The sequence below is a fragment of the Anarhichas minor genome, unplaced genomic scaffold (genome assembly GCF_050575085.1).
Source record: "Anarhichas minor isolate MPS153535 unplaced genomic scaffold, ASM5057508v1 ptg000011l, whole genome shotgun sequence".
NCBI lineage: Eukaryota > Metazoa > Chordata > Actinopteri > Perciformes > Anarhichadidae > Anarhichas > Anarhichas minor.
In genome coordinates this window covers 11,931,787-12,003,875 of record NW_027466457.1, presented here as the reverse complement: position 1 = coordinate 12,003,875, position 72,089 = coordinate 11,931,787, and the positions used below count along the sequence as shown (strand labels likewise).

Sequence of the window (72,089 nt, the reverse complement as noted above, 5' to 3'; positions counted from 1 at the left end):
CAGCTCGGTGCCAGGAGCCATAGTGTTCTTCTCTAAACCTCCAACTATTGATTTACAATTTCAACTACGTACATCACAGCCACTTTAACAGCCACTTAAACCTGTATCTGGTCTCATTGAGCATAAACAAATTTCTAAATCACATAATCAAGCATAATAACATAGAAAAGTTATTTTGTTTATGGATGTAAATCACACATTGTTGGTCAGTGTGTGTGAGCTCTGTTTTGCATCCCGATAACTCGCTGTGTATTTGAGCGGTTTTCTTATTGTCGTCTACACTACCTATTGTGTCTACAGTATATGGTGCTTGTTGTGTCTGCGGGAGACGTGTGCAATTTGCAGGCTTTTTATTAGATATTTAATATATCTTATTGCATGTGATTGCATATACAGCAATCTCCAGTAATAATGAGGAATGCCAGGCTCAGAGCTTGGAGCTTTGCATGAGATGAAGCAATATCAGTTGCACTGCCAGACTCGAGTTAGTGATACCCCTCTGGAGGTTTCACCACACAACTCAAACATGATCAATCCCAATAAAGCTGTCACATAGCGCATGAAGATTTCTTCCTCACAGCCTGCTCATCTCTCCAACACATTTTGTCAAAAATCGGTGACATCTCTTGTGATGTATACAACTTTACAGCACGTTCTGGTTGTGAGGTTATTCCTTCGCTAATGAGAATATCTGGTTGCCCCGAACAAATTAGCGGCGATGATTACGTCGTCTTTTTTTTGTGCAAACTTTATCTGCTAATCTCGTGTTCACTCGGTTTCATTTACCCTCTCTGTCTCCTCGGTGGGAATGCATCATTGTCTCAGCAGCTAGTGTGTTTCAGTCTCTCTTTGAGTGATAAGTAGAACCCCTGAGATGTGCCAAGTGCTGTTTCCCAGAAGTTTACCAAAGGACGTTGCAGCACCTCTCTCGCTCTCGCTTTCATCGTGCTTATTTGCATTCATGATTAGTCTTGCTCTACTGGAATTGTGGCCTCATCCCCACGGCATGAGTCCAGGGCTTTTGTTGAGCTTCTTATAATAAATGCAAATCCTGGCTTTCTTGATTGGCTCTATTATTGTCTTGTTAGGTGCTCTGTGATTTTCTCAGTTTAGACTTGGAAACAGAGATCCAGAGGCTGCAACTCTTCCTCTCCAGGCTGAGATAGACAGATGGGGAAGAAGATATTTGGGGATAGCTGAGGGGATACAGTTGCACATATTTTAGTTACAAAATATGAGCTTCCAGTGAACCAAGACAAGAGTTGGGTATTCTTGGACATTTTCCAAACACCAGCTCTGATAAATCATATTTGATACTGTTCTCCAACATACGTTTTCATGATTCAGATATTTTATATATATGGGTGAGGCAGTTGCCTGGCAGAGGTAGAGGGGGGTGGGGGGGGGGGGGGGGGGGGGGTTAGTCATTCTCACGAGAGCGCTGCTGGTTTACATTTGGATGCCGGGGCAAAGTGCCAGGGGCTCTTTTCACCGGGGATGAGCCACTAATCTGAGTTTGTGTCCCACTGATGGGGCTTCCTGACCAGTTAAGGATGTTGTCATCATTGGTTAATGTTGAACTTGCTCATGGGGTGGGTTGGGGGGGGGGGGGGGGTCAGGCTGCAGGCGGTACGAGGGAGGATGGGAGACTGGTAATGTGCTAGTGATGCAATGGACAGAGGTGTGTGGTCTCGACACTGCCCTTTATTATAAACCATTCTACATTTTGGGGAAATATACTCATTCACTCTCTTGCCAAGAGTTAGATGAGAAGATCAACACTCTCATGTCGGTACAGTAAGAAAGTAGCTAGACCGTTTAAACTATTTTGTAAAATCTATTTTATGCAATTATATGCAATATTTTGGCTCTCAGATATAATGTAGAATGTACCTTCGTGGGGGCAGGTGGTTTGTCTCTACTCAAGGACGATTCACGCGGGTGGACCTTTGCAGCACAAATCTCAGGCGATAAGTCTCCAACACCCTGCACTAGTAATAATACATTTGTGAATGTGCAGAGGCGTCCCTCTTCCATTACAGCTCTCAGTGCCAACCTGAGAACACGTTGTGGAAATCTGCTCTCCAGAGCAGACCTGATATTAGACTTGTGTTTATTTGAACAGTCATAGAGAACCAGGTGGCTGGGGTTTGCCACATCAGGTCAGTTCAGATCTGTTAAGTTGTAGTTGAAAAGTGTAATAAACTTTCTTCCAAGCACTTTCCTGTGCTTGTCCAAACAGCCTTGGATTCACTTATTGTCCTACAAATCTGGCACCTCAGCACGCAAAAACAAACAGTAGAACAGTATTTTCAACACTGTTTGACCCAAGTCTGCTCCAGAGGAAGAGCGGCTACAGTAGGAGGGCTATATTTACTCTCCTGGTTGAGAGCTTTTTGAAAGGAACCAACCCCTACACCACAGGAAAGGTGTCATGGTTAAGCAAGGTGTGGGCACAGCACATTCCTGGCATCGCATGCGAACCCGCGGGTGGAAGCCACCCTGCTACCGGCCCTCATGCGGCTGGTGGATGCAGGGATGGGTTCATTTTGAGGTAAACAGAAAGTGTGACTCATTGCTAGTCCAGACAAATGTCACCCGAGACCACAGACAGATAAGTCTGCCGCACTGTCTGTCAGCCACAGATGATGTAACAGGAATCAGACCCCCCCCTCCCGACCACCACTGTCCTCTCCTTCACTCTGCTGTGTTTGTCATCTGCTTCTTTGCTGACAGCTTGGTACAAGCCAGATTAGACCAGGCCAGTCGCCACAGAGCTCTCCAGTCCCTCTTCTCCGCGCCTCTTAGTCACCTCCCATGACTGAACCAGCTGATTCCTGCTTGCCACTCTGATGCTAAAATAGTTGCATTATGTGATTGCCATCTGCCCAGCCAGACATGAGCTGTGTTCAATAAATTGCGTTCTTCTTGTCTGCGTCCCAGACACCCTGCTTTAAGATGCAGATGTGAATTCAGCCTGTCACGCACTGTTTTCCCCCCCCATGTATTTAGGAAACAGCTAAGTGAGATGCACAGTAGCTCTGAGGTGTGGTTCAGTGGCACTCAAATTTCCTACATGCTCAACATTCATCAGTCAGGTACAGGGAGGAATGTGTTCACGGCAGTCTTGGCTCATTGCACCTGAGATATCACACCACCACCATGCCTACCAGAATAAACACCCAGCAGGAAAAGAAACATGCTGCTGCAATTCCCATGGGAGAAAATGAAGGAGGGGAAACCTCTTTCTGTGGTTGTGGTGGTCGTGCTGACCTCATGGAGGACTTTATGGGATGATCATTGAAGGAAGGAGGAGGTCAGCTTGGTTGTTTTATGGCACCTCATTATTGTGGGTGTATATTCATATAAATGAACGAATGGACGGATGTTCATTGCCTGCTTACCACCGGTTATATAGTGTAACTCATCCATTTTCATTTTTCACGAGGTGTTTAACTGCAAAACCTTTAGAATGGTCAGGCATGAGAGGGAAAATTACAGTAGAAGAGACACTGGCTTATATTACATGGGACAATAATTTCCCTTCTAAATGTTATCAGTTTGATTGACAAGTTTCCCAGAAGTGTTTGCATGAATGCTATATAAACTAGATAAGCTATATCACAGTAGGCAAACAATGCTCCTCTGCATCTGAGACCGATGTTCATTTAGCGTGTGGATGCGACACACCCACCTGCAGCATTACAGGCAGAGCAACTGGCGTAGTATAAAGCGCAAGTTAGTACCCACAAGGCAGGCAGTAGGGGAGATGGATAGGTCAAACAAACACAGGACTTTAGTCCACTGTGGTGCAAAAACTAAAAGTAAAGTTAACATTTTGTCACGTCGCTAGTGAAACGCTCTTTTCACTCACTAGTCCCATAAAATGTCAGTCAAGTTTACGTCAACCACGCTCTTCTCCTAAATCTAACTTCCTATGAAGACTGAGGTTTATTTTGAAAAGACACTATGCATGTAACGAGTGTGTATTGGCACACCGTTACCGAGAAATGCAAAAGTGATGCTAACACTATAACCAAGCTGCAATATGTAACGCATTGGTGTGAGAATGTGTAAGTAGTAATCGTCTCTTACCCAAAGGCCTTTCAGGTGGATAAGCTGATGCTGAGAGATCATGGATATTCTCAAAATGCAATGGGGTCAAAAGAGCATTTACAAGATAGGGGCAATTAGGAAAGTAAATAATTGTGTCTTCGTATCCTCAAAATGTACAGCACCTTGTAAGTCTGAAGTAGTTTTCATCTCCTCAAAAATCTTAGATAAAAATCATCATGGTTTTGCTTAAAATGTTGACTAAATTGAAACAAAACAAAAAGGCAACAAAACTACTACTTTAGGCAACAAAAGCATTTGGTTCACACGGTACATCAAAATGAAGTCTCCTGGGTGAAAACCCTGTGTTTTTTTCATTTCTTTGTGAGATATCTTTATAAGCCCTCTTAAATTTTTTTAAATCTCACTGGCATAATTATTTTTACTCCCTTAATACATTATGTTTTTAAAAGAGTAGTAAGAGGAGCTTGAGTTGGGACTGTCTTAGAGAAAGAGATACTAAATAAGCCCTTTGTGGGCTCTTATTCTCTTCCTGCACATTCCATTACAATTTTTAATTCTTTACTTTGATTTAAACTTGAAATCAATTAAAAAAACTGCATCTACATGAATGTCAGGCCTGTGTGCTTCCTCACCAGTGTTTACGGGCGCTCATCAGTACTGCATCTTTTCAGCACAAGCACGCACACACTAAACCAAATGCACACATTATTCTTCAAGTTTTTCTATGCGGGATTATGCCAACACTTCAGCGCTGCAGCGAAAGTGTATGATAGGGGGGCTCAAAGCAGTGACAGCTGGCTTTATGTGGGTTACCATTACCAGCAGGGCCAGTAGGACGCAGCTCTCAACACCAGCCAGCAGAGCTGCTGAGAGGGGTCTCGGAATTTACACGCATAGTTATCACTCCCTGCACTACGGCTTTAAGAGGTTCACTGTACGCATGTGTGTGCATATTTGTGTGTGTGCCATATGATGGCATGTGTATTTGCCTTTGTGAGGTTTTGGAAACAATGTCACGTTCAATTGTACCAGCATCACTCACCTCTTCCCTAATTCATATTTTGGTTCAAGCCCGCCTTTTGTTTGTTTTGACATTTAAGCGTGGGAAAAACAAACCTCTCTGTTTGTGTTTTTCATACCTACATAAATCTTCTTCTATTCCGAGATATCACCGACAAGCACTGTCTTGTGTTGCTGTAATACACCATTAATAAACTTGCGTGCTGTAACACTAGGTGTCAGTGTCGAGTCTAGCTCTCTTTGTGCCGGTAACAGTCTTTCCATCCAACTTTATTACTGACTTTAAAATCCTCTCACTGGGACGACTCCGTAGATGACAGAGACAGGATAATAGTTATAGATGCTCCGTTTCAAATTTCACTTTTGCAGATCTTGTTAACGGAAAAATAGGCAGTGACATGGCAGCGTTATGACTATTCATTCCACAATATTGAAAGTCCCTCATACAACAAAGACCATGCAATAAAGGGATATATGTGTGCCTGGTAATAAAGCGTTTGAAGTTTGGTCCGTTCTGATTAATTTATCAATTAAGCCTGTACTCTTCTCTGTCTCAAGTTTTATGAAACACCCTATAAAAAAGCCAAACACGTCTTTAAAACAGAATTCCTCTATTAAAACTTGTTTAATACAACTGCTTCGCATTCCTTTCAGAGTCCATAAAATAGAACCACAGATCATGGCCTATTTGGTATTGTACTGTTAAAAGAAGTAAATCATTAAGCAGGCAAGTGCATGACCTGTTGAATGTGCTATTTTTAAATAGCCAGCACACTGTTTTGTTGAATGGGCAAAGTTAGCACCTCGACCTCTTCTAGGGCCTCTTAATAACGACTTCTGTGTGCTGATGAGGATTGAGGAGAACACACTCCATTACGTCTTCATTGCAGGGCAGAAGATGGCTCTGCAGAATGTCAGCAACATAATGGTGATCTGCAGGAGCAACTGCATCGTGCACCACCAAGGGAGAATATGTTTGACCTTCCACATCTGACCCACTTTTACTTCCTTTCTTGTCTGATCTCTTCTTATACTTTCCCTCATTTGATTGCGGCCAGTGGTAGATTTAGGCCCTGTGAGGGGCAGGGGCAGAAATAAAATAAGCAGCGCGCAGAACGTTTTCTAGCATGTAGGGCAGCCTATATGGCACTGCATCACATTTTCTCCATTTAAGGGCACCCATTAGTGCACTGCATCTCATGTTATCCGCTGAAAGGACATCCAAGAAGGCACTTCATCACGTTTTCTCCACTCGAAAGGCATTACAGTAGGCACTTTATTAGGTTTTATATACCGTGGGGGCATGTTATGGGGCACTTCATCATGTTTTCTCCACTGGAAGGCCACCCTAGGGACTTCATCATGTTTTCTCCACTGAAGGGACATCCAAGAAGGCACTTTATCACGTTTTCTCCACTGGAAAGGCATTACAGTGGGCACTTCATTATGTTGTATCTACCGTAGGGGCATGCTATGGGGCACTTCATCATGTTTTTTCCACTGGAAGGCCACCCTAGAGGGCACTTCACCATGTTCTCTCCACTGGGAGGGTATCCATAAAGGCACTTTATCACGTTTTCTCCCCTGAAGGGATATCCAAGAAGGCACTTTATCATGTTTTCTCCGATGAAAGGCATCAGTGGGCACTTTATTATGTTATATCTACTGTAGGGGCATCCATGACGGAACTTGAGCACATTTTCTCCACTGAAAGGGCATCAAGGAAGGCACTTATTCATGTTTTCCCCACTGGAAGGGCATCTTAGAGGGCACTTTTGCACTTTCCCCGGGTCTACCAGTGATTACAGCAATCTCTTTCTTCTTTTCTCTATACTCATTATTTTTTGTAATCTGTAGTTTTGAATCGCTGCAAAGTTGTTTTAGGCTCAGCAGCTGCCAATAGCTAAGATTATGGTTATTTTGCAAATCTGTTCATTTTGGATGCCAAGGTGTTGTTACTGGACCAATGAAGAGGATTGATGCTCCTGGGTTTTTACCGAACCAGCCTCGAGGCATTGCAGCCGCCTCACAGCCACTACATGTAGCACTCTCATTTGTATATGAAAGAGTAGCTGAGCTGGTGTTCTGTTGTTGTTGGAAGTTTGTTGTGTGTTACTCCATAGGCTGAACCACTCATGTTTGCAAAGAACTACACTAGGAACTGCATGTGTGTAATTCAGCCAAACAGGAGCTGCCCCTGTTAAAAGGCACTGTTCACCCCTTTCATCCTCGACCTGCGCTGCCTTGAGCATACCATTGTTGGCATCCAGTAGCAGTCCACTAACAAGGCTTCTCTCTCTGCACCACTGGCCCTTTACTGAAAACACAGATGCTTGGTGGAGATGACAAGGCTATATGTTCTCTCTCCACCAAAGTAATACACCTTCAAGAATGGCACTGTTTCTAACTGTCCCATCAAATGCATTTGCAATTGTCTTGATCACAGGTCATTGTTTGTCCAATGGATTGGTTGCCAAGTGTCAAGAAGGAGGGTCTTGTGGGCTTGTGAGGGAAAAAAAGGGCGAGGAGGAAGGAAACGGGAATGCAAAAAAAGTTTGCATGCTGTAGAATTGCAAAGAACTTCTTTATTGAGATGGACAATAAATAGTCATAAGATATTGTGGTTTAGTTTCTGCCCTCGTTTCTACTGTATGTTAACTTAAATTAACTGACATCAACGCTGAACTGTGAGCCGCCAGTGTACAGCGCAAGAGGATCACTCACCACCCAGCAAGAGTCAAACTTATTGGTACCGTTAACAGAATATTTTCCATCATTGACAGATTTCTTTTTAACAATGACGGACAAATCTGAAAGCTGTCCTACATTTTGACGGACTGGAGGCCTCGGAGCGTCTGTGACCACTACGGGTCAGATAGCATTAGATAGCATTGCCAGTGCGCCATTGGTGCAGAAGGAGCGCATGAAGCAAGATTCCCTCCCGGTGAAGCGAGTGCTTGTAGGATTGCGAAATGTGAGAGTCTGGTGAGTCCAGTCAACAGCAGAATGCGGGTTCAGCCTCGAGAACAACATTAAAACGGTCTATGAAGTTGCCTGTCAGAGGAAAATATGGAAACAAATAGACTAGACCTCAAATCTCGACATGTTTGTTAGAGAGATGAAGAGACCTGTGGTAGGTACATCTCTCACCGTGAGGTCACGTGGTTCAGCCGGCGCTCCATGGTGATGCAACAAGGTGTATGACATCTGCTGAGGAGGAAGGCTAATGCTCGGTAGTCATGGCCACGAGGAAATGAACCCACATAAACAGTGTTTGTTTTTGAAACATACGCACACTTAAGATAATGGCTAATCTCTTATCTGAAGAATCACAAGTATGTGGTCCAAGTTTAAATGAAACGTGGGGATCCATGTGGAGTTGGGTGCCTATACGGAATTACATGCTTTGAGCGTCATAGAGGAAATTGCAAGATTATGCCTTAGGCCTGGCCAGTAGTAATTACTGAAGAAGTGGCCTATAATCTGTGGTTGGTCTGTGATGTGTGTGAGTATTACTGTGATTGTGTGGAGGCCAGGATGGCATTGTTGCACATATTTTTGTACTCTTCTATAAAGGTTTGTGGCCAGTCCCATGCGTATGATATGGACTTCACACCTCACCTTTAATTAAGTTAAAATAATTTTGATCTAAAATATGATCAAGAAAAAAGAGATTTGGTCGAATATTGTGGCTGTAGAATAAAATGATGTACTGATTAACTATAATACAATTTATTTTGAGGTTTTTGAAAGACCTGATTTTTGGTTCATCTTTGCAGAAATAACATTTTTTTCGAAGGCAAATGGGGCGTCAACTACACAGACTAGTAATAACAAAAGTATACAAAATAAAATCAAGCTGTTCATAAGTATCCGGAGGACAATAAAACCCCCTTTTCAAAAGTCCTTTGATCTCCCAAGATCACTGGCACACGTTTGATTACTCATCAGTTTTTCTTGGCTCTTAGTTTCTCTGGCTTTCGTCGCCTTCCCTCCACATCAGGATTAAAGTTTCTCTGAAATGATTAATGAGTATTAAAGTTATATTTACCAGCCAATCATAATCTTTGTGTCAGTAGGGCTTGATAAAAGCCCTCGTTTGGAGGAGAGCACCTGCTCTACCTGCCATCAGCTCCTCATGTGCTGCGTGCAGCTGCTTCCTTGGCTGGCCCATCGCTGGTTCAGCTCCAGGCCCCGAAGCCCCTTTACCATCAACACTCACTCAGAGCTACCACATTAAGGTTGGTGACAAATGACCCCTGAGGTCATGGCTCATCATAACACCTCACAGAAGCTCATGACAGCTCAAGGCAGCTTAGAACATCTTGTACCAGCCAGAGCTTTGATGCTTGCCAGCCTTATTAACCACAAATGGAGGCTGAGTGTTGGATGCATCTGCTGTTGCAATTAGGGATTTCCCAGGCAGAGAGGTAAAGTCGTTAGGTGAAAACAGTGTTGAATTTACAGGAAGAGGATGAATGGATATAGTTTTTGGATCTGACACCTGTCTAATTTTGAGTTGCCCCACCAAGCACCCCTTCCCAAATATACAATGTAAGAAGATGCGTCTGTGTAGGCAACTTTGGAGAAACCAGCAAGAGCATTGGATTGATTGATTGCTGTCAGAATTTCAAGAAATATAACAAAAGATTTTAAAATAAATTGCCTACCCTAACTTTAAGTCAATAAAAACCCCTTCATATCTATACAACACATTGAAGCATCTTAAAGCCTACACAAAATACGTCACCGTATGTGTTGAACCTCCAAGCACCCTTTAAGCCGACCAGATACATCCTGGATAAGCACACGGCAGTCTCGATGGTAAAAGTCCTTCCCACGTATCCTAATCCAAATCTACATTGTAGAATTGATGTTCTGTTTATTTGCTGTGCCCCTGCTGCCTTGACCTGCTGACACTGAAGGTAATGTTACTGAGGCAGTTTGTATGTTGCCTTTTTCTGCAAATGTACCATAGTGTCGAATCCAAAATGATTTCACACATAACTTCTCAGATGGTTTGGTGTCATGATCATTTGTTCAGCACAGTTCGCTTGTTTTTCTTCATTTTGTTTTAGCTAAAAGAGCAATAGTCTTTTGTACCAATAGGCCCATCATTGCTGGATTATAAGGCACAGCCTGATGCGCTTGTACAATTAATTTTGATTTTGAACAGATGATTCCAGGTTAAAATGTTTAAATTACAACAAGGAACTGGTTATGAAACAGTCTCTATTTAAGAATGATGCCTCTACTTGACCGACGTAAGCAAACAAGACCATCAGCGAAAAGATTGGCTGATTCTATATACCACCAGGTCCGATTTCATAGCCTGACCCATAAGATGATTCACAGTGTTTCACAAAACCAGTTGAGAAGCCGTCTAGCGTGATCTCGCCAGAATCCAGCTGCCTTGCAAGGTGACCGATTCTGAAATAGTACCGCTTTTGTCCACTGTCACCACCAAAATCAACACAAAATAAAAAGTTCCTCGTAGTAACTTCAATTTCTCCCAATGTTTGTATTGTTGCCTAAGACAACCCTGAGGCAAAAAGTTTGCTTTTCCTGATACCGTGTTACTTTTACTCATTAATATTACCAGTTTTATGTACTTCATGGCCCCTATTGGATTACTTATGGTTCAACGTGGGATGGCTGCAGTGTTTGCCCGTGATGGAATGGTGAGGAGAGGACAAGAGAAATACAAGAGAGGTGAGGGGAGTGTTTTGTTTGAGAAATGCACTTCCAAAAGACCTTCTCTGTCTGTCTGTAGCCTGTCCTGTGTCTCCCTTCCATTGGTGCTGATTTATGGGCTTGTCTGTAGCTGGGACACGCACAGTGGTTCTTCATCACTCCGAGTGGACGAGATGCGCTGCCAGAACCTGGTCTGGACTCGGAGCCAAACACTAATGCGAGCACAAAATGACCTGCAGCAACTGTAACCTAACCTGCCAGTCTAAGAAAACACAAGCAGCGTAGCCAGTGTGGGTGCATCATGTCAAAGACGGCACGAATTGGATCAGTAACTTGATCAAATAACCAATGGACTTTTGTTGAGTGACCCAAGTTCACATCTACTACTGCTCTCTTGCTACGCTACCTATCCGCTAACACACAGTCTAATTACCGCATAATGACTTAATGAGAGCTGCGGGTTTGACTCAGCAGGATACAACTGTTCTGTTTCACATCCAGTAGCATGCTCCTGCAGCATGACTCACCCCTGCTTGGCCCAGACCTTGGCTCCATGCATGCTGGGAGACAGTGCACAGGCCTGCCTGCCTGCCTGCCTGTCTGACTGCCTGACTGACTGATTGACACAGAGACGGATGAAGGGAGAGTGTGGTTTGAGAGAAAAGGTGGAATTAAGGGTGAGATAAAGTACAGTTGTTACTGCAATTTGAAAGGAATGAGATAGGGAACAGGGAACTGTAGGGTTATTTTCAAATCTTGCGCAGATCATTTTATTCTCAAGTTGTCAATGAATACTATGATAACAGCATGCCAACAATATTTTATATTATCTGTACATACATACAATATTGACTAAAGCATGCACAAATCAAACCAGTGTTTTTGTGCATTCTCGTCTTTCTATGTCTTCACTTTTTCTGTCAATGTTTATGGTACTTTAATGCATGTGACCTATGATGCTCATTCACATGTGATTTACTCACAAATTTCTTCATCAGGATCTCTTGAATTGACACTGTTCACCGTGAAAAGAAAACATCCCATTCGTCCAACTCCTGGTGGTAAAACAGTCCGGGTCAGGCAATGTTTAACCTCTGAGATTCTCTAATCCTTTCTTAATACTGGCTCACTCTTCCACTTAAATGGTCTGCATGTCTGAAGCTAAGCTGACAAGATGGAGGTATTGCCATGAATCCGGCAATAAAGGGCTGCCGGCTCCAGTTTGTAATTCCCTCGAAGGCCAGTTGGCTTATGCAAATAGTAGACCACCCGTTACCACTGAAGGAGGATTAGAAACCCACTGTAATGAGCCTGCAGTGACTTTGAATGACAAGTTTGGCAGAATGAAAGTAGGAATAAAATCGTTTTCATTGTCCAATACAATAAATTGTCTAATACAGTTTACCAATAAATGCTTATGTGACAAAATGCTCTCTGTTTGATATTCTGTTAAATGTTACCAGTTTTGGATGATTTCTACAGACAGCAGCAAACTCACTCACTGCACCTGTTTATGTCATGATTTGCAATGACAGCAAACAAAAAAAAATACTGTATTTTTTATCATAAAACAAACTAAATACTCATCATATGCATCTGCCATTCAAAGAAACATTTTAGTAATGCAGTACTTTCCCATACAGAGTATAATTCACTCGACCTACAGCAGTAGCTCACTCACTCACAGTGTAAGCAATAAGAGGAAGCTGTATTGTAACAATATAGATCCATCAGCAGATTGTGGAAATGACTGATGAGAGCTCCAGTGTGTGTCCCAGGCGGGAGTGTTGTTGGAATGGATGGCAGTCAGGTGCATCCACTCTCACTGGATGAGAAGGAGGCACACCTGCAGTCGTGCCATATTTCTCTCTCATCACTTACACAGAGTGTCACTCACAAGGACAAACACGCTCTTCTTACGCACTCAGATGCTGTGTGTGTGTGTGTGTGTGTGTGTGTGTGTGTGTGTGTGTGTGTGTGTGTGTGTGTGTGTGTGTGTGTGCGCGCGTGTCATCTATGCACATGTAGCCACAGGTTGAGTAAAGAATTGGTTCTCTTTTGGCGTTATCCGACTGTGAGTTTGTTTCATAAACAATCAGTACAGAATGAGGCAGTTTTATTTATCCCTTCTGGGATCTGAAGAAACTCTTTGCCTCAGTCACTCATTTTTGTTTCCTTGTCATATTTAGTATCTTGACCCCTAGCTTCAGAATTAATCTTTTGGTTTTGTAGATCCAATTTTGCTGCTAGCTCCAAATTGTAAATGATAAAGCAAACCTTTATGAGTTGGATCACATTGGGACACCCTATTGTGACTGTATTATGTTTACTGTTACATGTACGGTATATAACCAAAAAAAATAAAAAATATTTTAAACATCTCATTGAAACAGACTTTTATGGGGTGCTATGCACAGTAAACAAGTTGTCTCCTTTACTGATAACAAAAATACATCTGGCGTATCTTCATTAGTCATTTACCTGATAGAGGTTGTTTATAAATTTAAAATTGATAATACTGCACAGTTTTTGTGGGAAAAGAACAGCTTAGTTTAAGGTGTCAGACATTAAAGCGGCGGACCACACGGTCCTCTCTGACCTGTGTCTACCTGCTTTGATTAATAACTTAGCACCGTGACTGGAACACTAGGACACTGTGACAAATAGGCAGATCTAAAAGGTTTTGGACAGTTAAGTGTACACTTAGTAGAATGCTTAATGAGATACGCACTGTAGCTTTGGAGGTAGTTGAGTGTATATGTGTGTGTGTGTGTGTGTGTGTGTGTGTGTGTGTGTGTGTGTGTGTGTGTGTGTGTGTGTGTGTGTGTGTGTGTGTGTGAAATTGGCTCCATGGATCTGTGGTAATCAATTAGGACACATTAGGCTGCAAACTGAACCGATGCCAAGAGAGTATTTAAGTCCAGCTCGTTCAATTATAGATCTAAATGTGTTGAAGTCTCAGTTTGAGCTGGGCCAGACGGATGCGAGAGGTATCCTTGTAATTTTGTGCTTTAATGTTTCGATTGGCAGACTCTGATGAGGATGTTTTTATAGCGGGTTCATTCACAGAGCATTGAGCTGTGCTTCCTTCCAAACATGGGGGGGGAGGGGGAAGACTTACACGCCATTTTACTTGTGTTTGCTTTTGTCTTGGCTTCTTGTGAGGCACATTTTATAATTTTGGGTGAATTCATGTCTTTGTCATGCCTGCGGTCAAGCCTGTGAGCTCAACATGCACTCTGCATTTTGGTCTGAACATGTGATTAGCAAATACGCAAATGTTATGCTCTTGGCACACAAAAAAAGCTACATTTAGCTTTCTGAGAAGGAAGATTTATTTCAGGAAATAAAAAGACAAAAGACAACCAAACCACCTGCTCTTAATTTTTACTGGAATAGGATCAAAACATGGTTAGCTAATCAGGGGCAGATGATCTTAATGTGCAATCTGTATTTTGTTAAAAACTCCAACTCAAAATGGACTTGTGCACTTCTTAAGAGACCAGTAAAGCCTTTCAACTGTAACAACTAAACATGTTGTGAATTAGTGCCCGAATGCCAAATTGAACCACAAGCCAGTCTGGCGTTGACCTTTGAACTTGCCTTTCCCCACCAGCTTGATGTTGTCACTCCCTTTTCCTCTGTGCTGTGCCGTGTGTACGTGTGTGTGTGTGCACTCTGGTGGGTGTTCATTCAGCTTCCTGTGGTTTCTGTGAGGATATTGGAGGCTGTCATGCAGAGATGCATGGGAAAGGCTTGTCGTGGCCTTGTGCATTTGGCAACACAGGGTTAGGCTGTTCTTATTTGGGTTTGCTTAGTCGCAGGAAAGAGTTCAAGGACCTGCAGCCAGCGTTTAATTGGTAAACACAATCATGTTTTTCAAAAAACATGATTGTGAGGCTGTGAGGGGAAAAGAGATATGTATTTATTCACACATTAGCTGTCACGGCATATTTTGCGCTCACTATAAAGGAACTCATAAATGATTAGTTACTCATGCTCTAAATGAGCTTGTACTCATGCTTTAAATGGGCTTTCATTTGGATTTGGATTCTTTTGATTGTTGCTTTAAATCATGATGGTTTTGAAACTGCCAACTGAGTTCCTCACGGACACACACCCCTACACACACACACACCCACACACACCCACACACATTGATATCTGTGTGTTGCCCCTGCTTAAGAACACATAGAATTTTGCTTCACTCCTGCCAGGTGTTTGAGCCCTTTTGTAATGTTTAACTAGATGTTGTGACTCTTTTGGATGTGAGGGTGGTCATGAGGGTCCAGGGGGGGGGGGGGGGGGGGGTGCTGAGAAACACACACGCATTGACATAGTCACATGCATGCTGGATGATACTCGCGCTCATATAACATGCACACACACACACACACACTCTTTACTCTAACAGCCCCGAGGGATTAGTAATGGTTTCTTGGCAATGGGCCTGGTTTCTAGCACCACTCATCGTTGGGATCCCATATCGAGGGGATTTTCACTTCACCTCACACTGTTTTTCTTGCAATAAACTCATATGTTTTCATCTTGACAGCACATGTTAAAAGAAGAGTGATCGTTGCAATCAGGGTAAAACATAAGGGGAGTTCAAGAGGGGACCACACGTTTGTCTAGTTGTGATCATAAATTGTGTGTTCTGTTTTTCTGATGCGTGCGGCCATGCTGCTTTCACAACAACTCCACTAATGGTTTTATAGCCGCCAGTCGCCATGGCAGCGCTGGAAGCCAAAAGAAGTGCACCCTGGAGGGACAATATGAGTGTGTTGAGTGTCTTCAGGATTAAGACCACAGGGCTATTTTTCATTTCACCTTTGGGCCGCCGAACAAGAGAGTAATGGGGAGCATTGCCTCTCCCAGCATCTAATCTCCCTTCAGCACTTGAGGCCATGCAGCAGAGTGGGAGGATAGTTTCTGTGGGTCTGGGCATGTGTGTGTGTGTGTGTGTGTGTATTTGTATGAGAGTAAGTAAGGACCAGATGATGCATGCTAACAAGTGAAGCCACAGAATATTAAGCACAAGCAAGAGTCCTCAGTCTAACCAGTGCTTTGGCTGAGGACAGTATCAGCATTCATGACATGTCTACTCTTGAACAGCAACTCACATCCAGCTTCCATAACTCATTTCTAATGAAATTAGTATGTTTGTATGTTTTCGAGCTGAGAAATACTATCTCCAAAAAAGATTTTCTCATGGATTTATTTTCTTAAAGGGAAATTCCAGTTTTCATCAACCTGAAACATATTCTCATGTTTGTCCATCTATTGTGACTGTTGGTCATACTCTCCACCTTTGTAGAGATTTGGGAAAGGTGGAGTAAAAGGTTGAGTATAAGGAGGTATTCCTCGCGCTCTCGTAGTGAACTACATAGCATAGCGGATATACTTCAAGATAAACTTGCCTGTTGATATATTAATCCTTTCAATTATTGTGGAGCAGCTTACTGCCTTCGTAGATTGTGTGCATGTAGAGAAGTAAGAACGTGAGAAGATGTATGCTGGTTTCCAATCTGCCAACACAATCACACACCATGCAGTTTTCATCGACTGCCACTGTACAAAAGGGAGTTACCAATATTGGGCAATTGGTCTGAACCAGTTACAGGGATTTTTCATGGTTTTGGATGTAGTGTGCTTGTGTTTCGTGACACTGGTCCTGCTAGCATCTGCATTTCCTAAACCTCTGCATCAGTTGTTCTCAACCTCGGGGACGGGACTTCCAAGAGGAGTCAAGAGATTAATTTGAGGTCGCAAGATAATTTACAGGATAAGGAAAAATTTAAAACTGTTTTCTTTTATACTCCAAATTTCCTAATCAATGTTTATTAACTGGATCTCCATTAATTGACACCTTAGCGACTGCTAATCTTCCTAGGGTCCACAGAAAGGACAAGAGATTATACAAACAATACATGACATAAAACATACAGCTATAGAATGGCTAAAATATTAGTCAGAAAAAAGTACAAGATTCTTTTTTCTTGTTAAATACAGAATGGAAGTGATTTTATATGAAATAATTTGACATGGGAAAATCACTTTTTTCAAAACTCCTCACGACTCAAAGACATGATAAACCTGTGAGGTTAAATGTAGACATTGCAAAGTTTTGGGGGGACAAAAGCAAAAAAAGTTGCCAGCTAAATGTATCTTCACTGCAGCTAGAGATATCTTCCATCTCAGGTATTCCTCTCCTCTCCTGTCATTAAGTCTAATTACAGAAATGTACATGCTGTCGGCATCTTCTGTATATATACTTTCTTATCATATTAGGATTTCCTCAACTTTCTCATTATAGCTGTTACATAAAAACCCTAAAGAAAGAAATATGGTGGTCAAGTCTGTTGTCGCACCGTTAAAAGCCGATATGGACGTCAGTGCTGACGTCTTCGGGTAGACAAACTCGCTCCAAGCGAGAAAGACTTACGAGACTCCACTTTCTAGTGCGTTGTACCTCCAGCCAGACGGACTGAGTGGTTACCTGGGAGAGAGAAGAGCAGAGCACACAAACATATACAAATATACCTGCAGACACACACACACACACACACACACACACACACACACTCCACACCACACACATATACAAACATGACCATGCACATTATGTTTAATGGTTTCTGTGGAAAGCTGCCAAACTCACCGGAGATCCCTCCCATTTACTCGACTGCTTCCCTGTCTCTTCTGATCATCTCTCTCCATCCCTCATTTTCTGAAACCCCCCGTCCCCAATCGTTTACCACTACCTTCCTTATGAAAGAAACAACCAAACATAGAGAAAAGAGACAACACAAGAACAATTTCTCATGATGCCAATGCACAACAGGCCTGGAGACACAGTGCCATCTTATGTCATCTTCCCCATTGCCTAAAAGCACCTCCATTTTATTGCTAGGAATTTTTCATTTCTGATTTAAACACAGAGGTCATGACTAAGGTTCTTGCAGCAAGCTTGCACAGGGAGCAGTGTGTGTGTGTGTGTGTGTGTGTGTGTGTGTGGGGGGGGGGGGGGGGCTGGTTAGGAATGTGGGGGAGCGTCTTCAAATTGATAAAAGTTTGTCTGCTTACGTGTCAGATGGAGTTGTACTTGTGGTTTGTGCTATATTTTATTTTCTGCAAAGTGATGTTTTAAGATGCAGAAGATAGCATACAGAGATGGGTGGGTGGGAGGGTGAGGCTGATGTCATCGCAATGCCTTTAATGGACTGTTTCAACACACTGATAATGGCCTCCAATGGTGCAGATTAGTGTGTAAAGCATTAGTTTATGTATGAGGATTAATATCAGTGCCTATAGCTTTACTCCATCAGTGTCCTTGGTCAGTGCTTTAACACAATAAGACAAATAGATGCAGACCAGAAGCAATTGCACAAGATTTAACCTTTATGCAACAAAGCTAGTCAAACGTAACATTATCAGCACAATAGTTGTGGCAAGAGATCATCAGCCTTTCGCAAAAAATCATAGGGGTCAACCTGTTTTCACTCCGAACTAGTCAAATACAGAGGCTTTGTCAGTGCCCGGAGATCAATGCACCGAGGCTGGATTTCAGCTAACTCCAATGCAAACCCATCTGCGTCATTATTAGACGCTTAGAGTAACTGACGTTGTAAAGATGTGAGGGTCAAACAAACCAAGGATATTTAGTGAACATAGGAATTGAAATGTCTGAATTGTCTAACATTGTCCTTATTGTTTGGCAAAACGGTTGAAATGATCCCAGTATCCAGTTGTGTGTCTTCTTTTTTCACTAAACCAATAAAAAAACCGATTTGATTCCCAAACAGAGGAGGTCAAAGCAACATACTTGCTGTGCATGTATTAATGGGGACTGAGTTTGGTGAAGTTACATAAAATTCTCCTTATAAATGTTTGCACATCCCCTGCTCTACACCGTACATGGAAGCTGTCCAGTACTTTGCAGATGTGGACTATTAAGTTAAGGACTGTTATGCTAACAAAAGTTCAGTGCTCTAACATTACAGTAGTGACTGAGAAGAGCAGTGTTTCAGCTTGTTTGTCACTTAAAGATTTTTCCATGTGCACTTGCAAACACCCCATCTCTAACAATCAGTGGTTGTGTTTCTTGAGTTACATTTCAGTCAAGAACATGAAGTCCTTTTACATGCAGCAGGATCAATGAAGTGAATGGCTGTGGATGACACAGGATAAACTGAATCAGATGTGTGTGGTTTTGATCGGGAAGCTGAAGGAGAACAACATCGAATACTTCCTCTCCCCATTGTAATACATCTGTCTCACCTTTCACAATACATAACGCCCAGACACAATGGAATCAGGCCATATAATACATAATTTGATAGTATTATTAAGAAAAAATGTCATTGTTTTTTCACTGCTGCAACACATCTGTCTACTTCCCTTCTCTTCCAGATGTTTCTTGTTTGAGACTGCATGGAGTTTATACATCAGTCAATATTTTTGACCATAAAAATGAGTTTTTGATGTTGAGACTTTGTTCTCACATCATGCAATGATAATTAATTTCATACCCCAACATATCAATTATCCTGACCGAGGCTCGTAAATACATGTCACTTAAATAACTATCATAATTTGTCATTCAGCTGCAGTGTTAATTTTGTCTAGAGTTACAGTATCTCTTTGTTACAGTAGCTTTGATCTATTCAATTATCAACAACATTTTTAAGCAAAAAAAAAGAGCAAATTAGTTGCGCAAATAAAGTCTGCCAGAGGGTAGTTTCATCAGAAGTTGGCGCTATAGGCTACACTTCCAAACAACAAACCTTGTCTCAAAATATCTACTGTATCATACATCACAGTGGCCTTCAGTAAAATGTTTTAGTTCTCCCATCTACAACTTCCCATGGTTCATCTGCACTTCGGAGGAAAACTGCAGGTGGGTAAAAAAAAAAGCTGAGAAATGTGTCCTTGGTCAGGTCATAGGTTTCCTCACCAACCTGCCTGGAGTGGACACTTCTTCACCTCCGCCCCCCTGCTTCACGGAGCCCTAGGGCTCCCCAACAACACATAGGATTAATCTGTGTAATAAAGCGGGTGGCTGAATGGGTTTTGTGGTGAGCAGAAAGGAGGTAATGCTCTGTGTTTTCTAAATGGGGCAGCAGAGGCCCTTTCAGAGGGAAAACATGCTGATTACTGTATTGTAAAATGGCTTTTGATTCCCCCTGCCTGCTTTAATCCCCGGGACACAACAGTGGCCCTGTCTCCCACCAATGGCAATTGAGCCTCTAAGGAGACTTGTATTACCAGCGAGCAGGGTTTAATTGTGAACTCGATCAGTTATTAAAGAAGCCAGGGCCCGCTCAATTACAGACTGGTGGGCCACTGCTTTTGACCGTTGTGCCTCTTTCTTCCGAGACTGTGGTTCGCAGTTTGTTGTTTGCAATGCATAGGCCAGGGATGAATACAGGTTCCCCACTATAGAGTTCTTTCTTTTCCCTCCTCCCTCTAAGTTCTTCCTCCTCTTCTACCACTGGCTTCCAGGGAACGCAATTAAATTGGGGAACTTTATGGGAGGATGGAGCAGCAGTGGGGAGTGGAGGGGGAGCAGGCCAGCGAGGCTATTATCCGTCCCGTATAGGGTTGAATGGCTGGCCCCCCTCAGCGAACACAAAAGGAGTGGTCATAGCCGAACTGGAGAGCGGCCCCATCTGAAGAATGGTGGCTGGTCCCTGCTGGCTTTACGTCTGAGGATGTTCACACCGCAAACCCTCATGGTCTCAATAGTGACATATTTCTTTATCCGCAAATACATATTAAAAGACGTATTAGAAAGGTCAGTTGGGTTTTTATGGACGGAATCACCTGATTTGATTATCACTATTGTGGAATAGTTAGCAAATTTCTATAGATAATCAGTTAATCGTTCAATTCAATTATTAATCTTTTATCTGTTTCAGATCCCTGTAAAATGGTACAAAACAGGTATATTGTTGATTGTAATAGACTAAACCAGTGGTTCTCAACCTGAGGGTCGAGACCCCCCAGTGGGTCCCAAGGTAGATCTAAGGGGCCAAAAATTGATCAAAGGTATAGAAAAGGTATGTTTTGTTTTTTAAGCATTTGTTGCATTTTTCTTATAAAATAAAAGATCACTAACTCTCATGACATTTCAGATCCAGCAACTCCCACCTGTCCTGCAATCACCACATTCCCCTCACCTGAGATTCACTGCCCATCACCCCACCTGCACCTGCACCTCATCATCCACTATATAGTATATTGCCCCAGATCCATTGTCCCTCTGCTATATCGTTTGGTTCGTTTGCCTAGTTTTCCAGCGTTTTACCTGTCACAGTACTCCTGAACATGCTGAGTCTAATTTCTTTGCTCCTGTTCCTTATTAGTGGCTAAACAATACAGCATAACGACGATAGAAAGAGCCAGCGTCAAACAAATGACGTTCCCAGAAGAACTCTTGGCATACACCAGCTAGTAATGCAATTGGTTTCTTTTCTGACACCCCTAATTTAGAATCCAAAGTACACTTACAGCTGGGAGAGGCAGTTTATTTGTGTCTTTATTGGGCAAAAATTTAATATTTACCTTTCAGCATATTGTAATTAAAGTGGTACCCGTAGGCAGTTTTCTGAAAAAGGCTAATAAAACCAGCTGAATTTTGAAAAAACAACCCTCAACCTGCAGCTCTCCCCTCCCTGTCCTATAGCCAAACAAGCAGGGGTATTTAAGAGATGTAGAGAAAATGTTGCTAATAGTCTTCTGCTAACCGTAGCATCGTGCAAGGCTAACTATAAAACCAACTCTGGTTTGGTCAAAGTAAAGCCTTAATTCAGATTTAGATACGATAATATACTTTGTCTGCCTCACACTCTCTCTCTCTCTCTCTCTCTCTCTCTCTCTCTCTCACTGGCCTCAGTGCTATTAATAGCATGCTAAACTAGTCTAGTCTAGTCTACTAGCTGTGCAACGTAAATTGAAGCAAACTTTTAAATTAGGCCTTGTGGATCTACAATGAGTAAAGATTTAGCAACTGGGTTGTCAATTTCTCCCCTGTTTTTGACTCAGACCTCGGTAGAATTCGAAGGTTCCTTGACATTAACAGTCCTTCGGGGGGATTCGATGACTTGGCATCCTTCAAATTTAGCTGCAGAAGGATCCTTCCTTGACATTGAGAAACTCCTATCTCATTGCTTTGCAGATATTGTCAAAGAGTCTGTCTTGCTTTTTTGGATTGCTTTGCAGTGAAGGCAGTTGTTGCCAATGCTCGAATAGCAACTTTCCTTGCAGGATATTCCGCTGTTTAATCAGGCTTTCAAAGAAGGGATGTGCCACGGTATTTGTAGAACGGCCAATAGGAACACCCTTTCTCTGATATGACCTGTGATCAGCCAAAGTCTCCTATCACAGTCTAGATTTTCTAAAGCCTGAATACAGAGGAGAGCGGCAGAAGTCTAGTTTTCTCTTAGTCCACTTGAATTAGGCCTACAATCTGCTGAAAGGTCATAATGGAATTTTTGCTCAATGATGCCAAAAGTATATTTCCTATCCCATCTTTAACAAAACGTCAGCATAGTCAACACACATATGACACAGTTTCGACACCAGAGCAGTAAAAGTAACAAAAAATTCAATCCATATACCACAACAAGTTTATTTGGGGACAAGCAACAACTGATGTCTCTTTTTACGCCTTCTGCAAGATTTCTGACAGATCTAGAACAAAACATCCAGCACTCCATTTTACCTCAGCATTCCTTACCATCTATCCGCCTGGTTCTCCATCACTGGACAATGGTGGATTGAGGACACCCCGGGCAGGCCAGCCTCTGTGGGGCCTGCGAGCTGTGTGCCAATATGTGTAAATAGAGGCTCTTTAATATCCGCCAGGGGGCCGAGAGGTGGGCGTGAGGTCAGGGTATGGAACTCACTGAGCTGGCAGCCATACAGCCCATTGTTGCTGTTTGTTAACAGGTGTGTGTGTTTAAATGGGAGTCTTTCAGGGGAGCTGCTACACGAGCCCATGGGGCCCAAGCACCTCTCACCCCCTCACAGTGTTCTCCTCAATGACAGCTTTTCAGCAGCCTGGGAGGAGGAGGAGGAGGAGAAGGAGGAAAGCAGAATGATGAGGCTGGCTGAGAGATTAGAAGTGAGAGGACAGATTGCACTACGGTACATACGCAGTATGTGAGCAGGTACATTACAATCAGGGGGACTGAATTGTATGTGAGGGATGGAAATATACACGGTGTACATAGTGTGCACACTCAATCTGACTCAATACTGATCCATGTGTGCCCTGTGGTGTTTTTATCATTTGCTATGGTGATAGATAAGGAGATGACATGTGGCTTCTTGCCCTGAAGCAGAATCAGGTACCATGACTTGATTTGTCATTTTCTACATCACCGCAGCATGAAAATGTTTTTTTTTCTGGCATTTTTATGCACACACTAAACATACAGATACAAGCTGACGGTTGGAAATGTATCCATTGACTCACTCTCAGAAAGTAAAAGAAACAAGCTTATTTCCCAAAAGGTAGAACTATTCCTTTAAACTGAGCTGCCTGTTCACATATTTACATCACTCTTCTGTTGACACTGCACCAAACTGTTTTGCAGTCGGCCGGCCATCACATTTTCCTTCCCATGTCACCCCTGCCTGTGACACACCGAAGCCCATGAAAAAAAGGTCAAGTCTTACGCATTTTCACCACGCGCGTATCAGGAAAAATCGTTACCCTGCGGCTGTGGAGGTTTAAAAACAGTGGGCAACAAGTCTCCCCCGCTATATTGGGCTCTGTGTTGAGGATTGCTGTTCTGAGAGAAAGAGAGAGAGACAGACAGAAGGAAAGGGAGAGGGAAAGCTGTGTGAACGATAACCTCGCCACACTGCTCCATGGAACCCTGCCCTGTTAATAGTTTCCACCATGGGCGAGTGAGGAGGAGTTTGAGAGAGAAAGGAGGAGGAGGAGAGGAGGGAGAGGGGGAGTAGTGGAAGATGCTTCCTGTGTGGCTGGATGTATGCTGGCCACACCACAGAGAAGGAAGCAGCCTTGGGCACTGTGGAACAAGTGATGAAAGATGCACTTTCTTCCGCATAAAAATAAAAACTGGTTTATTGTATCGTCAATATGCTGCCACTTTATGGCTTCATTTGAATATGATTATGATAGTTTTTTAAAGAATGCATGCACATGTTAATGAAACAGGGCTTTTTTTGCAGAGGGCAGAAAGTATTTTTTAAAATACCATACAGTCTTTGAAGTTTAGTATTTGCTACCCTGATTTATTTTTTTTGACTTAGGTTAAATCCGGCCTGGTACCCTTGGCCCTGTTTTGCCTGGCCTGGTCTGAGTAGACCTGATTGGTTTCCAGGCTTTGTCTTTCACTATGTGTCATTAAAGGATCTGTCTATCAACATGGCCCTGCAAAGGTCCAATACCGCCTTAAAGTAGACTTCAATTGAGCAAATAAATCCACACATATACAGTGTTAGATGCTCCGATGTCTCAACGGATTAGAAATAGATGACAGATTCTATAGTTTGGATATTGTGCTTTTGTTGCCAGTTTTGAGTCTTTACTGTGTTTGAATGATGATGTGTTTACTTTGTGTGTATTCTGTCAAATGATTTTACAAATGTTATGACTTTAACATCTGCTTGCTTTCTTTGTTTTTCTCAAAATCTGTTTGAGGTATAAGATTGCCAGGTATTGGCTTTGACTATAGAGTAAACTGTAAAAGTGCATTAAATCATATTGGATCGGAATAAATTACAGAAGAGTTGATTTTGAGATTGTGCTCAAAACTCGTCATATCGTCCTGTGACACAATACATGGTGAAACGTCCATGTAATCCAAATTGAAGTGAACCACCCTCTTCCCTCAACTCTCCCACCGCACACCAGTGAATCACTGAGCCAGGCGCTCAGGTGGTGAGATAGGATTTTGGAGCCTTCGAGACAAAAACAAACTTCTGAGGCCTGCACCGCCCAAGCCACCACGGGCCTTGGCACGGTCAGGCCTCAGTGGTAGAACAGTAGTATGTAGTAAAAGGCAGCTGCGCATTACAGATTATACGTGTCGGGATGGCGCTGCTGATACGGAGGGTTGAGAAAGCCGTCCGCTCTCTCCCTCGGGGAGATCCTGACCCCGGGCAAAAATGAAGCGTAGCCGTGTTTTCCTCTATAGGGGAGAGCAGCCGTGACATGTTAAGCGCTTCAACCAAAATAGAGAAGAGTATATTTAGGGTGAGTCAACATCCCCAGAAAACAGTCCTCCATGGTTGAGTTAGCAAGCCACAAGGGTCTTTAACATCTATATTGTAAACTATATAGAAGAGCTGTTATTCCATAGAGATGGAAACAAAAGACTGGGAATCAAATGTACATTACACAGGGCAGTAAACAGTACTAGGCTTTATATAGATAGCTGTAGACATTGAAATACAGTGTTTACCATGTATGATGTACAACATATTGTTTCCTATGCCAATAAACCTTATGCCTTAAATGTTGTTCAAAGAGCGTGTCTGTTTTAGTCTGTCGCTAGCATCTGTTGTAAGGGCGTATTCACTCTTACTGCCCTCATCAGCGCCGTTATGCAGCAGGCATCTTTTTCACTACCGTCCCACCACCAAACGGCAGAATGACAACATCAGCATCTAGGTGGTGAAGATGATTGAGAATTTAACAAATACAGATCCAGATTGTTCCCTCAGGAGTCGGTTGTGACCAAGTAAGTTCCAAATGGCATGTGAATATTGGACTGGATCAGATGGTGAAAAAAACAATATTGCTCAGTGTCTGATGGCTGACTAAATAGTAACTTGTTTGCTAAACACTTTTAACACAACGTTATATGGGGATATATAGCAATGTTTTGTTTTACAGATCAAATATTCTAAACTTGAGTTTAGAATATTTAATGACATAATTGTATTTTATTGCACCTCAAAGTATATTATAGATAAGAGACTGATATCAAATGCAAGCATCTATGTATGAACTTGAAAATTAATTAAAATCAATTTCAGTCACTTTTAATTCCACACAGCATGTTCATTCAACTTCCAACTGTATAAAATTAGGATTTCAGGTTTCCATTTCTCAGGGAAGACAGGTTGCATTATTATAAAATTGGTCACACATCATTTGTCAGTGAGCAGATCATTTGAAAACAATAATCCTATGACAGAGATTGGTTGGAAGAAGTAGCCACATGGAGGGAGGGTCAGGGAGACCTTGCAGTGACCCCCTGTGACTGATCTGCATCTGGATCACGAGCCTTCATCTGGGGAAAACGTGTGCAACTATTGTGATGCCGAAAAACACGTCTTTGAACTTCCTTTCTTTCCGGAACGCATGCTAAAAACAAGAAAAAAAAGAAATGCACTTGAGGAGTAGCGGGAACACAGATTGGCAGTCTTTGGTTTGGTACGTGTTTTTCTAGGAGCATCTGTCTTCCTGCCCCGGCTCAAAGAGACAATCCGGAGGAAGCGTTTTGCTCCTCTCCAAGGCCTTGAATGTGGGGGGGAAATCATCCGCACATTGCGTGAGACCCGGCCGTTGTTTGCTGGTGTCTGTGACAGCACTCATCAGCGCGGCATTAATTAAGGATAAATACAAAGCATAAACAATAAACACGTGACCACAAAAGCCACAACTACCTCCCATACCAATTCAGAGCCTCGCCAAAGAAAGTAAATACAATAATCCTTTCAAGATTTCCCCCCCCCCCCCCCCCCCCCCAACCAGCCAGAGAGCCCCCCTATATGAAGACTTAAGGGAAATGTATTATTCAACAGATAGAGGCGTAAGGATGTCATTCATTGGAATCAAGCAGACCAGGGTTGGGTCATATTTCAAATGGCAGCTTGGCAGGATCTGACTGCAGATGTGCAACTTGGCATATCATGTCATTTCTAAAATAACCTGTTTTTGAATGTTGTGGGTCTGGGTCCACGTCTGAGTTTTGCTGGAGCACCCATTGGAACTGATTTGTTCGTGTTTATGGAGAACTGTGTTTAAATGGGCCTGTGTGTGTGTGTGTGTGTGTGTGTGTGTGTGTGTGTGTGTGTGTGTGTGTGTGTGTGTGTGTGTGTGTGTGTGGTTGAATGGGAGTAAGTGAGTGCGTGCGGAGGGGGGTTGGTTGAGGGGACAGCTGTAACGGAATCACTTCATAAGTGAAATACCACTCCCTGTACAATAGCCAGCCACAAACCAGAGCTGTGGTGCAAATGTTTTTCCAACATGGCATGGATCTATCCCTGCATACTGAGATTAAAAAATGCATTTTTCACTTCCTTCAAACGAGAAACCAAAGAAGGTTATGACTGGTACACACAGGGTTTGGGATCTCAGATGCACTTCATGCAAACAATTCTGAACAGCGTTGACTGTTTTTGTGAACTTTAAAATCTGGAGGTTTATGTTTCCAGTGCAGGATGGTCGTTAGCATTGCTGGAGCCTGAGTTGATGATCACATATGTCTTCCCTGCTGTTTCACTGTTACATTTTGGAGACAAGTTTACCAAGACAGGCTTCGGAATGCCTGTGTCAATGAAGACTGTCTATTGAGGGGCAGATAAAGGGTGTTAAAATGCATTCGTTCTACATAGTTTCACATGCTGAGAGCTATTTTGTATCCCCCTGAAGAGTTAAGATTCAATAGCCGCCAACCCTGAATTTGTAGAATGGACTTATTGAGGAGGCCGAGGGGATGAACTACATTCCAGAGGCCTGCTGGGAGAAAACAAGATGGCCGTGTGTGACATGAGGCTTTGTTGGCGGGCGAGAGATGTCTCTCATGGCCATCAGGGTGTCAGAAATGGTTACCTCTAATCACGCCTGATAGGCGGAGAGGGCACGGGCACAATTACAGGGCCTCGTGATTCAAATCACAACCGCTTACAAAAACGGACCATGACCACACATTGACAGATTAACATTCCGCATGTTTAACTCATATCTCAGGAGCCGTGAACGAGCGGAGGCAAACTCCCTCCCAGATTCCAGATCACATTGTTCGACCTTTTTTCCCTCGCACCCTCTGTGATGTGAACCTGAGGGAACAGCAGCATTGGAATGTCCGAAATGGAATTCCTCTGAATGGCCGTTTGACCTGACTCACCACTTAGTGTCAGCACAGGGAACACACTCAATCATTAACAACTGGACCATGATGACCGCTGATTAGAATGGCTGTTGTGACCCGAGCCTCATGACTGGCATGGCCACTTATGTACACAGGCAGGGAAATCCTAAGGCCCCGATTCCACCATTAGCCATGACGTTCCTATTACAATGATGGAGAGGTAGCTTGGGAGGTATTTGGTTTGAGTTCTCAGCTGCTACTTGAATGAATGAGTTATCACCATGGTAATGATCTGTTGGGTTCTGGTGTGATGCCTGAATAGTGTTTGTTACTGAAGAAACACCTATATAATGAGTAAATCTTGTGTAATAGTAAAACATGTATTTGTTGCACATGCACACTTTTTCTTTCTCCCAATACCTCCTCCGGTATCACAGCTCAAGGTACCTGCCATTACCAAATACTGATTCCTTATGAGAAATTAAAAATCTATTTTGTTCAACTCATATAGGATCGAAAATGTAACATGAGGCCAAGAATTGTTTAGGCCCCAACGTCTGAGTCAGACGCCTGTAACTGGATTAATGTAACTGAGTAATGCTAGACGTTGAAACTGTATTTATGAGTATTGATAACGAATCATTGGATAGTTGCATCCTGTGTGTAATTTATGTAGAAATCAATGGGTAACACGTCATTGGTCCTTTTGCTCTTTAGTTCCAGCCTACAGCCAGTTTGAGTTCACTTCAGCTACAATGGATTTCAATACTGACCACTTTTCACTGTGGAAAAAATGCCCATACAAACTTCTCAAATAACTCCTGCAACATTATCCAATCCTTCGCTCTCCATGTGTATGCTCAGTGGGCTCCAAACAGTCATATTTTCACCCAAAATATGGCTGAACACCCAACTTCCAAGCTTTTTCCTCTGTGATGTTACAGCTCATTTCCCACTGTGATGAAAAACACTTGTAAGTCACAAAATATTAAGATTACTGATCACACTGGAGGCCATACCAGAACCCTCATTCACAAAACACAGCTTGAAACAAAGTTAACAACAAAGCAATGAAAATATGAAAAATGTGGGGGAAAAAGAACTGCTGAACAGCTTTGATAACTGAAATCCTCGGAACAAATTCCACGTGTTTACGCAACGACTAATTATATCGACCTCTAAAAGCATTACGTAAGCCACAAGCTGTATCCAAATGTAAAATGCATGGCAATTGGACAAGTTCTTATAGTCTCTCACATGACTGTTGTGACTTTTTATATGATTATTATGAATTTAGAATAAATCAGTCGAACTGATGTAAAAACCAGCCTGATTTAAACAGTGAACTGAAACTATATTGCAGTCTGGTTCAAATGCAAGCAGGTATATCCTTAAATCTGCAATTGCCCCAAACAAATGACAGTGGAAGCAGCATCTGGTGGAGTATAGCACGCGTGGCCGCCAACACTGTGAGGCCTCCCTTCACCACTTTGACCACACGTGGCTCCCCTATAGCTTTTCTGGCACAGAACCATAACAGTATGCCATATCACTTCTTCACGTGAGATATCCACTGCTGTCCTCTTGGGCAATCCACAAGGTCTTTATGTGGATTGGGAGTGATAGTGGGTTGATTCTCGACATAAGACTCTTTCCATGAGGGTCGCGGTGGTGCACCTGCTTATCCAAAAACCCAGAAAATGTCAGAGCTGCTGTGGTAGACGATGCCATGTCTTTTGGAGTCAGAGCGAGTGTCAGTGAGCGTCTGAGACATCTCATTGCTTCGCCAAAATTGCAGAGCGGAGTTTTGCTCTCCACACAAAAACATGCCCTCTTGGTTTCATTTGATATCTGATCACAGATTATGTTCCCCAGTCATAATTAGGAAATATCTCTTTCAAACGTTTTGTGCCAGCAACATTATATTATGGTTAAAGGAAACCATTCCTGCAATGTCGAAACGGCAGCGCAGAAAAAAAGACGTCACTTTTGAAAAATGTACTGAAGTGTTCGCTTGCATTGGAGGCTCGTGTTTTTTGTTTTTTCTATGAGGACCCAAATTAGTTTAACCAGCACTTGTCAACAGCCAAACCATCAAATAACTTACACGCAACATATTTGAAACCAAATGTGAGCGAGCTACCACAACAACTCTAACAAAACCAAGCTCTTTACAGGCAGGGGGCCGTAAATGAGTACAACTAATGACACAACGCCACCCAGAAACAGCTGTTGGGGAGGGATGGGAAAGCAAAGTGGACTGACAGGCCAGCAGGGACGCATGTGGGGTCCTTTTCAGGGCTGGGGAGGAGGGACCTGTGAAAGGGCCTGCCACAACGGAGAAAAGAGCCTCTCATGGCCCATTGTGCATGAATGCTCCAACCCCTAGACCTGTCTCTCCAGCTCCAGGCATCAGCCTCCCTCCTGACCCATTCTCATCACCCAGGCTCGCCTGCACGCACCCAGTAGGAATGTTTGTTTGTGTTTGTCTATCTCTCGCACTTACTTTCACCTCTGTTGTGATCTATTTGACACTTCAGATCTGCATACCGTTCAATATAACCACACATCACTCCATATTGGGAAAAGAAAACTCCCTCAAATTTAAATACATATGCACAAAAGATTATTCTGGTCACAGTATGGGTCTTATTTTCATGGTTTTGGCCATCATTTCTATTTTCAATAATAAATCCAAATGAAATGAAATTATATTTTATTTGTCTTCTACAGCTGACATATGTGCTCTGTAAATCACTTGTACTGTGGTTATCTTTTTTTCTTCCTCATGGTAGGCAGGAGGGGAGGTGGATGGGTCAAACAAACACAGAACTTTCACCCAGGAGACTGTTGTGTCCCGTTTGAAACCAAAAGTCAACATTGAATTTTTCACTGCAGCTTTGTTTTGTAACTTCTGTACTTTAATAACACCGTTACGTAACCAACCTAGTTATTTTAACCAGAACCACATCTTATTCTAAGCAAAATCAAGTACATTAGTTTCCTAAACCTAACCAAGTAGTTTTATTGTGTAAGTAAACCTAAAAATGAAGTAAATCAACATGGAAAAGAAACTGTATTCATGTAAAGAGTGTGTGTTGAAATGAAAAGAAAGGATAAAGGTAAATGGTAATATATTTACTGTTTGACTTACATCCCAGTTTACACCGGCTTCCTGTAGTTATTCTTAGGGACACATGTATTTCAATTGTTTCTCTTTCTGATTGTAACAGCTCAACTCATCTCATTATACTATGACAGTTACAAAGAAGCTGTATTTAATCCAGACCAGTCATAGTAAAGCCAAAACTTGATCTGCTTAATAAGGTCAGTATAGGCGCTGATGTCGAACCGGCATATTGGGTCAGTGCATCCCTAGACAGGTGATGGAAGATGCTCAAAAGTCTGCGTAGATTTTGACTAAGTGGCCTATGAACTTGGAGCATGTTAAACGGCTTATCCTTAAAGTTAAGGTAGTGCAGTGATTTACGCGGCTTAGTAAGCCACATATTGCATTAGTACAGGAAGCTTGTGCACCTTTGCCATTATATCAGCACCTTAAATTTAAACGCAAAATGTTTGAGTTTGAGGTCACACACTTGGCATATGGATGGCAATAACTCAATATCACATGTAAAACATGGAATGACCTGCACTGCTTCTTTCACTGAACATGGCCACCCTCTACCTATTTTATGAATCTACATTCATCAGCTTCAATTTCATGCAGACTCAGCTTGACTTTGATAATTCAGTCTTCCATGCCATGTCTTTATACTGCGGCCGTCCAGCACTGCCATCACGGGGCCTCTAAAGCACCAAGTGTTGAGCTTGCAGATTGTTTGGTTTATACATCCAGCCTCTAATCTGCAAGATTTATACCTCATCCCACCCCTGTAATTAACAGACTTTCTAATAACTCACCTCATACATTTATAACATTTACTATCCCCACATATCAGGACACAACAGGACCTATTGAGACGGCAGCTTCAAATTGAAAACATAAGGTGGTAGCCATAGAGACAGTCATCCCTCAAACCAACTCTGCTTCAAGCAGTGTTCGTTATTTATTCCTCGGCCAGATCTAAAGATCTCTTTGAGGGAACTTCAAGTAGCATATTTTAGGAAAGAGAAAAGAAGGGATATGACCCAAGAACAGGATTACTGTGGGTCACAAATCACAGTTTGTTTAGCTGTGAAGTTACTTAGCCAGTTTATATAAGCTCAATCAAAGGAAGATGAATACACATGTGAAAGAAGCGCGGAAATCTTCTGTCAGAATTAACCAATCCCGATGTGACAAAGCACACCCAGGAACTCCAGGTCATCCACACTGACGGGTTTCATCCGCGCTGTCATGGACCCCGACAACCGCAGCGCGTCAACCAGTAGTCTGAGGCATGCAGGCTTTGGGGTCAACTCTCTTCCCGTGGTTGAGCACAGGAGCACAAGTGTCTGGTCAGACCCGCTGGTCAGGCACCACGCCCTGCCAACAACCACCGTCTGACAGCTGCTGTGGGCTCAACAACCTGCGCACATGGGAAAAGGCCACGGAAAGCCAAGCAGACGGTTGGGACATGACAGAGCAGGGGTGCCCTTTCACTTTGACTCCATGCGGAGCAGGCAGTATTCTTAAATGGCCCAAGTGACGAGAGGTGTAACTGGAGTTAAAAATGGATTTTACTGCTGCTCCAAGACAGACCTAATAACACTTCCCAATGAGGTCTAATGCGTTTATGTATTTGTGGATTACATTTTATTGCAATTCAGCTCAATAAAAACAGAGAAATGTAAGGGTAGAAGTTTTCTTTGGAAGCATGATATACAGGTCCATATGCAGAAACCATGATGCTCAGAATTAGAAACACATTCATTTTTCCTCTGCTTTCTGCCCGAGCCCGCTAATTGATAGAACATATCCGAATACTGGTAAGGTGATCCTAGAACGGACACACGGAGCAACTGCTCTTTCAACCCACATTTTGTTTCATGTGTTGTGAATGGCTAATGAAAATCATCACTGAGCAAATTCAAAGTACGGAATTTTTTAGACTTTGCTTTGCTAATGTGAGAACATAAATTTGATTTGTTGTGTTTACAGAACTCAAAGTGAAAGACCTGATTAACACCATATAATGAACTCTGTTATGCTCTCATTAGATTTACAACACATATTGCACTTCATAGTTATAATAATGAATATAATCCCCCACCCACAGAAGTTATTTGGTTCAAAAAACAAGCTTCATTCAGAGAATGGCTTGAAAAATATTATTCAGATGAATTGTAAATTATTCTTTACGCCAAGTTCTGGCTTTAGGCAAAACCTGCACGCTGTTTCTTAGAAATAATACTTAACTCAATTACTTTGTGGTAGCACACAGCTTTCTTCATACAAAAAAAAGAAAAACGTGTTCCTGATCAACAAGCTGGCACCCGCACTGCAAATACAATGATTACTCAACTGCTCACTGAAATTGACTAATAGAACATGCTTCCAATGTATCTTTCCAATGCCCCGCTTATGCATTCAGCAATATTGGCACCCTATAACAGCCGTAAAAACTTTTAATGTGTAAAACAAATTTAAAAGTTAATTCCAAATGACTAGAGTTCATTCAAATCATGTAAGAAATGCATTGTTTTACCCTTTTGCAAAGCATAAAAGACTGGTATCTCCTTTCTTTTTCTTTCGAAGATATTTAGCATGACATTTTGGGAAGTACTGAGCTGTAGAGCTAGGCTAGCTGTTTTCCAGTCTTTATGCTAAGCTAAGCTAACTGGCCGCAGTATAATTGACGGACGGATATGACAGTGGTATCAATCTCTTCATCTAACTCTCAACGAGAAAGCAAATAAGTGTTTTTCCCTAACTGTTGCTTTCTATTGGTTTAACAGTATGGTTGACTGACCAACTAGACGGGTCATGTGGAAAAAGCTGCAGGTTTTCTCATAGACTGCCGGCTGGAATCTCCTCTTTAGATCCTCTCCCTGCAACTCTGGTGGGGTATTAAGAGAAGGAGAGGAGCTTGGAAGAGGACTGTCAGTGCCAGAGCTTTGCTTTAAACAAAGACATGTGTTACCAAAGGGATGTCAGCCTGCCCGCTCCCCAGCACTGTGTAACTCAATCTCCCCACATTCTCATCCACTGAGGGGGGTTCTTAGGAAGAAAGGGTTAAGTATGTTGATCAAAGGCTCAATGATGGACCAAAGGACTTCTCTAGATCATCAGTGTGACCTCGGTGCATCCATCAGCCATTAGGACGTCAGGACTGCGGCGAGGCAAGGCCCAGTTCTGTGTAGGCAGAGGAGGGGGAGCTGGGGGAAGCTGAGGGTCTTTTTGGAGTTTGGGTGCTGACGGGACCGTGCGGTAGATGGAGAGCTGGTGGGGGGAAAACAGGACCCGCAGAGACAAGAAAAAGAGGGGAAAAACTGGGAGGAGGGTTTGGCGGATTAAAGCCCCAACCAGCCTTTAACTTCTCCCAAACCACATGGAACTGGTGTCCAATGCCCTACATATTCAAAGGCATGTACACTAGCCCACTTCCAGCCAGTGACACAGATGGAGACAGAAATATACAAGCGCTGGGCAACCAGTTTCTCTGATGTTGCTTTCCATGCGGTGCGCTCTGCTGACAGACCGAGTTAGCCATCAACTCCCTGAGCAGGAGATGGACAAGTTCACTTGTGTTAAGCAAACTTTGTCACCACTCTGCTCATCATTACCTGCCATGAACGCTTAAAGTCAGGATCACTTGTTGGGTTTGACACAGCCGAAAAAGCCATTAAAAGCAGTAAAATGATTAGTTTGAACAACAGGGCTCAGTGTTTCTTGCAGCAGCGCACTTAGCCACATGTCTAGTTGGAGCTGTTTGTGTGTTGTTCCGGTGACCTTCCATCCACATGGAAAAGCTAAGGATTCAGCAGAACTTTCCATGTATATGACCCACATCATGGAACCTCTTCACCTCCACCACTGCTCTTTCCACAGGCTAGACAGGGAAGGATGATACTCTGGCACTGAATCTCACTTGGTTGGGTTGGCTATTCCTGGACTATTCTCTGGACCTGACTCTAAAGTGTCGCAAAAATAGCAATTGACTCTTTTTGCTCTTCTGTTTTACAGTAGCAAACTAACTAACTCGGCCTCTCAGTGAGCTTAGGGATTGAAGAGAAGTTGCTTGAGGTGAGCAAATTACTTCAAGACAACAGTTGCGTGCTGTGTAAGTTAACCAAATCATTAAAAATGCCAAATTCTTCCAAATGGCAGCAGTGGAGTGTCGAGTTCTGTGGTCTCAGCTGTGTAGCATGTTGATGTTTTATCAGAACAGATCATTCAGAGCACTTGGAGCCTTTCTGGGTTTCTACAGTATGGCTTGGACTGAGTAAATTCTTTACAATTTTAGTAAGTTCAGTTTGTTATCTGCAGCATTAAAATCAAATGCCAAATTCAATTAGCTAAAAAGACGCATCGTGGTTTAGAAAAAAATATTACCAAGTAATTAGTTGTAAAAATGCATCCTTGGAAATAGTACTTCAGTGTATGTTCAAAGCAACAGGCCATGGAAAATCCATTTCCAAATTTGCGTTCAAGTAAAGAAAATTGTAATGTGCTTCTTCCAGAACGTTTGTCTCCTGCTTCTTCTCACAGAGGGTGAGGGGCAAAGTGCTAAGAAAAGGGCCCTTAAGGGTCTTGTCGTTTTTCCCTAGGTGGAGTCTGCTTTTAGAAACCCCGACCTCACTTCATGAAAACAAAACGTGAGGAGAAAAATAACCTCAAGGAGAAGCCGTGGCCTAGCCAACCACTGGACACTGAGCAGCACAAAAGCGCGTGTGGGCTGTCCTCGAACTCCCTCCGCCAAATGTCTCCACGTAGAAAACCAACTTCCCATAGGGATGTGTCTGTCTCACACACGAGCAGGCAGAAGCAGACACACACACACACACACACACACACACACACACACACACACATACACACACACACACACACACACACACACACACACACACACACGTACATATAAAAGTGGCATGCAGACAGAAACACCAGGTGAGGTGAGCAGACAAATAAATGCTTAATGCTCTTTAAATCGACAGAACGAGCTTTGCACACACGTGAACACAAATACAGCATTGCCTGGGGTTAGACCCATCCCATCGTCTCAGACTGCTGATGCTGTCCTTACTGTAGCTGTGAGGCCTGAGGGCGTCACCGCATAAGTATTAACCTCGCTCATATTTTACAAGCACCGGTTACTGGCCCAGTCCAACATAAACAGGTGTGCATGCCAAATTGGGCGTCATTACTCCCCAGGCTAATGTCTTGTCTGCTTATATATATAGTAATAACATTCACTTTAATATCTGTGAATCTAAAGTAATTCACAATGTCTGTCACAGACATTTTTGAACCTGTTCAGTCAGAGCCATGTGTAGGCGAGAAGTTGATTTTGTCTTTATAAAGTAAGGGCATTTCCACCCAAACTCCTCAATTATAACTATGTTGCGTCTTGCCTCTTCTCATTTAATTGCCATGCACACTCGTTGCTATTATGTTTGACAGCTGATTTCAGGTCAGTTTATTGTGCTCTGCATGCTATTCTACGCAGAAGATATCCGGAAAATAAAGGCCTCTCAGATCTCCGTGCAGATGAGTCAACACATAGCTCTTCAAAAAAAAACACAGGCACGCATAAGAAACAGAGACACACTGGCACATTATTTGGACAATACAGTTGCAGCTGGATTGAGGCAGTCAGGTAGCGTTCAGAGTCCTCAGTCTGGGGTCTTGACGATCCCCACTTGTGCCTTGTGGTTAATGATGTCACACAGGGCTCTGCCTTTGAATGGCCATGTGTTCCTTACCACTAATATCAAACAGATGATGAGAAACCTCCAAATGATGGTCTTTCGCTAAGACAAGCAGTCAAAATAAAGTTAAAGGAACACAGAAAAACACCAAGCAATCCCATAAAAAAACAAAAAAAAGAGAGAGAGACTATACGTTCTTAATTGTTGCAGGCTGTGTTGCGGGCTGCGTTAAACTGTATTGTGTGCTCTTCTGCTTTGTTGAGAATTTTAACATTTTAAATGAGCATTATCATTAATGCAACGACGGCTTGCATTTCTGTCCACGGGGGCTGCTAAGAGATTCAGCACAGGAGTGTTTCCATGTTTTTCCATGTTGCAGCACCTTAACCAAAGCCTTCACATCCTGAAATAACAAACACGACTTAAAGGATTGCCCCAGAATAATCCATCATTCATTGGACTGTTAAACATCCCCTTCCTCAACCGAAGAGAAGTCTGTAATTGAAGTGCGGCATCTGGATGACAACAATCCTTTTCTTCTCACTTGGTATCTGGCTAATCTCAAGCCTCAGCTCAGCAGACCTCTGACTCCTCCATTTTTTATTTAATCCCTTCATTGGAGCAATTTATTGTTATTTGCCACCCTTTGCTTCTCTTCCCCCACTCTTGCAGATGTGTCTTATCTCTGAGAGGCCAATCTTCAGATCACAACGTTCCCATCTCACTTTGCCAAAGTTACAAATTACATTAGGAGGCAGAATGTTGGAGCTAATTCAAGGGATTTTGGGAGGGCTTCTGTCACTTCACAAAACAGGGGAGGACATCAGAAAAAAAAGTATAAAGCAATGTTGCTCTTAACATTAAAACAATCAGAACTAAAAGTTATTTTATATGCCTTTGGCTTAGACACAGTCAATAACCTAGACAAACATAATAAATTCTCTTTACAGCAGATAGTAAAATGTTTTGTCAGCCAAATGAAGAAATCACTCTGCAGGTTCGACCTGTTTTGAGCTACTTTATTGGCTCAAATAATTTTGGTTTAGTTGAGAACAGTGTAAAAGAAAACGGACTCCTTTACATCCTCTTTGGGGTCAATTGAAGCTACCCTGGTTTCCCAAAGCGCTACAGACCCTGATATGTCTTGCCAGTGAACTCTGAATAGCAGGATCATAGTATAAATTTGCATATATAAATGCATGTCCTTGGCAGACGTAAGCTACATCCTTTGCAGCAATGACAGTTGTTATGTTACCTCGCGACTGTCTTTCCTCCAAATTGGGCCCTGAATTGGAAAGTGCGTCGCTCCCAGTGTGAATAAGACCAGAAGCATTAGCTTGCAGAATATATCCCAATGAACTAATGATCCTGACACCCTAACAATAGCCTGCTGTAGAAGAAGGGCCGCACTGCAGACTCTGTTTTTCTATCTCATATTTTTAATGACAAAATGTTTGTCAGAAACAAATGGATTTATTTTTTCCCAATCCAGGGCATAATATGGGGAGCTTACGCGGTTCCGGTGCCCAGGGCTTCAGACAACTAACAAAACACATCTTACTTCTGCTCGGCTGGCCGCCTACAATGCTTTTCACATACAGGAGGACCAGTGGGAGCGTCCAGCAAATGAATGAAATAGCATGGCTCTCTTTCACCGAGCCACTTCATAGAAAGAGCTGGATGGAACCACTGACAGCGATCATGTCCAAAATGGTAATTTATGAATGATGTAAATTATCCCCCACTGCCTCCAAAAATACAGGGTACATCATTTGAGGGCCACAAAGAGTGACTACGATGAATTAACTATCTTCCGAGGCTGAAAACTGTTTCACCATATCTTTTACCATGCTGTGCACATCGTCCCTCACTTGGTGCGACAGCTGCTCCTACTTATATAGTGCACCCACTCTTTCTCCAAACCACTCTCAATTAGCTCCTCTCCTAAATAACCACTCCTTTCACTTGCAGTTTCCGGCTACACATGCACCTCGTTGTTTCATTGAGCCATCCCATCCATCTCAAAAAACACCCTCACAAAAGAAGTACACTCTTGTTTGTGTGTCTAAAAACAAGAGGCACACTGAGCCACTTCCTATTCACATCAGGTCATTTGCATGAAGGTCCTCTTCCCAGTTAGTGACTCCGAACGGCTCTGCCAACACAGAGAGCACAAGGAGAGGCTGGAGTGTCGAGCCAGCTGTCCCCGGTCGTCCAGAGTCCTAAATCCTCATTCAGTTCAGAGTATATCGTGAATCAGCGCATCATGCTTTGAGAATAGATAGAGATAGATATGTACTTTATTCATCCCCAGGGGGAAATTTGTAGTGTAGAATACACTGCTAATATGAACTGCCGTTCCAACCGCAACAGAAAATAAACATGTAAAGTGGAGGTAAAGAGTTACTGCGAGTGTAATAGGTGGGTGTGACCACCCAAGTTAGCAAGCCCCAATTACCCGTGAAGAAAACAGCATGGGTGCTTTTCTTTCTTAAACAATTCCAACTTGATGAATAATCATATTTTGCCGGGTTACTCTGTATATATTGTGTTGGGGGGGGGGGGGGCGGGGGCATTGTTTTCTTTCATTTTTAATGGAACATTACAGTTTTCCATAATCCGTCTTGTTTTTTCCCCTTTCTCTTGCTGTGTTTCTCATCACATATTCTGCTTGACACTGACATGGAGAGGACGCTCCTTTCCATGCGGGGAGAGATAATTGACTTCTGCTCCGTGCGTGCCACAATCAAGACAGAAGACCACAGCGCATTATGAAAATGCGCTGTGTACAAAATAACGTCAGCAAGTCAACACACGGCTTGATTTATTTATTTTTGATGTTTTAATGATTTATGCTCTTCTAATGCATTTCCCAGTTACTATATTTAAGCGTGGTTGGAATGTTTGAATAACAGACATCTGCTTAAAGTTTGGCTTCAGACCTGGACACACAATGACCAGATTTAATGTGTGTGTTTTTCTTCACAGGGGGAGAATTTATGAAAATAATGGCTTTGGATATTTGTTGGAACAGTCGATACGGGCAACTGAACACTGAGCGGGAACATTCTTGTACCAACATGCGTAGAACAATAAAATGAAGAATGTGGATAAACCTTCTTGTGTGTTTCATGATACAACTCATATAACTCATTATTAAATTAAAGACAGATCAGCTTTTTATGTGAGGAAACACATTTGCATCCTTGTCAAAGGAAACATAACTATTTGAAATGCCTCCATTTATTTTGATTATTTGAATATATATGTCATAAGAAAATATAAATGTCAGAATGAGGCTATATGCTAGATATCTTATATCAATAACTTACTTTAATTGAGTAAATAAGCAAATCTTTGTACATAATTGTGTTTGATCCATCTGAGTAGCCCCTCTAGTGAACTGAAATAAGTAAAAGACTGATGCACACACAAAATACTAATCATGCAAAATGCAATGCTGGGCAACATCAGTCTCTAAATCTAAATGTGCGATTGTTATCAATGTGCAAAAGTTATAATAAGATAACATAAAGAGTGGGTGCACTATATAACATAAAGTGCCGCAAAGCACAAGTTTTAGCCTATTCAGTCTCTTTCACACTGCACTGTCATTTTCGGAAATTCCCTATTCACTTTGTTCTGAACACTTAGGTGAGAATATCGATTCCCCTATCATGTCTGTTTGTCAAGTTTGGAGCTGTAGTGCCTGAAGGCAATTGGTTTAGCTTGGCTTAATGAAAGATTCACATATTTATAATGTACGCTTTGATGGGAAGTTGAATTCTGTAACATTTCCTGGAGAAAAACATCGAGGCGTTCTGACTTTCTACAGTCTTGTTATCACCAGCAACCAGCAGCGATACGCTGCACTGAAGTACTGTTCATTAGGAAATAGCTACAGCACCCAACTCATCTCTATAGTTTTGGTCCTCGCTCCTATCAGTTGCGATAACATTGTACTTACCAAGGTAATAGCAATGATCTGGGAATTTTGAGATCGCTAAAAAGGGAGAATGGCTAAAGTTATTTGGAAGAGAAAACAAAGGGTGAATAGTTGACCGACTGGTTCAACTTTGACCAACCGTACTAGCTGTAGCTGTGCACTCATTATAATGTTGGGCGTGCTCATTGTCTTTACCAGCAAAGTGGTTTTGATAATCTGGGTCTGTCCGACGTCACTGTTTTACCAGATCTCAGCAATTGATTTGGTGAGTACAATTTAATTCTAACCAACTAAAATGATGTCCAAAACTCCTAAATTAATATCCCAGTTGTTATAAAGTGGAATTGCCCTTTAAGGTTGAGTAGAAGAAAACTATTTTAACCTTGATGAGAACAAGTGAGTGTAAATTCTCAGACCCAAGTTAGCCTATAGTATTAACTTAAAAAAAATGATACTTTAAACACCTGCCTGGCAGCACATCAGCTCAAATGATAATAATAATAATATATTGTATGGGCTTTGTTATCTCTGCTGTTATGCATGGTTGAGCACTGACACAGCTCTATAGATATTTTGAAAATAACTGATCCGAGTCTCTCTCTAAATTAAAGGCAGACTGCAGGTTCAACTCCAACTACATTTTAGCAATGAACTGCCAAACTGAGTCAAATGGGAATTTATTTAGTTCTCATGAGTCGCATCTGAAAAGAAAATATCAGTGCAGCACTCAACAACACATCCAGCAACATATCAGCTTCATGTTTAATGAATTGAGGAAGGATCTCTGCAGTTCAACGAGTTTTCTTGCTACTGTCAATTGTTTGAAATTGCAAAAGCATCCAAATAAATGTTACTGCTTGTGGGGAAAAGGACTACAAACAAACTATTCTACAGAAAAATAGAACCACGGTGTTTGAACGTGAATGTGTCAACACACCGGTAGCAATGAAACCCTTTTTTTTTTTTCTTTCTTTGATTAAAGAAAAGATGAGGTGTTTTAGGGATTGGGGTCACTTTCTAATAGACACACATTTTCAGTCAGAGTTTCTAAAAAGTATTTTTCTTTACACTTAGTACAAAAAAAGACATCTCTACCCGTTAGTGCTTCGTTTTAAGATACTATAACATAAATAAACAATTTATTTTCAGTGTTCAGAACAGACAGTTCCAGTGTGACTGGAAAACTAACATACTCCACCATATTCCAGTTGGCAGCAGAGGGTTTAACAGAGTTCTCCACTCAGATTTTGGCGCACCCCAACGCACCGTACTTACAAAATGTTCTTCATTTCTACAAACATAAGCCCCAGCCAATTTGGGGGGTCATTCATGTCAAGATTCACTTTTGCTCCCCTTTAGTGAAAATACGATAAAAGTTTTCAATCAAAGACTTTACAAATCTCTCCCAGTCACCCCTCATCAGCTGCTGTCATTTTGATCAACTCCCAGGTTACTGTGTTTCCTCTCCATGCACATGAGTCTCTTTTGAATTTAACAATCACAAATCCCAGAGTGCAAAGCACAGTTCCCAACGAGGGCGTCATTCATTACCTGCAGTCCCACCGTCACTGCGGGTACATCAGTACATGAGCACAATCTCTATGTGACAGTAAAGTTCTGGGGTATTACCTACTGATATTTAGCATTTACTTTCAGAAAAGGAAATTAGATAGATTCTGCTGTGCAAAACGATGCCATGAAGAGCTGATAGCGTAAAGTTCCATTCCTTTTATTTCAAAATCTGTCACTGGTCCACGTCACACTTTTATCTTGAGTCTTCTTCATTCAAATAGTCCTTGGAGCCTCACTTTCTGGCACTGAGTTCCTTATTTGCAGGTAAACACCTCCGTCCTCTCGCTGCACGTGTTGCACTTGACGAAGCAGCACCATTGGAACTTACAATTGCACTGCCACACTTTGGTGTACTGGTGTGTATTGTAGCCCCGCCCGCAGCACATAAGGTCGCAGCCGTCTGTATGTGGCGAGGTGCGGTTGCACAGGCGTCCCTGGGTGCCCACGCTCCCCGTGGCTGCGTCCTCCTCGCAGTAGTTGGGCGACCTCTCGATGTAGACAAGGTCCGTCTCCATGGGCTTGCGGTAGCCCTGAGTCTGCTTCACCTTGAGGTGGGTGGGCTGGCGCAGTCGGCTAGCCCGGACTACCTCCACGTGCACGGCTTCGTTGTACTTGTCCTTGAGTACGTAGCCAATCTCTCGGAACTTGGGAAGTGTCGTCCAACAGGTCTTGGTGGTGCAGGAGCCCGAGACGCCGTGGCACTTGCACTCCAGCTTCATCCTTTCTTCTAGTACCTGGAGAGTAAAAGAGAAAACAAAGCCGTTGTAGAACTGCAGCAAATACAGTCGTGATTGCTCAGTAGCTGAGCAGAGATCTATTCAGTTGGTCGCAATCTGCTACCACACCACTAGATGCCACTAAATCCTACACACTCTCCCTTTAATGAATACAGTTTTACCAAGAGGCTGGCTAAATGCTAGCTTTGTGTTGTGCAACCATTTAAATGGAAACAAATGTCAGATCAACTAGATGTTGAGATATTCGATTTTTTTTTGTCTGTGTAAAAACTGTGCTGACAAAGCAACATTTCTTACTTGTATTCATGCTTCTAATGAGCGGTGATTGTGCTGGTGGCTTATACTGCATTTATGCCCCCAGTAATTAAATTAAATTGCCAAAATAGCTTGAGTGCCGAGTGACAGATCTCTGTGACTTAGCCAAATCCAAGCATATCAGAATGTTCAGTCACGATGACATGCAGTTGCATGTCCTGAGGGAGGGGAAATTGCACTTACTGGTAATATTCCATCCTGTAATTTTGTCTACCTTCCTCAAACCACATCAATGACAAAGAAAACTACCCATGAAAACTAAATGAAACAAACTAAATTCATTGTTTACGGCTGGACAAGAGACTTGAGGTTTATTTCACTGCTTAAATAATGTGATAAATAGAAGAAAGCAAAATGTTGCCACATGCATTAAAGTGGATCACAGTTATAGATTCAGATGCTTTTAGTCAAAGAGTCATTTTAAATGCAATAATGTCCATTTTTTTGGGGTATTCCCTTACTCAGTCTTGAACTTAATTTCTCTTTGAGGTTATGTCCAACATATGGTAGACAGGGCAGAATGTCTTCTCCTTGAGGCCTAAGCCTGGGGCATATGGGAAATATTGTGCGCTGTCGTCATAATTTAAGTGTCAATCCTTTGCTCCGTGGTACTGAGGAACTAAAAAAACCTCAAAATAAAAACTGTGCCCTCTTCGCTTTCTGCTGAACCGTTCTAAAAGGCAAACGCACAGAGGAAAAGAGGGGGTTGAGTTCGAATTGGTCACATTAACACATCTGTAATAATCCTGACATGACTTCTTTAACCAAATTAGGATCCCCCGATTTGCTCGAACGAAGCGCGCCTTTGTTGTATAAGATGTAAGTTTGGTTGGCAGGGCATTTTTCCAGTGCAGCTTTTTTTCCTGGCACCTCGCCTTGCCAGAAGCACAAGTCATCATTTCTATCAGACACTTATGAAATGTACACAAGAGTTGTTCAATATCTCTGTCTGTCTTGTCCATGGACTCATGTGGTCACAGTTTCCCAGATTTGAGGACATTTGATTGAAAAAACATGAGCTCCGCCGACTTCATAAAAGCCGGGGTCAGCTGTCAATCTCGCCTCGCATGTTGATTCAGAATGAGGATTTCCAAAAATGTAAGGCACAAAAACCACAAGGAATGCCTGGTAGAAGGAGTCTGACAGATGCATGGAAACATTTACTTAAACTGTGTCCATCAAAGCCTCTGATCTGTTATTAATTAGTCCAATATGACCAGATTCCCATCTAAAGATCACTTGTCAAACACATAGCCCAGATGGGAGATGAAAGAGATCTGGTGATTCACTGAGTGTTCTCTTTCAGTCACGGAATCTATTGTAATTATAGTTTTCTGTTTCAACGATGCTTCTTATTAGTGATTAGAAAACACAATCTCAGCTGGATCCCATTGGAGGAACCACTTCCTCCATCATCTGAACCAGGATCATTTTAATCAGCTAATTTGACTTCGATAGATTGGTGTCCAAGGTCATTTCAAGTGTCTCGTATCCAAGCAAAATCCACATGGGATGTGATGCACTGTTACACTGAGCTACAGATATGTGTCTCTGTTGGTCGAATCTGTGCATGGTCTGTTTTCCAGAGCTACATGCAAATAACAGTCTGAACTCCGCTCCAAAGCCTGGTGGTAATCCACTAGAAGCTGTTTGGTAACTGCCAACAGCGTGAAGAAAACACTAACCTGTGATCAGCAGCAGTTTCGTGACAGTGAGAAAAAAAATGGAAAGCTACCGAAGAACCCACGAGCTACCCATGAACTAAAACAAATACACAGATGAATCACGTGTATGGATTATGAGCAACACTAACGTTTCAGAGGCTCAGACCTTAATAACTAATAGAGATTTTGGCTTCTTACTGTCTCAGCAAAGAGGAAATCTGTCTTTTGCATACCCTCCTAGAATGCGAGTTTCTGAGCCCCAGAGTGAGAACAGCAACAGTGCCAACTCCAGCCCTGGCAGTCCAACATGCCAGCACCCTATCAGTCTGCTGTGTTAACACCGCCATTGTCGGCCTGCTTTCACACCCTGAATAGACACAGTCAAATGGCAGTGACATGTTTTGCTATTGTGCGGAGAACTGCAATAATATCCTGTTCCCGAATTTAAACTTCATAATTCCATGAAAGGAGCTGTAAAGAGATGATGGCAGTGCTCTATCTGGCAACCCCTGTACAGGCCCCATTGTCCCAGGGGACACGATAAAGCCCAAGTTATTAATTAGATCCATTTGTCAACATAACATCATCTTTTCTCTTTTATTTACCTCTCACACTCTTTTTCTCTGTGTTTCTTTCCTCCAAGACTGTTCGGAGATGACTAATAGCTAACAAACATGTCCATGATGGAGTTTGCCAACGGACTCTCTCAGAAATAAAAGACGCCCTCTTGGAATGGAAAGATATGTCAATAATTGGCTCAAGCAACACAAGCTGCTGAAAGGCTGACTAGGTGATCAATCAATCAGCAGCTGGACAGTCAATCGCAGTCCTTTGTGTGACTTGTAGCTCTTTATCTGCGACTGTTTGCTTTTCTGCAAAGGAACACATTAACAAACGCATGTATGCATCAAGTTTGTCAAGTATCGAGTCATGCAATGTTTCGTTTAAAGGAAGATAATGTCGTGTCACTTAAAGGATAATTCCGCTTCATTACACCCAAAATGTTGGTAATAATCCTTCACTGTCTAGGTAATTCTGCTGCAAGTATGATACGTCAAAATGATGTCTATGATGGATACATTTAATGGACACTTTGGCTTTCATGTGTTTCTTGCCCCATCTGACTGTCACCACATTCCTAGATCTCAGTAGTTAACTTAGTGAGTACAATGTCATTATTACTGGTAGGTATGATGGCCAACACTTCAAAAATTTGATCCAAGCTTTAATATATTAGAAATTAACCATTAAATCAAATAATTCAAAAGGGTTTTGCTGTTGTTCTCTCTTGATCACCGTGGAAAAAACACGTGTGGCAAAGCATTTGAGATGATGAAAATCCTCTTTACCTTTCTCCCTGCCTCATTGTTATGCAAGTTCATCAAGCGGCGTGGGGTCTTTTTAATCTCCCGGGCATCCACGAAGCGGCGAGAGAACTCGATCCCGTACTTGATGTCAGCCGAGCAGCCTCCCCACTTCCAGCCTTCCTCCTGATTGTAATACCCCTGCTTCTCCCGGTCGCAGCCACACTGGCTCAGGTTGCCCTGGCTGCACGCTGCTGTGATGGCGTGGGCCACCCCTGCTGCTGTGATGGCGTAGGTGAAGGCTGCTTCCCGACTGCCTGAAAGAGGGAAAATGTTTTGTTTTTTAGGAAATTGTGGGACGTGATGACATATAAGCCATTTTGTAGATTGTTTTAGATAACTGCCACAATGAAGCTGCTGTACCTCATTCATCTTTACTGTAGCAAAATACAAAACCAAGTGAGCACATGTTTAGCACCCACAACCATTGACTCATTTAAATGTGTCATATCAGACACAGTTACATGATAATAGTACTGTATATATGTATGTGCTTATGCTAATGCTAATGCTAGCCATGCTAATGTTGACCATGGTCACCTTCGGCCCAGCAAACTTTCAACACTCCACTCCTGACACATAATGAGTTGCAGAGATTTCAACCTCGATAAACAGCAGAGAAAGTTCAAGTCTGCTCCATCGCCTTGATAGGCTACAGATATTTCCTTCCCCCTCCTGAACAGCTTTCCTTCTGCACCTTGGAAGAAATGTGGTCACATTTCCGACCGCAAAGTCCTTGGGGCCGGTCTGCAAGAGTGCAGTGTTGGGATTCCAGTGTGGGGAGAGCTGGTCTAGGTGCTGTCCAACGTGCTGAATTCCTCTACAGGAGCACCTTGTTCTGCTGCCCACACTGCAAACGGCTGGGGTCTGCAGGTCTGGCTGTCTCACTCACGCTGCTCACTGACAAGAAGGGAGCAAGAGCCTGACGGTACAGAGACTGCACAAGATAAGATGGGCATCTAAATATGTTTTACCTATGCTGTGTGTTATACTTAAGTACTGCTGTGTGAACATCATATACGTGTGATGTTATTTCTGTGCTTTCATCTAATAATCTATTGATGATCAAAGTGCAAAATGCGATGTTATCAAGTTAAAAAACACACCGTTTCTGCTATTACTAATAAATGTTAGACGACAAAGGTGCACTTAGAAGAGAGTAGATCTCTGCCAGGTGTGTCTGCAACAACCACTGCTGCATTGTGTAATTAATGAATACAACCCACAATTGGCAAACCCCCCCATCTAGACACTAATGGGCTGGAAGGCATCGTAAATCGCATTTCATTCAACCTTAAAAACAAGTGGTGATGTATGCAGGCAATTGGCTCAAAGTCCTTGCTTAAGGCACGTCATACAATCTTGCCAAAAACAAAAGCAAACTTATCATCTTATGTCGGTCAGGTTAGCAGCGGCTGTGTGGCAGTGATGTACTGAGCAGTGTGTGTTCCATTAGCTGTTAGCTGTTCGCCATGAACACCGTCCAAAACACTTAAAGGAAAGCAACTCTTTCAACTGTTTTCATATCCTGGTTTGTTGCATCAACCAATTCAATTTAGAATAATATAAACCTGCAAATCTTCAAATATGAGAGGGTCAAATTTGAAAATGTTTGACATTTATTCTTGATAAATTACCTAAAAGATGATTAGTTATCAAAATTGTTGTTGATCCATTTTCTGTTGATCTGCTAATTGCTTGAGCGCTGCCATATGTATCATGCAGTCACGTTATCGAATAATAGTTCTATTATGGAATTGAGATGAAAAGGAAGGACTACGGTCCACATTTAGCCAAAGGTCGATGACAAAAACTATGCCATACCATTCCTTTTTCTTTCGAAATATCTCAGAGTCCTAATGGCTACAGGGGGGCTGGCTTAAAAGGACTCCCATGGTCTGAAACAGACTGTGGGCTATTAAAACCCTGGTCTCCCTTCAACTGGCAGTAATCTGGAAGCGGCTGAGCAGCAGAAACAAGGCTGACCGCAGAGCAGAGAGGAATGTTTTATAAGACTTTTGTCTTATGTTGTGTAATGTACTCTAGTTGCAATTATTTGAATCTCTCTAGGTAAAATGTTGTATTTTCTGCACTTCAGAGAACCAGAAAGCTACTTGATGATTCATCATTTCCTCAAAAGGCTTTCAGAGAAATAGCAAAGAAGCTTGTCGGATCAGTTTGGCAACAAACGTCACCGTATCATGTTCTACAGATCTCAACAGCAATGCCAGGGTTCTGGACATTGTGACTTAATGTACTTCAGAATGTTTGGGTAGGAAGAGCAAAGGATGTATGAAACCTTCTGAATCAGAGATTCATCAGAAACTGCACTGTATTGGACAATTTGGCTGTCACATGCTCAAACGTGTCAAATGTGACAGCTGTGCAATGTGTGTTTAAAGAAATATACAAAAGAGTGCAAAAAAGAGCTGCAACAGTTTTAAATCTTGTAAACATTCAGTGCCTACAACAAATAAACTATCAGACGGACCCACAGTCCACCAACATCAGAAATAATATCCTAAAATGAGCAAATGTTGGAAATGTTTACATCTGCAGCAGCAAAGTACAACAATAAAGTGCAAATTATAAGGAAATGAAAGACAAAAATGTCTCAGTGTGGCCTGTGTAATTTTCCTGACCAAACAATCTATTAACAATTTTAAAAGTTACTAAATGTAAAATCTTTGCTTATTTTACTCAATTTAACGGGCCCAGGCAGTGTGGTCAGATAGAACCAAAGCTGCTAGCATTAGCTGGATTCCAGCCTTGGCATGACAGCTTTACATAAAGCAGCATAGCAAAACATACTTATTTGCCTATTGCCTGATTTTATAGAGCTTCTTTGTGTTACGTACTTTTAAATAAACTGCTTCTTTGCAGTCATTTGCAGCTGTTTTTCATTTCATTTCCTCTTTTTTCTTCAGAGGGATTTTTTGCACCTCTTATTCTAGTCTCAGGGGCATTTACTGAACTCTCACAGACGTTTTACCCCCAAAAGCCACTGTTAATTTCCTATCTTGGCACTGGTGCTGCAGCGCTAGTACCACGGCCACAGGTTTGCCCGATGGGGACTGACTCACAACCACTTGCTCCTTTGGTTAGCAGCAGAGCTGTGCCCCACCAGCTTGTGGTAACTGCTGCCCCCACCTCACATACATGCACGGATGGTGGAGCACAACCATAATGTACGTTGTATCCACACGCATGCACATGCACGCAGATACTGAGTGACCGGCCATATAATAAAAAATACACAACACACTCACACTACCCTCCACCCTCACACACATACACTGTTAGAAAAACGCACTTGCACATAAACGCACAAACAGAGCGTCACTGTAATGTTTAAAACAGGATAAAGGCAGTTTCCAGAGAAAGGGTGGTTCCCTGAGCCATAGATGCATGCCCATTTCTGGGCCCATTGAGTTGTGCTGCTCATGGGGAAAATGATGATGATGGGGCTTGTGCTGGTTGACACCCCCTGGTGTGTCTGGCACTGCCAAGGCTCTGCCTGGCCATAATGAAAGCCAATTACACAAGCCAAGGGACTCTGGCTATCAAGACCCTCTTTTTTCTTTGTGCAATGAACCAAAGAAGACAATATGTTGTCCGTTGGGTATAAATAACCATTAGCATGGATCCTTCAATCTCCCTTTTACCTCTTCAATCATATTATGTGTGACGATTCTATAAATCACAAAATTACAATCAAAGTTATTCATTCCATATCAAATGCTTGAACTGTTTTCAAACTTATTTTCAGGTTAGAATAAAAGTAGAAACACATGATGAATAGAGAATGCATTTTGGTGCCCCAAGGAGATAGAAATCAAAAACCCAAAGATTCTAAATACACCGAACAAAACAAATACATCAATATGAACCACTACCAGGAAACTCTGTATTTCAACAACAATGCTCTTGTGTTGGATGCTGTGTGTGCAACACAATTTGACCCCTGTACCCTCAGGAAAGGAAGGCCCTGGTTTGCTGAACAGCCATGTGGTTGATGAAAAGCGACGGCGAAAAAGCACCCATAACAGCAGCTGAAAGCCCTACAGAGGCTGGCCCCAGAGTCCTGACAGGCCTCCACGAGGAACCACCCTGGGATAGCCTCGCTAGCTGCCAGTGGAAAATTGGAGTGACCAGAAAAACCTCAATGAACTTGGAAACATCCAGGAGAGAAGAATGGGGGAATATTAAACCAGATGTCTAATGGAGTTTAGTGGCAAGTGTCTGCTACACTATCCAAGAAAGTAGGGAGGAAGAAGATGAGTCTTGCTTCACTCAGAACAGGTACAAGCATTCATAAATAAGCACAAAGTAGCCTGCTATTTGCCTGTGTCTGGGGCTAAAACCAGAGCTGTAGTGAAAGTTACTGACTCAGAGTGCCTTGGCCTTCACGTTAACTGACCACACCACTTTGGACAGCGGCCCCTGCTGCAGTGCCCATCGTGTCTTTTGACCAACCTGCCGAAAACTGGGACACAAAAATAAATCTCTGGATGTAGTGGCTCGCCGCTAAAACGGCAATCTGTGTTTAGAGCCGGAGGCAGGCACACCGCTAGACAAATTTCACATGACACAGCACAGGAGATTTACAACCGACGACACTATACAGGCAGTGCTGCTGGTGTAGTATAGGCTAGCTGATGTAGTAACACTGCCGCTGACCGCAACGGGCCTCGCTTTCTTCACCGCTCACAGGCCATGGTCAGGCTATGTTGCTGACAAGAGAGGAAAGGGAAAAGATATACTGAATGGACTTGGACACGGGGCTGTGGAGGCCACTGCTCCGTCCCAGAAAACAGTCCAAAGACAGTTTTGTTTTGTGCGCATCAGTCTTGGGGTGGCACACCAAAACCAAGGGCCATGACTACATTCCAGGAATTATATTATGCTGTTGTAGTATATTTGAAAACGATGTCAATATGAGAGTTAGGGAATCGCACAATGTACTTTGGTTTCTTATTTTAATGTTTTACTTCCTATCTAAAGTGCATAGACTAATACCAGTACAGTCGACATTGTTAGTTGCAGTTTAATGTGTTATGTTATGTATCTGTGTACACATGTGTGAGGCGATCCGTTGTTCTTCAAAGAGGCTAGTTGTCCTTTTCCTAAAAAAGGCAAATATAAAGCTTTATTCACTTTACTGGGAACAAGCCTACTCAAGTTTAAAATCATCTTATGCATATGTGAGTCACGACGGGGGGCCGGTAATTATATCAGGGTGGCCATGCCCCCCCAGCCACCCCTTGGCTGCGACACTGATGCCTATCTAGATAAAGGGTTGAAATCTAAACTCAATTACTCCGTTTTCAAGGCAACAAATGGGCAGCAAACAGCACATTACATTTTATACCTTACTTTCTGAATACAGTTTGTCAGCTGTGTACGTTAATGTTTATTTTCTGGCATTGAGAAATCTCATGACAACCAGATTCAAATTCCTTGTTTGTGTTCGCCACAAAACTTGGTTGCACAATAGCATAAGAAGGTCTGTGGCCTATGTGAGCTGCGGTGAAGCATGCTGTAAGAGTGCCGCAGCACGAATAGGCTACAACATTTTTAGTGCAAAGGTGAGGAGGACCGGATGTATTACAATAAGAGGACAGAATAAGAAATTTAGCAGTTGAAAAAGGGCTGGAGAGAAGTAGTTTAGGCTGGAATACTGGTGGGGGTCTTGTCTAGCAACAGGAAAACACACACACACACACACACACACACACACACACACACACAACACTCACAGACCGGCAGAGCCCAGCAGTGCAGTTGAATGGCCTCTCCACACAAGCTAAGGCTGTTGGTGGAGCAGTGAAGGGAAAAGCTTTTTAAAGCCCCCCTCATCCCGGACATGCACTCACACCCGGGGGACAGAGGAGGACTGGATTGCATAAGAAATGACATCTCAACAACGCAACGATACACAGGAGTTTTGTAACTTCATATCCATTAAGCACAAGGACATCCTGTCACGGACAAATGGCACTAAAGTGAACAAAGGGGAAAGTGTCACCTGCTGGTGGCCGGGGGTCTCTACACTCGTGGTGATGTTGACTGACAGTATATATTATAAACAGGACAGGACTCATCCAGCGGAGCCGCCAGTTCTCCTCAATTACCCACCAACTATATTTTTAAGGTGGACAGGGAGATAACAAAAGTAAATTCTGGAGCTGCATGTAGGCTCACTGACTTTAAACTAAATCCTGTTAAAGGTTTTTCTACTAATTCCCTGCTGCTTTCTTTGCCTTGCTGCACTTCCACTCTCCAAATAAAGTGATAATCCTAAAGCCGAGAAAGTCCCAACTCTTCTTCAAAAACAAAACTTATACAGCGTGATAAATTCCAAACTGAAACAAAAGAGTGAATCAAATAGAAATCTGAGATACTTCTTGGCATTGTGTCAGCACTAATTGTATTAAATAGTTCATGCACACTCTATGAAAAAAAGGACATTTTCCACACAGTACATGTATAATAATGTTATGACACCCAAAACACTGAAAATAAGCTCTAACCAATGCCTTGCCGGCGCTGAAACTGTGTCTCCAGGGCCCCATGGAAGGGGAAGAAAGTTGGAGGAAAACCCCTTGCTTTGTATACCAATCACTGAACTGACTAACGCGCTCTCTACTACTGTTTTCCGTTCCGCTTTATGTACCGTTGCTATGAACATATGCTCCCAGCAAATTATAGACAAAGTTGTGGTCCGTGAGGTTTGCAGCTTGAGGAATTAGCACAGCCCGTGTTCCTGTACAATAAAATAATATTGTTTTGCCAGAACTAGGCTCCACAGTCTCAGTGGACTCACATCATGGAGCTGGGGAAGTGACACGCTTTGGCACAGCCGATTACTGTAGGGTCCCGAGTTTGATTCATATAATAAGGAGGGCTTTGAGCAGTAAAGCTAAAACAATTATGAGGGTATTTAACGTTGCCGGTATTAAACGCTGAGAATCTAAGTAAGCTGCCTCCCAGGCATAGAAAATTGGGCTGGCAGAAAACATCTGAAAAGCATCCTTTTTTCTTCCCTGATCTCCCTGAGGTGGAGATAAAGCTTTTTCACTGAATACCGAGACTTGCTAAAACAGGCACAAATCCTTCTTCCTACCCTTTCATCCTAATAATGAGACCGAAATCAGGACCTCACCTGCTCAGATCTAGAAATGTAGGCCTGTATGTGCTGCACACGGTAATCATCAAGTTCATTTGAGGACAGAGTTGAGGATTTTCCTCAATTTCATCTTCAATGGAAACATATTTACTGAGATATAAATCAATCCCACATCATATTATCGAGGATATCATTATCATCATCACTATAATCAGCGAGTCAAATATGCCACTGATGACATGTTTTGTTTCTCATTACAAAAGAAACTTTCAGATCTAACGTTTCCATATTCGTTGATAGTCATCAAACCCTCAAATAAAGCTCGAGGTCTCTTAACATCCTCTCCCTCCCACCAGTGTCTCTCTGCCTCGAAACCCACCAACTCTCGCTCTCTCTCTCTCTGAGCTCTCACCTAAGTGGGCCAGTAGCGGTGTGATTGTTGGCACATGTAAATGTCCAGTGGCAGCCCTGCGTGTAGAGAATACAGTGATCGGCCTGGGATTGTGTGGAACAAAGAGCACTGTGAGATTACAGTTGATCCTCTCGCATCCTGTTTCCTCCTGCGTCTAGCGGCACTGTCAGACACAGACAGACGCAGATCCCAACCGATAACGTAGCGATGCAGGGAGGGGCGACATACACACACACACACACACAGGGGCCCGAGGGCCAGGGCCCGGGACAACCCCGGGCCACGTCAGCAGACGGACGGTGGGTGGGCAGGAGAGAGAGAGAGAGAGAGAGAGAGGGGTGAGGGAAAGGAGAGGGACCCCAGCTCCCGACACACCCACACAGTCTGAGACAGAGGCAGAGCTGATGAATGAACAAGGGGCCTGGCGATGATAGCGCTGTTTGGTCGCGTAGGACGAGAGGCCCCACCCTAGATACAGACACATGCTGTGGGCAGGGGATGTGAGGCGAAAAATTGGGAGAAAAGGAGTAAGAGATGACCTTTACCAAGCCCTGATGACCACAGCCCACACACTGCAGAACAGCAACACATCAGACTATCCCCTATCTGATAAAAGTTAGGGGAAAACATCCTACACATCGGGACACACACACACTACACACATTTATACGACTGCTCTGTTTTCTCTGGACTCACACAGAGGAGGGCAGAGAGGATTACAGCTACCCACATGATGACGGGCTGAAAAATAGGCCTTTTATCCACCACCGTTCCACCATAACACAATGCACGCATCATTTCCACGCTGTTATCCGCATAGCACCAAGTACTTGGCTGCCTGCGAGTGAATCCGCAGTTTTGCTGTTAGCTTGGCACTACAATGCATCAGAGATATTTGCAATATAGCATCCTTTTACGGTAATGACAACATCTTTACTTGGAATAAGCTGAAAGATTACATATCTGAGTCGATAACCACAATGAGCCTGAAGGGTGTACAACTAACGAGAAACTAATACCACAAAGGGAAAAACCTCGGCGGCAGTGAGATGATTGATGGTACTTTAGGAGAGTTCACAAGTGTCAAAGTACCCAATTGTGTGCTCTTGAAAAAACCCTAGTTTTGAAGAATGAGTTTTCGACTGTCTTTATTACACTAGTCCTGGGTATAACACTTATAGCCAACTCACTAAGCTCACATGTCAAACAGGGTAACGTCGTCGTTTTGAGGAAGAATTTAACTGTGAAGCCTCTCTCTTCTCTCTCTCTCTTTTATATATATATATATATATATATATATATATATATATATATATCTTTATATATATATATAAAAAGAGAGAGAGAGAGAGGCTTCCTTGAAAAAGCGAAGAAAAAAAAAATATATATATATATATATATATATATAAATACGAGAAGCAAAAAAATATATTGGGTTAATAGATTAATACTCTCTCCTCTAAATGTTGAATAAGCATGGGGTTGATCGTGTAGGTGGCTACAGTTACACTGTACGACTGCTTTCAAAGAAACAATGTTTATCATGTAGTTGACATTTAACTCAAGTTCAGCTGGTCGAAATTATTATTTCAACTTGCATTTCCTTTTACTTTGTCAAAATGAGGAAACAAAGCACGAGGGGAACCACATGGCCATTTGAATAGATTTCCTCGTCCGTTCACTATTAGCCTTAGGTTGGACTGTGATGTTGTACTTGCTTTCTGCTGGGATATGATTTCACCACAAATGACCATCAACTGATTCCGAGAAGGGGAAGGAGCTCCGCCAATGCGTTTATAATCTGCAAGTATTTTGTTGTCCTCAAACCAGGAGCTGGTAGTTCAGCGTATGAGAGAAGAAATGCTGGGGGGAAAGCAAACAAATGGCTAATTTAAGTCTTCAACAACAAACACAATGTGAGGATCGTAACACGACTGCCACTGTACTTTGTATTATATGTTTTAAATTGTATGCACCCCTATGAAAGCTGCTGTGAGACCATTGTCTCCTGTTATAACATTGGTGGAAGAGGTCTGAAATGCCAAAGAGCTGTCTTCAGAACTGTGACAATTGGGTCGGCACAACGATTCTTTTTTTTAATTCAAGAGTGTGGGGTGAAGTTCAGAATAGCTTAAGACACTTAACACCAAATCCAGTGCATCTGTTGTCTTTGACACATTGCGTCCGAGCGTGAAAACACAAAAACATTTAATCAATTTCAGCTTTTTCAAAAACGGTACGCAATGCAAAACTCTAAACCAAAATCCCAAAACTTCTATCAACCACGTCCTCTTTGCACTTATCCTCCTCCACTGTTTAAATTGGGGATACAAAAAAAAAATCGACCTCATCCATGAGTTATGTCTGTCTGCAGTGACCTTTCCCCTCCTCTGAGAGGGAGCTCTGCTCGAAGGGAGTCCTGCAACTCCAGCTCCCGATCAAGTACGTGCCTGTCCGGGAGTTCTTTCCACACAAGTGGTTTTCAATGAACCTGCTGACTTGAACATCCTTTATCTGACTAGACGCTGGTTTGGCCCCTGCAGCCCTGAAGTCCTGGCAGGTGGATCGCCCACTGCCTTCACCACACTCTGGGCGTCCAAGGGGAGATGGATGGAGGGAGGGAGGGAGTGACTGGCTGGGAGATGATACCATGAAGGAGGATGGGGGAATGCAGACACGAACACACCCTCTATTCTCCTCCCTTAAAGCCTAAGCCTCCACATTTGATCATACTTGAATTTGTTTTGGTAACTACTCAGATGGACATTTCATATCCAGTTTCCCTGTTCTCATCCCGAGAGTTTCTAGTAATGATGCACAGCTTGGGGCAACAAGTCAGTGAGGTAAATGAGTGAGAGAGAGAGAGAGAGAGAGAGAGAGAGAGAGAGAGAGAGAGTAAACTGAAGAGAAAGCAAAAGGGAAGAGAGGCATGATGTAGGTCACAGAGCAAAACAGACTTTTCCTTGCATCTTTTCTGAAAAGCCTTTTTTGTTTCAAAGTAGCATTCATACAACAATGTCTTGCCTTCAATTCGACCTCGTTGATTTGGTGTTCTTCAAACAACAGTTCAATTTAGTTTTTTTTGGTGCTGCTGAAAAATAAAAAAAATTAAAACACTGCAGTATTTCCCCTGCAACAAAAAGGCTCACCTGTTCAAGTGCTGCATCTATTCTTGTGCAATGGGCCTGAGGCAGGATGATTGAACTTTTGTTATATTTCACTGCCGGGACAACAAGAAACCTCTTTCAGCATGAAAAGCGCGAATCAGGACGGTGACAAACTGGCTGGAAAGTCAAACAGAGAGTAACCAGAGCAGGCCTTTTCATGACAAGAGGGCCAGAGTTGGCCTTTGATGCTGAGTGTAGCCGTTGAAAGGTGTCCATTTTCAAGCACTAATCGCCAACATCAAGTGCATTGCAATTTGAACAGAGCTGTAAGATGTTCATAAGCAGGTTTTTTAAGTGAAGGGCATCTCTATTACTGCTGGTTTACCGAAGGAATGTCTGATGGTCGATGCTTTTTTTTTTTAAGTCAAGTCAAAACATAACATTAAAGAAGGAAAAAGTAGGAATATACAGTAATAGTGGATTTGATTACTATAATAGAATAAATGTAACAGGAAAATAAAGCACCAACAGCGTAGTACTGTTCATGTGTAAAAGTTGAGGTATGGGGCAAAGATCACTGGCTGGATCTAAGACACGTCAACTTATTATGTGAGATGTGTAACAGAAACCACATGGGGCTTTCGATGCACTTCACGCGTGGGTGAACACACTTAAATACGCATAATAAAACGGCATCAACAAATCACAGCCCTGGGATCAGTCTCTGACAGAAATATTTAAAATAGAATGATTCATCCAGAAACCAGGCCAAGGATTATGATTGGAGGATTGACCACGTTTGCCATTCTTGTCCCGGAGCCCCCTCCTTTCCTCCTGACTCGATGACGGATTTGTCTCTAATTTCATTATTACTTCTTGATAGACTGCAACCAGCCACTCAATAACACCCATTTCTGTTAGCACAGCATAATTCATCCCACATTTTTTACAGACTGAAAGTACCAGCTCATGCCAACACCATAGCAGGGCACATGGAGAGGACCGCTAAATCTGCCTCTGCAGACGAGACAGAGACGCACTTAAATTGCCAGTTTCAAGTCTCGCTGCAAGTTTATGGTGTTGTTCTCCAATTTGTCAATTAGAGAATAATGAGGGAGCCAGCGTTCTTTGCAAAACAGAGGAACCGCCGAGGGATAGATCTGCAACAAGAATGGGGATGCTTTCATTTTTCCATCAATCCATCCACCCTCGAGTCTTGTGTTCAGGCAACGGAGAAGGTGCCAGCAGAAGCCATCTGAGCCGAATACACTTTCTCTGTTTACAGTAGAAGAGTGAAATACATATCAAATGACCACCCTTTGAAACTGAATCACCTCTGCTGAATGAAGATATCTCAGGCTCTGTAATGCTCAATAACCCAACTATTAATGTGTGCTGTCTTGGAAAGCGAATGTAATACCATGGAGAAGCTCCAGAACAGAAAGACCGCCTCCAAGAGCCGGCAGCACAGAGAGAATGCATTAGACTTGCGGTCGGCTGATCTTCAGTTCTTGAAGAAATGCCGACATCTCCTCCCTCCAGTCCAAAACTAAGACTGGATCACAGAGCGGGGGGAAAGGTTTAGTGTTCATAATTTGGGGGATTTGAATGAAAAACTTAAATGGGAGCAGAACGGGAATATCTTTTCCCCTGCACTTGATTATGATGATGTGGGAATTTGCAGATTCGGAGAAGGGATTGGAACATTTTGCTGAAGGGGTGTATTCCATGATTTCATATGCCATGCTAGAGAATTCCATAATACAGACAGATGTGATCAGAAAACATGGTTACATCTTCAGTCGTGAGCAACAAACACTGGAAACTATCACAACTGAGAATGTTGTGCGCCAGCTGATGGCAGTTTGACAGTGAGGTGTTGAGAGAAAACCCTAAATCGCCCACTTTTGGCAGTGGAGTTTTGCAGTAGCTGTGGCTTGTGCGGTCTCCCACGATGACCTAGTGGGACACTGCTAAACTGAACGAGCACTGTCAGATCCCGACCAACAGCCTTCCCAGCGACATCAGTGGAGAGCTTTGTCCCAAGATGCAATAGCCAACCATGCGCCTGTATCCAGCCGTCTATCTTATCACTCGGTTAAAGTTTATGGAGAACAAAACTAGGGTCAAAATATTTAATCATTTTTCTACTTCTATTTAACACAGGATTTAGGCTCCAGGGGGCAAAACTCGATAACTTCACCCCTGCTGCGTCACTAACACAAAAAACATGCAGTTAATATGAGCGCATTCAAGGACACTGCCACTCTGCAGATAACCAGACAATGCTTTGTGCTGTTTAAAACAAGCCTGATTTACTATCATTATAGACACTTCCCCTATCATGTATGTGTGTGTGACATAGGAAAGGGACCCAAATTCAACAGTTGAATTACATGTTTTCTGATCTCGGCAGCCCAGTAAAATTTACTTGTGTCAAAAAAGAGAGTTGAGATCCCAGGAAAGCTGCCTTAAATGAAGGAATACATGTTCGTAGTGCTCCACGGTTGTTTTGTTTAAAAAGATATGATATGGTTACACTATAGTGATTTGTTTAATGACTCCTCGTATTATAAATGATGAGCCCCCCACATCAATCAAATATAAATCCATAGTAATGATGAAATGTGTGCCAATACAAAAAAACACTCACAGTAGCTTCGCTGATGAAGCATTGTGTGTGTGGTATCCTGTGGTAGCCCAAATATGCTGGCTTGTCTTAAAGCGTATATGGTAGTTGTAATCAATCATCAGATAATTTCCTGCAGATCATCGACTACTTAAAATGCGCAATATATCAAACAACAAACTAACTCAGGTAACATTAAAATACCTGTGCCAGCTGAGAATGAGCTCAGACGTGATTTGCCGTATGTCATGTCTCCAGAATGACACAATGGCCGGTGGTGAGAGGATTTCTCAATCCACTTCAAGTCGATTCAATACAGCTTAGTTTTCTGTGCAGTGCATGTTCCAGTCAGTGAATGAATTTATTATTCATCTCTGAATTTTTGTCTTGCTTTTCACCACAGTTTATCAAAAACACATTTATTAAACAATTATTTTTGTGTGTGAATGGGCGTGTGTTGTTTCGATATGTCTTTTTGCCAGTGCATTCATTGACAGAAATATCATTCAAATGCAAAACATGCACTTGAACTCAATTTGTTTTTTACAGTTATTGATGCTTTTAGCACTTGAAGCTCTATTGTGTTACCTTCAAAAACCATGAACCCACAAAACTATAGAGCACAAGCCTCTGTTTAGACGAGTCTACCGACCCGACGGACAAAGAGCTGCTGTGTGCGCCTCGGTGCAGCTATGGGTTTCACATAATATGCCGACACTGTCAAAAGGCACAAACGATGCAACGTTTTCTCCCTTTTGCCCCCGTTGTACAGAGGAGTAAATCTATTCACTTGAAGGAGAGAGGAAGAACCAGGCGCGTCTGGATCTCTGTGACAGTTTTTACAAACTATCAAGAACAAAGTTACAGTACTGTGAGTGAGACCACAGGGTGCCAATGACACACACATGGAGCCATGATCTCTCTCGCTCCAATCTCGGCAGATTTGTCATGATTGTCATACAGAAGGAAAATAAGTCTTTTGTTCGCTGGTTATTTTCTTTATTCAACAAAAACCCTAATCAATAATGTCTCTGTAAAACCCAGGAGCAAAATCAAGTTCCACACTGGTCTAAAAGAAGACGTCATCGTTGGAATACTTTTTTGAGAAGGCCCCAAAGTCCCATCATTATTGGACAATCATGGAAGGCCCAGTAGTCATCACTCCAACAGTCATGTGCTCAGCGCGGGCACATGAAGCATTTATTTGTGTAGATCGACTATGGAAACCAAACCAGAAGAGCGAAGGCGGGCATGAAATTCAGATGACGGCATTATGAGATGTCGATGTCACATCACTGATGAAAACTTGGGTTGAATGGCCTCAAAATACACAAAGATGAGTGAAAATGTTTACAATCCCCATCAGGGAAGAAGAACTATGTGAATTAGAAGCCCTAACTGTAGATTCTTATCCTACAAAGTACTTTGCTTAAGAGTATAATACGTAAAAACACGGACAACAATCCTACAAAAATACAGAGGAGACACACAGATGCTTCTGATGAACCACTGCCTAATATCATTCCGAAGTCTCTACGCCATTCAAAAGGGCATAAAAAAACAGACCGAAAGGAGGAGGAAAGGGGATGTGGAGTGTTGAAGAAAACAACATGAGCCCCATTACAATAAGAAAGCGCCACATTCACAACAAAGAAAAAATGCTTTTTGGAGAGAGAGCTGGAGCTAATTCAGCTACTCCTTAAGAGGGGTGATTGTTAACAGAGCCACCGGATTAAATGCACAACCCGACCGCAACGTAATGGCAACAAAGCATCTCCTGAATGAAAGGAAATATATAAAAGTCCCTGTAAAACAAAAACGACGCAAAAGAGGTTTGCGGAGAGCCAAGTCTCTCAAACAAAAGCATCGTAAATGTAAATGTTTGTCTGCATGTATGTGCACAGCCAGGCATGGACACGACCAATTTAGCCCAATTAACAACAGATGTGTCCATCTATTTTTGGTTCAACAAGCGCTCTCTGCAATAACACCATTATAGTTGTCTCCTTATTTGTAATATCATTTTTCAACCATACGTTTTCCCCATTAGGCCTCCAGTGCCTTTCGGTAGCTTTTCCATAACTTTGGCATGGCCAGCGATGGTCGGCATGCTGCTAACCAACGGTCTCGTTGCAGAACCTACATCAACAGAAACCAGAGCGCACTGGAGAAATACACACATTGTCAATTGAAAGGAGGACAACTAAGATGGGCTGGAATATATGAAGTTCTCTTGAGCAATGCCAACATGAATGGTTATACAATAGAGAGTCAAAGAGACTGTGTTTTACTGGTTTGAGCTTTGACTGTGTGATGTGTGCAGCTTGGTTTTGGCTTGTGAAGAGCCATATTTCATGGGGCTCAGAGGGTCGGGGGCTGGCACCACATGTTTGATACTCTTCTTGTACTGTTTCATAAAACTGACAAAATAGGATGGCTTGAAACATGTAAAATGTAATTTCTGTTCCCTCCTCGGGAGGAAGGCCACTGGCGTTATCATTGTCGGCTTCTTTATCGTTCAGTGATCAGTGAGCACATGCAGCTCTAAGAAGTCTCTGATCTATGCTTTGAATCCCGCACACACACAACATCCAAGTAGCAATCCATGTCTGTCATGTGTTATGATCGGCTGTGAACAACGCACACTTGAAATCCATTAACTCTGAGCTTTGTTGCATGATTTTTTTGGGGTGGGGGGGGGGGGTTTTGGTTGATTGCAAATTTGTCTGAAAATTTGCAACACTAAAGTAGTGTCCTGTGTTAATGTCTATTTGTGTGGCCCTTCCTTGCGTTAATATATGATATTATCTATTTTAGGGTATTTTGTGCTATTCCTCTCTAATTCAACTAATTAACTAACCTTTGAATACACATAAACCTAAATTGAATTCTAGTTCTAACTAACTGCTAATTAAATAGGTGAGTATTGGCAGAAGAATCCTCACTCTAACAGCTAAAACTTGAAAAGGTTCTAATAAGGACAGCCATGCAGAAGCACACGTTTACAAATGCAAACACAAGCGTGCACTGTGCCTTTTCCCATTTGTGATAGAACCCAGACTGACCTACTCGCAGCTCCTGACCGAAGACTGTCCTTTCTCCCAGCGCCGAACAGTTCCAGCGTCCATATCGGAACTGGTACTGGCACTCATTGATGCCCATCTGGGCACCTTCGCCTACAACGATGATGGCGTCCGGGCGGCTCTGGCAGATGGCCCGCTGGCGAGGTGCCAGCCCGGGAATCTTGTTGCAGATGATGTTGGCACCCAGAGCCACCACCGAGGACAGGGCCCTGCCGAAGTGAGAGAAACACACCACGCGCACACGCATTCGTACACACACACAAACATCCACGGACACACAGACACACGCAAACACAGACTCAGTTAGAACTTCCAGAGGATGGTCAGGCTGGCTCATTTATGTGCGACGCTCCAGAACAGAATTCAACTCAACCGGTGATTGATGCACGTTCCGTAGTGAAGTGAAAGCTGTACGACATGAAAGTATGGCTGTTTAGTGGATTAGAGGTCAATCAAAAACCTGAAAATGTCATCCAACATAAAACAAGGGAAACTTGCTAAAACAGCCCAGAGAGAGAAAGCAAGATGCTTATTTGACTACTGACAACGCCACTCCACATTGGTTTGGATGGGGGAAGTTTCAACAATAAATTAGGGGTTTTATGTTAATTGTTAGGTAACATAGAAGCGTGAACGGTTGCCAGACTTATGCAAATATAGTATATACAGTATATACACTTTCTCGGTGTCTCGTTATGTAGATGCAGGTTTCAAATTTCAACCAAATGTCACGCAAAATATAATTTTTCATGATTTGTTTGATCATGTTTGAAAGTTATTCAGGGTGTAAAGTGCTGCCCATAAATTTCACGAGAGACTGCTTTTACTTTAGCCACATCCTAAGATTGGTTTGCATGGAAAAATATGTAAGCTTTTCAACACTAGTCGTCCTAATTTGCAGGGTATTAATGCGCGGCATAGTAAATGACACCCGTCCTACTCACTTCTCTTCAGGGAGATGTCGTTATATCTGATCACGCTCTGTGATAATATCACAACATGTGTTAAAGATGGCTTTGCAGCCACGGAGAAAGCCAAAACAGATTACAGCTAAACAAAGCGCTGACTATCTCCACGACTCTTGTTTATAGCCCTTGAAACCATGTAGATACATACTTTTCAAACACGTCAGGGACGGGGAGCCATAAACGAGCGTGGCGGCAAACGGCTGCTTTGAAGTATGACGTCGACCTCCAGAGGCCTTCACCACAAACGGGGCAAACCAACGCAGGCAAGTTGTGTGTCAGCGAAAAGCGACGGCAGCGTAAGAGGAGTGAGAATGGGAGAGACACTGAGAACAGACACAACGGTTTCTGTGGATCGTAGTTCACAGTGATCTTGGTGGGAGACCCCTGACTAAGAGCAAAGATGTGAGCATTGATTAGATCGCCCTCTGGACAATCGTGCTCCCTTTCTGCTGGTTACTTGAATTTCTCCACAAAGACAGAAAAACACGAATCTCAATTTCAAACACATGACGTTAAAATAAATCCTAACTGCAGTGAGGCGAGTATCTGTTACGAGACTGAGGACTGCACACATTCTCTCTGTCTTCTCGGTGCAGTCAGGGGAACGCACACAACACTATATAAAGGGGAAAGCACCATTGTGTTGATTTTGCAATCTCTGCTCTAAAAGTCAGCACAAAACCTAACTGAACTAAGATTTCTTCAGTTCAAATAAACATACTGAGATCTATATTTCTAAAAAATAGTTTAGCATAAGCATTTTGGAGGCTGTCGCTTCAAAAATACATAACTCATCCAAAAAATTCAACAGCTGCATTCAGTGTCTGCAGCAAACACTGCTTTCGTCTCTCACTGCTGTTAAACAAGCTTGAACCCTTCTGACCCTCTGTGACCCTCTGCTGTATATGTGGTTGTTCATGGCAACAATGACATGAAGTCTGTGCAAACCAAAAAGGTCATGCTCATTAAGACAAGTAATGTGCAACTAGAGAAATTCGCTGTCTTGCATAATAAATGCTACGGGTGAATGGAACTGGTTTGTTTATGTAAATCCAAAGGCAATAAAATACATTTGAGTCTTTTATATCTCTGATGTTCCAGTGCACCACTTTACAAGCGCATACAACTGCACATTGTTCTGGCAAACAGAACTCGTAGAGACTCCCCCCTCTTGGCTTTTTCTCACGTCATTCACCTGCTAATACGCAGAATCGCAGTCTACCACGGTCAACCATCAGACAACACCAGACAGAGAATTCCAGAGCTAAGCTTTTAAATCCTTGAAATCATCAAAGTGCACAGATTCTGTTTGCTTAGCGTATACGCTGTGTGTACGCCAGCGGCCTGGGGACAGCTCACCCACAGTCACAGATCTGCCATCAGATAGACCGCCAGCAGCAGCTCTGAAGTATGATTTTATACATTGGGTATTACAGCGAGTATCTAATAGATAGATTGACGCAAACTGCAGTGTTTGAGTGATCGCTGGTGGCTTTACTGCAGCTGTGATGGAGAGATGAAGTAGTTCTTTTTTTTTTGTTAATTACAAAGCAATGGGTGGCAGTTTTTTTTTGCCTTGCACAGATACTGTCAAGTACATAAAATGTGATCTGCTGAACATCCAATACACGGGTTGTGCACACAAGGGCTTTGACACCTACGGATGACACAAATCTCATATCCTAAATTATATTTATCTTTATTTTTGACAAAACATGGGTCAGTGTCTTTTATATTAAACACAAAACCTGTGACGTGATAGAAAACACGTCACACTTAAACAGCCAACATTAAACGTCACAGAAACAGAGGCCAGTTTGACCTCACAATAGACATTTCTTTTGGAAAAACGTGATTTAAAAGAATAAAAAAAAAATCAAAAGCAGTCTCGGTGTGAGCGGTGAGGAGCTTACAGATCCCATCACAGGGTAGTTTGGCTTTAAGAGAAGCTGTAGTCTACGTCATGGCATACAGCGTGCTCACAGCCACCTACTCCATCACATGGAGCACTTTGAACACAACTGACACACTATTAAGCTCCCGGGCATGCATCTTCCACCAAGGAATGCACTCTCAAAACTGACACAACTTAACTAAACCAAGTGAATAAATGCTCTTCTTTTTTTCCAAGAGCAGAACATTAACTGTTATGTTCGTGCTGAATATGATTTTCCTCTTTTGCTGCTCATTAACAAATAAGATCCTCAGTGCACTGAAGGGGTTTCATTCATAACAAAATCACATTTGCGTCTGTCTAAAACTATATCTGGCTAGGCCATGCATAATATTAAGAAAACGGTCAAATCATTGCCATGGGAACATAAAGTGAAATCCCTGGATATTGGAGCGTGGGTGTGCAATAGCCCAAATGCTCTACATGGTCAGATCCTTTTGCTGACAGCTCATTTGTCGCCCACAGCTCAACAAATTTTGCAAAGAAAACATAAGCTTTGAGGAAGGGGCATTGCATTATTTTGAACCCGTAGAAATAGAAATGTTCTCCTCAAAACATGTATTTTGTGGTTAATGCTCAACAGAAAACACACTTGAATAATCCAAACAAACAATGGTATGTAGTTCTAATGCCATTGCTATACTTAGAAGTGTAGCCCACTTTTAACAGAAAACCAAAAACCACATATATTTCAGCATCAGGTTTGGGGTCTCCAGGCAGCAGAGAAAGGAGCAAGGGAGCATGGGTGAGTAATTATTCTGGACGCTTAAAGAAAGCCAGTGTTCTCCTGCAAGAGTAATCCTCGTTTAATTCAAAGCCGAAGCGCATTATGGTGTTAATCAAGTGCATGTTGCAGGCAAATATTCTAAAGGCACAAATGATAACGTAAAAAAATGCTGAGAAGTAACCAGAGATGGGGTCGTGCACAGAGATAATCTTTCACACGCTCAGACAGGTTGACGGTGCTCGCATCATGCGTTAAAAAGTGCCCATATTGTGTTAAATTCTCCTCGCAGGAGAGAAAAGACAGACTCTCAGCATCCAATTGTCTTGAACATCTCTGCCACTCTGTGGCCAAAACGAATCCATGTAGCAGTCACCCAAATGTTTTTTGATCATGTAAAATATTTACAATATTTACAGCTAGATGCAGACCACCACTGCTACTACTCACAAGAGACGCTCATCCGCCTGCGGACGGCACATTAGCGCGTTCAGGTTTTCACCTAATTAGTTTATTCCCACGTGGGTCATTTTCCCGGCGATGTTTCCACTGATGGGTATACTGAGTTTGCGCTTGCATGTCATTAGGAAGAGTTTGAAAATGATCCTCGAATTAAATCACATTTACTGGTATATTGCACTTTTGCGCCGCCTGCTCCCTGCGCCGTAACAGTCCGATGACACAATATAAACAACTTCAAATGAATCTCCAAGAACTAAAGATATTCATCTCACAACCGACTCTTAATGATTAGGGGGGAAAGGAAATAAATAGCTCGTTGTCCGGTAGGAAAGCTGCACGGGAGCAAAACCAAAAACCGTGCGTTTAACCTTTGTATAGCTGAAGATGAGCGCGCGCACTCCCTGAAGTTAATTAAGGACCCCAGTTAATTGGCTGAAACTTACAGGTAGCTGCCACTCGTCAGGATCAGGAAGATCTGTGGATAATAGACAGACAGCAGTACACTGCGCGACGAGAAGATGATCATGATGACATTGAGCAAATGGCCACGATCGGATAGACTCAGACGACGCGGACGGGATGAAAAAAAGCCTCCCTTAATTCCCGGTTTTAAGTCCCCTTCGCACAAAATTAAAAAAGAGGTGCTGTGCGTCTCCTTGTCTTTGGTGCGGTGGCTCTACGCAACTCCGAGCTCCCAGGGCCGTGTGTGCGCTGAGATTGGCTCTGTCATCTCTCAGCGGCGGAGGCTGTTACACAGTCTGTGGGTTCCCGGCCGGAATGATGATGGTTTTAGGGATTTTGCATGGCAGAAAAAGTGCCTCTCTCCACTCTCATGAGAGTCGTGCCTGCCATTGGGCAGGGAGAGACACTGCTATCCGCCCACTTTGCCACAGCGGGACAATAGGGTGACACTGATCCGATCCCCGGTGGACGTGCGGGAGGTTTCATTCATCATCATATCCCCCCCCCCCCCCCCCCCCCCCCCCCCCCCCCCACACACACACACACACACATACCGCCACCCCACCATCCAGCCAAAAATAAACAGAGACGCTGGCTGCTCACGCATAACACCATCATCACAGCTCCGCGTGCAAAAAAAAATAAAAAATCTGCACATTTCTCTGGCAGGATGTGTCGTTGTGAATCAACAAGTTGGTGTCACATTAACGCAATAAATTCCATGTAATATGACAGATATTATCCGCATAATATGTCTGCCAATATATCTCATAATATGCGTGTCTATGTAAAAGTGAGTTTATCATTATCCCGCTGAAAACAAATGTCCTTACCTTAGATATTCCTATAATATTGTTAAATAAATCTTAAACATACAGTATTACGTCCTCTTGTAACATGCTTTCCAATAACATTTCCTTAGAAACATAAAAAAAAACATATTTGCGGTAGCCTACTCAGATATGAGTTTCAGAGACCTTATTATTTCCTGTGGTAAAACTGTATTATTGCTATAGGCGTCTATAATATGTCTGCTCTGTATGCCTGTCTGCTGCGCTCTGATGCTATTTGATGGCTGTCACCCTATCATATTCAAATATTCATTTTGTGCCCCTGCTGTGATATTGAATAATATTCTCCTCAGATTGTAAGATTGCTGAAGGTGGAAAAGGCATACAAATAGCAGTCTAAGATTGGATGTGAGCAAAGAAATAAAATACTTGGGGAGATTTTGTCGCAGAGCTTAGTGAGTGGAGGGCTTTTATCGCCTCAGCATCGTGACTCTCACTCAACACCTGCAGGCTCAAGTCATTGTAAATGAAGAGGGTACCATGAAAAATGTAGCCATGCAGAGTGAAAGGACGGAAGGAATGAGCTAACTGCTCGGGCTCAGTGAACACGGAGATGGGTGACCCCCCCCCCCCCCCCCCCCCCCCCCCGACCCCCCATATTGGAGCTGCTGGCATGTGATATGAGCATCTGTGGAACTTGAAGTCATTTACACGCTTCAGTCCACACGAGGTTCTCACAGGCGGGGCTGACACTTGTTTTGTTTCGTTCTCTGTTGCTGCAGGAATCTCCAACTGCAAGATCAGGATAAAAGCATTTACGTTGTATAGACCTAATAAGTAATACATTTTCCATATGTCACGGCTTACTGTTCAATAACATCTAAGTATTTTATGTGCAACTGGTTGCAGTTATTCAAGAAAATATATATAGTGTCGCACAATAAAAGCAACTTTGTGACATTGATGAATAATCTGTAATAGTGTTAGAAAAATGAAAATAACATATTGATCTGGATTACCCTCCACTGCATAATCTATGTTACACACTTACCTGTTTGCCTTTAGGCCCCTAGAACTCATTTAAAGTTAACTACATAATAAAATGTTATAGTTTAACTTTAAAGGAGGTCAGAATCAAACTAAGAAGTGTTTCAATTTCACTATTCAGAGTAACAAAAAATAGGGTCTACCCATGGGTGCAAAGCGTGGACAAAACTACAAAAAAACTTCCCACATATAGGTTTTCACGAGACATATACGTCGCCATGATTCTAATGTGTGTCTATAACTGAGGGTCCTAATACGGTATGATTATACTTGAGAGGCGCTGCGTTAAGCGCAGCAGAGCGGAGTGGGAACGGATAGAAACCCTTCTGTGTTTATGCATCAAGGTGAGGTATTGCAAAACAGGTAAAAAAAAACTCCGTCTGGCCGATGGAATGTGGAAATACAACTCAGTCTGCCGCTATTAATGAAGGTATGCAGGGGGAGCTGGATCTGCAGCAATGACAGCGACTCAAATTATCTTGTGCGACAAAGGAGCTGTAGTCTCGTGAGGTGAACTAAATGGCTCCTTGAAAGCGAATACGAATCGATCGCATTGCCGCGTCACCTTATCTGACACTTTTACGCACAACACATTCCCCGTGTGCAGGCGTTAATGTATAATGGTTGCATTTGATTTTTTTAAGTACACCTGCTGGAAACGGATTTCTCACATCATGCTAAAGTCTGAGGTCAGAGGGCAGCTGACGCTTTCCTGTAAAGAGGTGAATAACCAGAGTGTTGCATAATTTGGATATTCACTTTTGCGCATGTGAAGAAAACAGTCGTGTGCATGTAATCACAGGTTATGAACACTCACCCGAGTCTGAGGTATATGATGCCAAAACACAGGAACACGTACAGACTCCGCTTTCGGAGGGGTTTGTGCATGATCGTTCCCACTTTGTCCAGAGGCCATGCGCTGTAACATAAAGTGTTCAAGCTTTTCCGTTCACATTGGCGGTGTTTCTTAACCCTTCCAGATGAACGTATACCGCCTGTTTTCCGCGACACAAAGCTGGGGCGCCTTTGAAATCTTCGACCGCGTGAAATCCATGGTGCAGCAGCACAGGTGAGATGCTGATGGCGACCTGAAAGGTGGCTATAAGAACTCCAAAATGAAACTCGAGAGAGGGTCGGACTTGAGAGGTGAATGAGTTCTTGGAGGAAGTGCCTCCTATTCGTCCTTACTTTCACGGTAGAGCCTAATTAACGATTCCCATTTGCTGCGTCACGCAGGTAGAAAGAAAAGGAAAAACAACTAGTCGTGCCCTGCCAACCCTGTGGATTTCGTTTAGTTTAAAAGCTTTAGTTCATCGGCGTTTCAATTCTCTGAAGACATCTTAGACGCAGTCCATGTTACTAACTTGCAACAGCCAGGTAATACAGGTAACAAAAGGGCTGCACGCCTCCTCCTCCTCCTCCTCCTCCTCCTCCAGCGTGGATATTCAGGGAATGGGACGGGCTTCCAGTCTGAGCTCAACACGTGTAGTTGTTGTACAGCAAACTAAAAGGCACGAAGTGAAATGGCCTTTTTATAGGCCTGTGGCCCAGGCTAGGCTGGTGCTTTGTCGCTTGCAACACTGGGCATTACCCCACCAGTGTGGGCTCCCCGGATGAGCTCCACCACACCAGTAAGCCCCATAAAGTCAAACAGACAAGGAAGGGCTTTCCAGCTCCATGAATCAAAATGACAATTGCATGACTAATAATGACTAATAATAATTAACTGGCGTCATGATCAATACATGTCAGTGAGGTTTTGTCAGTCACTTTGATTAACAGCGCAACTCATTCACAAAACAACACAAACAAAACACTAATATTCCAATTTATTGGGCTTGATTTAAGATGATGTGAATTTTAAGCAGATGTTCAGAATACAGAGTTTACTCCTTTGAGAGCTATTATTTGACTAAGAAGACTCCCTCTGGTGGCAACAAGACACTACTGAAGTGATGTGGTTAAATATGCAGTGAAAACCTGCAGTGGGACAGAAGATTTAATCTGAAAATACATTAATGTCTGTGTAAGAAAATAAACTAAAAGGGATCTTCAGAACTAGATGGATCAAAAAAATGGAGTTCACTTTTTTGATTAAAGTCATCCACTTCATGCAAGGGCCTCACATAGGTGTAGTTGTGGGAAGTGCCATGTAACTAAATACCACCAACATATCACATTTTTGTAATCAAAATGTCAACACAGTTGTAGTTAGTGAGGAGTAAATCTAAAATGAAGATACATGAAAAAGTATAAACATTTTATTTTGACAAGGCCAGTCTGGTTTTAGATTTTTTTTTTCACCTCATCCGTTTTCTTATCGACACAACTTCAATCAGAAAATTCAATTCTTCTGCAGCAAACAACACTCATCCGGATACTTTTCTCTTCTGCCTGGCTAGTCAAAAAAAAATCGAAGAACCCCATTCTCTTCTCCCGAAATCTTTTTACGGTCTTCAATTTCTTAAAAGAACACATAAACCATCAATTCAGTATATTTCCAAGAAACTACATGAAAAATGGCTAAGGTGTTGTAATAATGATGGCATAAACTAAAATTACAGACATGAGCTATCTGAGCACAGAGACTGCCCGGCTGTTGTTGACCACGAAAAACAGACAAAACCGCAGAGACCTTTGTTTCAAGACATCCCTGCATTGTGGTTTCAAGGCCTTTTCCTTCAAAACATGCCCATCAAAATTCCAGATGGATTTTAGAAATAATGAAAGTCAACATGCGGGCCCAGGGTGACATAAAAATTAAAAAAAAGACAAGTATTTGATGTCTACCCCGTAACAGATGGTCTTGTTTGTCTTCAAATGTAGCTATATAGCTCATCGTCGAGGCCTGGGTGGGGATGGTCCTGTTTGGTTTAATTAAAATGTTCAAAGAGCCAACACTTTTTTATTAAAGCAGGATCGAGACCGGGGACAGTGTGCGTCAGCGTTATTTATCACCCGCCATTGTCATTTACAGACATGTCACACACATCCCCCGTTCGCTCGCTGGTGGCGCACGCATTCCTGTGCCCGCTAA

The 72,089-nt window shown here is 42.6% G+C and overlaps 1 protein-coding gene across 2 annotated transcripts; it reads right to left on the bottom strand.

Moving 5' to 3' along the window:
• Positions 1–42,458: 42,458 nt before the first annotated feature.
• On the bottom strand, positions 42,459–69,940 carry wnt7bb (wingless-type MMTV integration site family, member 7Bb). Of its 2 annotated transcripts, none has more exons than XM_076089974.1 (4): positions 69,870–69,940; positions 62,627–62,853; positions 46,270–46,541; positions 42,459–42,938 (listed from the first exon to the last, which is right to left on the bottom strand). In XM_076089974.1, the coding sequence occupies exons 1-4, from the start codon at positions 69,938–69,940 to the stop codon at positions 42,459–42,461; spliced, it is 1,050 nt and encodes a 349-aa protein (XP_075946089.1). The 2 variants fall into 2 exon arrangements, with proteins under 2 accessions (XP_075946089.1, XP_075946088.1); XM_076089973.1 differs by lacking the exon at positions 69,870–69,940 and adding an exon at positions 67,196–67,670.
• Positions 69,941–72,089: the final 2,149 nt, after the last annotated feature.

Coding starts and splice junctions, on each gene's coding strand:
- wnt7bb (XM_076089973.1), bottom strand. CDS start 67,278: ATGATCATCTTCTCGTCGCGCAGTGTACTGCTGTCTGTCTATTATCCA. Junction 62,854..67,195: donor CTGACGAGTGGCAGCTACCT/GTAAGTTTCAGC, acceptor TCACTTCGGCAG/GGCCCTGTCCTCGGTGGTGG. Junction 42,939..46,269: donor ACAATGAGGCAGGGAGAAAG/GTAAAGAGGATT, acceptor TTTACTCTCCAG/GTACTAGAAGAAAGGATGAA.